The sequence below is a fragment of the Dermacentor variabilis genome, chromosome 2, assembly GCF_050947875.1.
Source record: "Dermacentor variabilis isolate Ectoservices chromosome 2, ASM5094787v1, whole genome shotgun sequence".
NCBI classification, from domain to species: Eukaryota; Metazoa; Arthropoda; class Arachnida; order Ixodida; family Ixodidae; genus Dermacentor; species Dermacentor variabilis.
Genome location: NC_134569.1, coordinates 140,349,486 through 140,421,574, shown reverse-complemented (window position 1 = coordinate 140,421,574; position 72,089 = coordinate 140,349,486). Strand labels below are relative to the sequence as shown.

Genomic DNA, 72,089 nt, shown 5'->3' with positions numbered 1-72,089 from the left:
TTCAAGCACTCTAACAAGAGGATAAGTAATATCGATTCAATTGTGTTGGGCGACCGTAACAGAAATATCTTGCGTTAAAGAACGACGTAATAAAGAGGTTGTGTTTGGTAAGGAATTACGTTTAAAAATTCACGCCACAACGCAGCCCAAGTCAAGATAACGTTCTAGATAGTTCTGGCTCACGATTTATTGCAACAGGTATCGTGTTATTTATATGAGTGGAAAGTATAATATGTTCCGACTTGGCGTGAGATTACGGCTTGATATGTTTAAGTAGGAACATTGGTCGTCACTATGTCGTGTCCGCATCGAAGAACAACAGGTACTCGCCTCGGCGAAAAACGACGATTTGAGAATGTTGCGTCTGTGAAGAGGGAGCGAAAGTAAGGGTGGGATTGCGCGTAATTAATTTTTTTCTATGACGCTTCTTTATCTCGAATGGTTGTAAAATAAGTATGGTGAGCAAAGCATCACTTTCGGTAACAGCGTCATAAGAAGATGACGAATAGACGCATACTTACGAGGGCTCTCCCCTCGTAACCGTGCTTTAGGAAAACAACGGCGGTAATCTGATATTCTTTGTTTGCAGAGTACGAAATGTTCATTGGGATTTCTCAGAGGTTCATGGAGTTGTGTGCGATATTCTCCATATCACTTCCGCAGCCACACAAGTGTCGCCGATAATTGTAGAGCTAAGAGCCGGGCTTCACCGACGCATTTCGCTTCGGGTGGTTGTCGACAACATACAATGGTCACAAAATTGAGACTAATGGCATTAAAATATATATAAATTCTCCCATACTGAAAGAATAACAAGTTTTGGAGCAGACAAGCTAAACGTAAAGTGCTAAACTGGCGAAGCGAAATGTAGAACGCAATTGGTGCATCAGATGTAGTAATACTGATGCGAAAATGCTTGCAGGCTGATACTGAAAGAATGAACAAACGTCGCATGCTAAACACTCAAACGAATTCTAAACAATTAGCCCCAATAACCTCAGATAAACTCGGATGAAACTCACATAAAACTCGGACCACGGCAAGCATGTTGTGGCCAAAAAAAAAAAAAAACACGGAATTTCGTCAGATTTGACATTTTACGTGCTCCAGAGGCGGCCTCTTGCATATGTAACCTCACTAAACAGGGTAGTTGTGTAGGTTCTCTAACACTGACACAAGTGAAAACGTAGCCATTGACCTGATGAGGATGTGTTGCCAGTAATTTGCACCAGTTTTGCGTACTTTAATTAATACGTTGGACACTACGAGGAATTGTTCACGCACGTGCGCTGTTTATTTTCACATTGATTTCCATTTCCTAAGAAAGTGTTGAATTAACTGCCTGTACCCCGCGGGCCGCTCCTGATTTAACTTTTGATGGCAAAATTTCAATCAGGCATCCTGACAGCGTCCAAAGCTGCTGCTTTAGCCAGCAAGTATATCCAAAAGTGCGGAAAGAGCATGCTCTTGAACTACTCCTGGACGACGCCGAAGATGGTAAAGGTACGTGCTAACACGTATTCATTTATTGCAGGAAAATTCGCCAACCAATATTTCGCGCCAAACAGACGACACAAGAAGAGACACGAACGAGCGCTCGTCCGTGTCTCTTTTTGTGTCGTCTGTTTGGCGCTTTAGTACTTGAGTAACAAGATTTCTGTACCGCGGCCACTTTTGCACGACGTACACTATTGTCAAGTGTCGTAAAAGGGAGCTGGGGACGTTTATTCACATGCGAATGAGTTGTCAATGGTTGGTTGTCATCGTTGCTTCCGGTGGCTGTGAAAATGTTGCTAGTGGATGTTAAAATTAAATTATGGGGTTTTACGTGCCAAAACCACGTTATGAGTATGGGGCACGTCGTAGTGGAGGACTCCGGAAATTTTGACCGCCTGGGGTTCTTTAACGTGCACCTAAATCTATATAAACAGGTGTTTTTCCCATTTCGCCCCCATCGAAATGCGGCCGCCGTTGTCGGGATTCGATCCCGCGACCACGTGCTCAGCAGCCCAACACCATAGCCACTGAGCAACCACGGCGGGTGGCAGTGGACGTTGCGTTCACTTGCCGCTCGCAGAAGCTCGATGCTGAAGCGTTTTCCCCATATTTACTTACACCCTCATATAAAAATTCGGGGAAAAACCTTCGGAGGTCTTCGCGCAAGAACAGCGAAGAGCTGCTGCTCCTTCAGTTCTTGTATCAGATGCCGCAACATCTTGTTCTCGGTCATTCCTGGGTCTGCTCGTTGGAAGAGGCGCGTCATATCTTGGACGAACGCGGTAACACTTTTTATGGTAAGCTAGACACGGGCATGGATCGCTCGTTTTGCTCGTTGGCAGTGATCAGCACTGGTGGAGGTGTTTAGTTGCTGACGGGGGAAGTCATGCCACGGCATCAGTTGCTCCTCACGGTTTTGAAACCATGTACGCGCGCCGTACTTCAGGCAAAAGTAGACATTTTCGAGCTTAGTCGCGCCGTCCCATTCGTTGTCTTTGGCCGCACGCTCGAAGGAAATCATCCAGTCTCCGACGTCTTTGAACACGTCGCCATTGAACGACTTCGGAATCCGTGGGTTCTGGCGTCTGTAGCGGTTGGTCATTGCGCTTTCCATAACGGCTGAGGTGGTCTGAAGCGCTTGGTTGTTTTCTGGTGGCCATCTCCGGATCCTTCAGCTGGCCCCAGTACTGGAGTATCGACTGGCACTGCGCTAGTGGCTCCGCTTCCAGGAAGGGTCTGCAGCATGGGTGAGAACTACCTAGCACCTCTATCACTTTGTCACGTGCCTTCAAAGGAAACTGACGACGTTTGTTGAGGGCAGCTGGTTCCTGAAAAAAAAACAAAACATGGTGGTCAGTCCTGGCTAACGAGCGGGTTAGTTAGCACGCGCACTTATTTTTCTTGTCCATGCCTGCATGTTCTCTTGCACTGTGTCCGCTACTGCTGGTGACAATATTTACGATAACACTCAATATACGAGGTACCGCAAATAAAATGTCGGCCTCGAGTTCCATTTTGCGCGAATATCATTGCTTTTCCTTCTTTGCAATTGGCCTAATTATGTCCGGTGACCTCGCTGCACGTAAGTAACTCTGACGGCGTGGCCTTTCTGCATTACTCAGCCGGCGCATTTTTGCTAAACAGCTTTTAGGAAACCACCTAAGAGGCGGAGCAAAGAAATAAATGAATGTATAAAAGAGCGCAAACAGGCCTCACGTTTCAAACAGATCAGAAGCGAAGAAGTTGGGATTTCATGACGAAGAAGTGCTCGTTAGATGAAACACGTACTGCAGAAAACGTTGGCGAGTGAGCTTGTGCAAGAAAAAAAATTAAATGTAAAAGTGAACGTTGGGTGCCTAACATTTTCAATAAAGGCAGTGGCGTACAGAAACGAATTTCGAACCATGTAAAAGAACTTTGAGCTCCAACTGAAAATCCGTAAATGACTACAAGGGTTGATGGAGAAGGTAACATCTTCGAAGGAGACAGCGTGTTGCGGTATATCAGAGACGTTATTAAGAATAACTTCGGCAAAAAAGAAAGCGTTCTCCAGACTCAAGAAGACACAAGAATAGAGCAGCCTGAGAAATCAACATATAGCTTGTGAAACTTTCACTAGAAAACACGCAGCAGAAAGTGTCTCTAATACCATGACTGCATTGACTGATGGAATTCCAATATGGCTAATTGAACAACTGGGCCCAAAGAGCAAGGCAATGCTGACTGTTGTCATAAAGCAAGTGATTAAAGCGAGAAAGTTAGGTTTGGCTGGCGTGAAAGTAAAATGAATTTTATCTACAAAAGCAAAGGTGAGAAGGAGAACACGAGGTCGTACAGGTCAGTTACAGTAATGTCGGTAATATTCAAAATGACAATGCAACTCATAATATTAAAGCTCTGGAAGTTCGTTAGGACACTAATAATTGGTTGAGTAGAGAATATGTTTTACCCTGACATATGTTTAGAGGATGTTTTTACGCTGAGTGCATAGAGATTTTATTAGCTAAGAATACCGGTTGGTGTGAGCAATCTTTCGATTTTTTTTTATTTGGCTGTGGCAGATAGCACAATTCTAGTCCATGAGCTGGCCTACTCGATCAGACGGTCATTACTTGCGCAAGGAATTGAAGTGCATAACTGACTAATTAACAAAAGTCACTACTGTTTTCAACTAATAACGTGATGACATATATTTCACTTGACAAATTCTAGTCGAGTATTTCGCAAGGTGGATCCACTTGGAAGGAATTCTCAGGATGGCACAAGTTGTAATAAAATTATTCCCAAACTTTGCGGAGAAACGTACTGGCGTTTCCGTTGCTTTTGTACTTTAGTGAATTAAACGACGTTTTGCTAAGAAAGTAACTGGGATGACACTACATCTTTACCGCAGCTTTGTCGACGCATGTCTCGTAAATGGTGTCATACAGGCAATTCTTTTCTAGTGGATATGGCTTGCAGTCACACCTGAGAGAATTTGTATATTGGCATATGTGCCATAAGGTAATCAGTTAAAAACATAATTAGGAAATTTTTGTTATTTATTGGATCATGCATTTCGATTTCTATGCATGTAACGTCCGCCTCTCCGAGCAGACCAAATCATGGACTACAGTTGTTTTCAAGGCGCATAGGAGGCATGTAACTGCTACAAAATTTATGCTCCTTCGTCGTGAAAATGGCTGCTTATGACAGCAGAAACGTCTTAATGTCTCTTTTTTCTGTTTGTTCTTTGCTATAGAATGTAGTTTCTAGCTTTGTTAATGTTAATTATCGAAAAGACTGGTTGTCTTTGAAACTTTGACTCCAGTTTTCATTGTGCACGTGTTTGATGTATGCTCAGTGGCCAGTGATGTTTTAGCCGAGCGCTCACATTTGTTATCTCGTGACGTTAGTAGAAGCCGCTAAATTTGCCGACGTACTTTCTTTTTTACCTGTGAGGTATACACGTGATATTTTTGTCTGATGTGGTTTGCTTGGTCCTGGTCATCACGCGCCACTGTCTAAATTAGGAAGACTGCGCATGTGACAGTGCGCAATGTTCTTGCATTTGCGCGACCGTGCCAGTTTAGGGCGCCGTAGACGAAAAGGATATACGCATTGCCATTTGCCGAAAAATCGTGACAAACGACACATTCCTTTTCTGCCACTCAATTGATATGTGCTAGTAAGTTGTATTGTATGTATTAGCTTAGAGGCGATATTGAACAGCCAATTCTTTATTTAGTTATATTCTTTTATAATGAGCAACATTATCATTACCACAATTAACGCAAAAGTATACACCTAATATATTGACTCATATATTGATTCACATCTTACAGAAGGACCTTAACGGAGAAAGTATAAGAGTGGATGCAGAAGAAAAAAATAATGATCAAAAGCCCGGCAAGGGAACAAGAGTTCAGAATCGCGAGCCAACCTCTAAATTCTGTGAAGGAGTACGTTTACCTAGGTCAATTAATCATACGGAACCTTAATCATGAGAAGAAAATTCACTGAAAAAAATGGATTAGAGCGCATGTGGCAGACATTGTCAGCTCCTGTCTGGTAGCTTGCCATTATCACTGAAAGGGAAGGCGCACAATCAGTGACGCGCCGTGGTTGCTTAGTGGCTATGGTGTTGGGCTGCTAAGCACGAGTTCGCGGGATCGAATCCCGGCCACGACGGCTGCATTTCGGTGGGGGCGTAATGCGAAAGCGCCCATGTACTTAGATTTAGGTGCACGTTAAAGAACCCCAGGTGGTCCAAATTTCCGGAGTCCCTCACTACGGCGTGCCTCGTAATCAGAAAGTGGTTTTGGCACTTAAAACGCCATAATTTTTTTTAAAATCAGTGCATTTTACCAGTGCTGACATATGGGGCAGAGACTTGGAGACTGGCAAAGAAGCTTGAGAACAAGTGAAGGACCGCGCAAATAGCGATGGAACGAAGAATGCTAGGTATAACGTTAAGTGACGGAAAGACAGCGGTTTGGATCAGAGAGCAAACGAGTATAGCCAATATGCTAATTGACATTAATAGAAAAAAAAATGGAGCTGGGCAGGTCATGTAATGCGCAGGTTAGATAACCGTTGGACCATTAGGGTTACAGAATGGGTAACAACAGAAGAGAAGCGCAGTCGAGGACGCCAGAAGACTGGGTGGGACAATGAAATTAGGAAATTAGAAAAGTTGGAATCGGTTGGCGCAAGACAGGGGTAATTAGAGATCGTAAAGAGAGGCCTTGATCCTTGCAGGTGACATAAAATAGGCTGATGTTGATGATGGTGATGATCTTACAGATCGCCGAAAAGAGTTGCTTGGGGATAAACTTGTGCTACGCTCACCATGAAGCAAAAAAGCGAAAGGTAACATTCCTGTATTTTATCTAGGAACAGTGATAGATGAATTTACCATACGTAGCCGGTGTAGAGGGTGAATATAATCAATTATTTTTTTCTGCTTGATAGCGCTTACATATGAGCTAAGGTGCTCTTACTCAGGTAATGTTAATTTTATAAATCTACTTACAGACATAAAATTGAACATGTTAGTGGCAAAAGATTGCAGGGTAGCCGTACGGAAACAAATAACTGCAAACGTAATTTTCATTAGTCATGATAACTTACGTTTTGAATTGCCGCCATGTATTCGCCGTGGGTAAAATGTAAAGGTAGCGGTAAAATGCTAGGGTTGACTAGTTGTATACTCATGAAAATATTCGACATGAAGGCATTTTCTTTTGTTCATTGATTCATTGAGTGTATTTGGCATTAAGTCACTGTTGCCAGAGGCACTGAGGAAACGGTAGAAATGGCTGCTTGACGGAAATCTTCGTTCGAATATAATATGTAATTCAAATTAATATATATATATATATATATATATATATATATATATATATATATATATATATATATATATATATATATATATATATATATATATAAGCCTAGGGTTTGACGAAAACTCGTCCGGCGAGGAAAGAACATGCTTGAATAAATGTACGCTGGCCAACTGAACGAATTCAATATCACAGATTGACGTTTCGGCGCCCAATACGGGTGCCTTGTTCACAATGAACGAATGCATGGTGGTCTTTATTATATATGCGTCAGAAGACGTAATGCTCTTGCGTACAACTCAGGTAGGGGTCCCAGTGTTCAGTTTAACGTGTTAGTAGTAAATTGTATGCAGAATGATTCAGGAAGCGACCGGGATGATACTTTTTTCTCTCATTCGATTATAGAAGCCGAATTCGGGTTAATACTGTGTCCACTCCTATCGTGAGGCTCTGCCAGGGCACTGGAAACCGTGTGTCCTTTGGCTACATCACTATGGTGCAGCTGTAGCCTTCTTCTAGTGTTCCCCGCCTCGCCTACGTAGCAGTCCTGGATCCTGGCAAGGCATTTTGTAGACGCCGCCCGGCAATTTTTCTTTTTCGAGGCGGTCTTTGACTCGGACGAGTTTTTGTTTTAGCTTGCTTGAAGGGAGATCGCCAATTTACGCGAACAAAGTATTAACACTGGAGACGTTTTACAAAGTATATTGCTACACGCGTGTGATATTTGATCGTTTGAACGAGGCGCGTGGGCGCCATCACTCGAGAAAAGAGGAGAAAGAACGAACTGGGCTCGCGCTGTGAATCTAACTGGTCAGCGCTACAACCGCTGTTGTGAATATAACCTGCAAATAGTTGCTCGTCTTACTCATTCGTCCTTTTCGTGACAATGTGGCGGAGGGTGCCGTTTCCCGTCCTCGCCACGGAGCTCCGCAGCGGCCGCACTGTCCTGCTTTCCGCCTTGGCTCCCGGTGACGACACCTCGTCTCCTTCTACTCCTGTGACGCCGACAACAGCGTACGTTACGGCTAACGATCGCCGCGATCCTGGCGTATTCTCCGGCCAAGATAATGTCGACGTTGAGGACTGGCTCAACCTATATGAACGTGTTAGCCAAAACAGCCGCTGGAACTTTACCATTGTGATAGCCAATGTCCTATTCTGCTTGGGCAGAGCTCCTCGTGTCTCCTTCCGGACACACCAGGACCAGATCTCTAGCTGGGATGCTTTCAAGGAGAAACTCGTCGATCTCTCTGAAAATGCCACCGGTCGGCAGCTGGCTGCTAGAAAAGAGCTCGTTACCAGAGTTCAGCCTTCTACTGAATAGTATGTCTCGTACATAGAAGACGTGCTCGCTCTTTGCCGGAAGGTCGACGAGAAAATGGCCTAGGTTGATAAAGTCGGCCACGTATCTAACAGGATCGCGGATGACGCGTTCAACTTGGCCTTCAACAATGTGTCCACCATCGACGTCATTGCCAAGAAATGCCGCCGCTTTGAGCTCGCCAAAAGCCGCCGCGTCATTCCACAGTTCTCCCGGCTCACTAACACGGCTGCGACGTGGTCTTGCGTTGACGTTACCGCGTCACCGCCCTTTAATTAGCACGTCACACGTATTGTTCACCGCGAACTCGAGGCTATAAGTACTGCGCCGTTCCATTCACGCCCACTTGAACTTCCCATTGACCAACCAGCCCCAGCGATCTTCCTCATTCAGGCAGTTGTACGGCAAGAATTTGCAAACCTAGGTTTTCCGGCTGCTTGCTCCGTCTCCCGACCTGACGCCCGACCGGTGCCGACTACTCCGCCTCACGGTGATCTGTATTCCCATCTCAGATACCGCAGCCCTGCCGAGTAGAGAACTCCGGACGACAAGCCCACATGCTTCCGTTGCCACCGCATTGGCTACGTTGCTCGTCACTGCCGCACCTCCTGGACGTCGCCGTATTCGAGCTCCCTTTCCCAGTCTACTCGCCCATATGCCAACCTGCGGCGTTGCTCGCCTCGCCGTATGCCTCCTACCTCTCACGTATCCGTCGATGTCAGTCGTCCTGCTCGCTCGCCGTCACCTCAGCGCCGTCGGTCCCCGTCGTCCCAGTCAGTCACGCCGCTATTCGTCACGTACCAATTATGGACCATCCCGGACGGGAATCTAGGCCATGCAGCTCTAGGAGGTAGTGCTGCATCACGTTCGTCCTGCCCAAATCCTCCATTGACGCTCCTCACCAACACAAACCTAATTGAAGTAAGCGTAGATGGTGTTCCGTTGACGGCATTAATTGATACTGGAGCCCAAGTGCCCATAATGAGCGCTAACCTATGTCGTCGCCGCAAAAACGTTCTCACGCCTGCCATCACTCGAGCCCTGCGCATCGCCAATGGCGTCACTGTTGCCGTCAGGGGTATGTACACCGCTCGCATAGGAATTGCTGGCCGCCAAGTTCCAGCCCGGTTCACCGTGCTGACCAGTTGCCCTCATGACCTAATCTTCGGGCTCGGCTTTCTGACGACGCATTCTGCCCTCATGGACTGTTCCACATGTACGCTGTGCCTCGAGCTTCCTCTCCTTTCAAACATTTGCCCTGAACAACCGAACACCCTCTGCACTACAGCGTTTGTTCGCTTACCTTCAAAAGCCCTAACCTTCGTCGAATTGGTATCAACGGCAATCATGCCTGGTGGCGACTATGTCGTCGAACCTATTCGTGATGTCCTCCTGGCACGCGACATCTCTGTGCCACACTCCGTCGTAACCCTTGCCACTAGTAACATGCCTCCCCGTTATCAATTTTGGCTTGACAAAGGGTAACTACAGCGCTGGCTAGTTCAGCCGGCAGCTCGAGAGCCAGAGAACGTTCGTCGTCTTCGTCGGGGCGCCAGCGCGCATCGGCCACGAGAAACACGCAATATGCATTTATTAATATTGTCAGGTAGTAGTGACGACAAAGAACAAAGCAGCAATACTGTGAATGGCGAAAATAACTTTAATTGGGCTAACCTGTGCCCAAAAACAGGCTACACTTACGGCACAACGATAGCCGCTAACACAGTCGGCGATCGTCGAAATCTGCTCTGCCGGTCGAAAAACTTCGGATACATGCGGGCGCATCCCGCGGTGAGCGATAACATTTGTTAGACGGTAAAAGGAGTTCACCCGAAAAAGATAAGTCCATCTGTGACTATCGTAACGAAGAGGAACAATATAGTGGGCCATCTTTTCGAGCGCTCCGCTCAGGAAACGCCGCAAGTGCTGAGAGTCCGTGCCCTGCTCTGATGGCCGGCACGAAAGCCGGTGACTAATTAAAGGGCAGCTGCAGCCCTTAAGAAAAAGTCAGCTTTCAGTGAATTGTTAGAGTTTTTCACCCCCTGAATATAAAAATGAAAGTTTAACGAGCCAGAATTCACCGATGCTTGCTCTATTTAGCAAAAGGAAGCAGCAACATATGTGGGAGGCACTGCGCCTCGATTCACGCGCTCTAATGGCGAAGACGATTGTGACGTCATCTACGATATCGGCGAGGTGCGTGACTCGAATAGAGCGCTCACGTGACCCCTGCATTAGAGGGGTATATAGCTTGTGCGGTATTTGGGTAAACGCAGGCGGATCTTTACTTAAAACGTTAGCGCAGGCGCGCAGCCACGTGGTTTCCTTTCATATTTCGCGGGCTTTCTCTGAACGCCGAAAGCACCACGCAGCATGCACAGTGCTCACGGAATGAAACGCGTCAATTTAGGGCTAACTATAATGCGCATACTTTCGTTTCCACCCGCTGCAGTTCGTGTCGCATCGACGTTAATTTTGGCGCGTGCACTTAGGTCGAAGTCCGCGTCACCTGTGGTGACCAGATTCCCGGCGACATGATATGGTTCTCTCGAGTACCTTGCACATATGCGGAGTTCTACTAAACGCTGCCTGTCACGATTCATTCCGTGAGCCCTGTACGTTGGCAAAAAAAATTGGATCGGTCCATGTCTGAACCCGCTCTACAATACAACGAAACGCACTTGGCGCTAAAGTCAATGTTATATTTTTTTCATAATTCATCATAGCTAATTAAGTAATTAAGTTGAATGTAAAAAAATACTTTAAGGAGCACCACATGACGGAAAACCATCTGCAATTAGTTTCCTTTAGCTGCGGCTTACCATTGTTTTAGATCTCTCGCAAAAATTGTGTGAGACGCCCTGTACAAATCTACATGACAAAGGGCAAAAGAAAGCATAGCACTGTATATTCCAAGATTTAACGCATCTCTATAACACTAAATTAAAACTGCGCTTTCAAATGACAAGCCAAGCACAGAATTTTGACTAATAATAAATGTGCACCCCTATTACGTCGTTTTGCTTCTACCAAATAGTGCATCCGGTAATGAAATGAAAAGGAAGAGCGAGTTACATAAAAATTTTAAAAGAACCCATCACGTTCTTATATATATTAAGTTTATCATAAACTTATAGTAAATCACAATGCTCACGCAACTGGTGGCCAACTAACAAACCTGTCCGACGTAAGCGGACAATTTGCTTGCCATTCTTTGATTAGCAAGGATTGAATTGCTGCAGGAATACGGGTGCTATAGCTTTTGTCATTGTTTTCTAGAATAGCAGGATTTCTCGGATCACTCCCCTTATAGGCGTCTTTAGCTCATTGAGATGATGAAGCCTAAAATTATGCAAGAATTCACTAGAAACAATCCGCTTTTTTAAAGAGCTTCCTAGTAGGAGTTGCACATGATACGAATATTTTAATTCTAAGAGCGTAAATTATTGCTTCTAAGACGAAAAAAGGTAGCTTAAGATTTAAAAAAAAACATGGGTGCGATACAGTGGCTAGCCCAACTGGACCTAGTGTCCAGATGTACCAGCGGGAGCAAACATTCCGCGTGGTTGCGCACGCACTCGAGTGAGGAAACGCGAAATGGCAAATGTCCCACGTGCAGTGAAGAAATATAAGGAAAACCAACAGCGATGAATAAGCAAATGCTACAAAAGAGCGCTCACCGAAGCGGTAAAAATAAGATAAACGAGTGGCTCATTCACCACGTCGGGAGGCAGGCGGAGCTGAAAAGAGCAAGGAAGGCGCGTTGGCTTGCGTCGGACGTCAACGTTCTGGAGGCCAACCGCTGTCGCAGAGAGCAGATCGCGCGCCAACGCATGAAGGGACCTCCGGTCAACCAGCCGACCAACCAGAGTCTGCGAGAGCTCGCCTGCCGTCTCCGCTCGTACGTGACGCAACACCAGTCAAACTGCGGGTGCGCTGCGGTAGTCGCTCTGAACCTTGTGTAGAGATGGTTGGTCTCGCTTTCCCCCGTTCCTTGTGCACTTGTAGCTTGATTTTGTATGTTTAAATATATGTTTGTGAGCGGTGATTGTTACCGCTCTTTCCTTGCTGCCGTCGGAGGCGTCTCTGACTCACAGAATTAAGCCTGCTACAGGAACCGCTTTGTAACAATGGGGTCTGCGACGGAGTATTTCTCTGTGATTAATTAAGGTCGGAGCTAGCGCAGTCAAAGATCGTAGCTGAGGGCTGCAAGGAAAATGGATATGAATAAATTAATTGCGGCCAATGCAACGCTCTGCTTGAAAGGGGCGGAACTTCGGGTATTGGCAGAGGAGGGAGCAAAGAAAGTGCGTGACGAGAGAGCGCAGGCACATGCAGGCACCTGAAGCCAATAGACACAGTCTTGAGCTAGAGCGCGAAGTTTTGCACAAAATTTGCGCCTTGGAGAGCTTTGCGCGCCACGTCCTTTGTATAATGCCAGTGTCCTGGCCGAGGAACGGGTGACAGCGCCAGCCAATGAGCTAATCAGCCCTCACAAGCATATGTCGTCAATGAAAAAAAAAAGAGATGGCTTAGACGCTTACATTCAGAGATTCGAGCGCCTCGCTACCCGTCCCAGAGTGGCCTAAAGAAAAATGCGTTTCTGCTTTTAGTCTTTGCCTTTCGGGGAATCTCGTAACTGTTATAGATAAAATATCTCCAGATGAGTACTTTGATTAGGACAAGCTGAAGTTGAGCTTTATGCAAGAGTTTCATTACAATAGTGAAGGCTACCATGAGAGGTTCAGAGGTGTTGTGCCTGAAGATGGAGAAACACTCCGCGAATTTCCAGCAAAGCTGTCGGGATACTTCGGCAGAGGGATTAAAAGACCCAGAATCGAGAATTTAATCGAGGTTTTGAGAGAGAAAATTATAGTAGAGCAGTACATCAACCGCGTCGACAATGGTCTGGTCGTTTTCCTCATGGAAAGGAATTGTTCTTCACTGAAAGAAGTAGTAGTTACAACAGATAATTGCCAAGACGCACACGAAAAAAGAACTGTAGGACCTAGACTAGCTTCTGGCGTCGATGAGAACGTTTCTACCGGCAGAGAAGTTAACGTCCCGAAAGGAAGTCTGAATTTTGGTGAAGAAAGAAACATGGAGCTGTGTAACCAACTAGAACACAGTGCGGCTGATCGCCGTGAGATGGCAAACCTAATATTTCAGTGGCCTGTGAGAAATGCGGACTGTTTGGGCACCGCGCTGACAACTGTTCGCTAAGCCGGAGCGGGGCCGCTCAAGCCTCCTGCATGATAAACCCTCAAGATGGAGAAGAAGCATTTGGCACGCTAGAAACGGGGAAAAAATCTGTTCGTGAATAAAGCACTGGGGAAACATGGCCCATCTATCGGTTACTTACCGGCGAAGAAGGGACGAATGGAATCATTAGTGTTCTTCGAGCTACAGGCTGTAACACGGTGATTGTCCGCAAGGATCTTGTATCAAGTGAAAGTTTTACTGGTAAGAGATGCCCTGTGTTCCAGATGGACACAGCCTTGCATTACTTTCCAGAGGCTAAAACTGAGGTCGAGACACAGTTCTTCTACGGAAATGTCGTAGCCAAATGTATGAATAACCCATTGCCATCTCGTCCTCGGTAACACCGGAGTATCTCCGGTAGACAATTGGATTGACGCGCAGCCAATATTTGACGGAAGTCCCAAGTGCCGGCATGAAACATGAAAAACTGTCTGTCCGGAAAAAAGAGGATGCACAAGAACACCTCTAGTCTGAAGATGAAGCCCGCGAGTCAAGAGAAACCTGTATGTCTGATTAGTCCTATCAAGTGCCCTATGCAAAACAGCCAGGTAGGATCAGTGATCTCCTTGCTGTCCCTTTAGCAAATATGAGCCAACCAGACCGACAATTTATCGAACACGAGAGGCAGGGTGGTACACTTCGGAAGTGCTCTGGCACATCGGGAATACGATTTGCATCCCATGCTCGACATTCTCAAATCTGTTGTCAGAAAAGTTATGCTTTACAGAAAACACAATTTCCATCAGGAAATCAAGTGAAGCAGCTCGTAGTACCGAGAACCTATATATTGACAGCGCTCAAGCTAGGACATGAAGGTTGCCTCGCGCGTCGCCATAGAATTAAAAGGACTACAAAGTAACCGCCGAGTTCTAATGACCAGGCATCAGTCAAGACATAGGCATATTAGTCAGGTCGTGCGATATATGCCAGAGAAACATTCTAATCTTGTCCCATGGGCACCTCTGAACGACATACCTGTTATTATCACGCTATTTAAGAGCGTTGACATCGATATTATGGGGCCGTACGTTTAAGCCTTATTCTGAGAGCAGGAACAAATAAAAACTCAGTTGACCAGGCTGACCAGCGAAGCTGTGTATGCGGGCCCCTTAATGCACTATCTTCGGAATCGGCCTACGTATAGGGAGTGCTTAACGCCTGCTTCACCTCCGGCGCAGATCGGCCCGGCATTGCACTACCTTCGAGATCGGCCCACGTATGGGGATTGCTCAGCGCATGCTTCAACTCCGCCGCGGATCGACCCGGTACTGCACTATCTTCGGAATGGGCCCATGTATGGAAAGTGCTTAACGGCTGCTTCATCTCTGCCACGGATCGGCCCGCCATTGCACTATCTTCAGGATTTTTTTCTACACGCAGAAACAATAGACGGGAAAATAGCCCTTAAGAACTTCGCTGTAGTATTCTCACAATGGTAGATTTTGTTACACGGTATGCTGATGATGTGGCTTCGCCAACAATAGAAACCAAAGTGATAGCTGAAGGGTTGCTACAAATGTTTTCAAGGGTTGGCTAGCCTCGGGAGTAAGTGAGCGGGTCCGGACATTTACCGCTGACTTAATGGCAGAGATCAGCCGCCTACTCTCTATGTATCAGATTACTACAACCCCATATCATCATATGTACAATGGCTTCGTTGAGAAATTCAATTGGACGCTGAAACGAATGCTCTGTCGGATGTGTCAAGAGCAGCCAAAGCACTGGGACAGATATCCGATTGCCCTCCTTTTCGCATGTCGGGAGGCTCTACAAGCGAACTTCGAATTCTCTCCGTTCGAGTTGTTATATAGCTGCTAAGTCGGAGGTCCTGTGCCAGTGTTGAAAGAATCCTGGACAAAGGAGACGCTTGAGATGGAAACAAGAACTGCTTATGAATATGTTGTGGACTTGCGAAATCGCCTTCAGGAGACCTGCGAAACAGCACATTAAGAGTTGAGTCAAACTAAAAAGAGCCAGAAGGTCCACTACGATGCAAAGAGCCGTCCTCGAGAGCACAATGCCGGCGGCAAGGTTTTCACCCTGTTACTTACTAAAAAAATCCAAGCATTTAATTGAATAGAAAGGACCTTTCGCAATCAAGGAATGGAAAAATGAAGTGGAGCACTTAGTTGACGTGGGTACGAAGAAACGCTTGTTTCATATAAACCTGTTAAAACATTACGAAAATCGAGACAACATCCTTCAGTGGCGAATTTCAACAGCGTGTTCAGGAAAGGCAGCTTAAAAGAAGGAATCGAAAGCGAGGGTATTCCATTTGTGCCTATAGCTTAGGCATAAAAGTGCACTGATGTACAAGTCTACCAGGAATTACCACTTGGGCAACAGAAGCGCTGAGGGAGGTCATTTCGTTTTTGTAGGCATATTTTCCGATCAGCCAGGCCGAAATAAGCTTCAAGAATGTCATTTACACAGGGCAACTGAAGCAACTATTCAGCTGAAACCATACCCTATATCCTATGCAGTTCATAAGGCTGTGGATAATGAGATGTATGAAATGCTTCCGCAAGGAACTATCGAAAAGTACGTGTCACAATATACGTCACCAAAAGTTGTGATTAGAAAGCCAGGCAACACAATCCGACTTTGTGTTGCTTTTCTAGTGATCAAAATACTACGAGACGACTCTGAATCAATACCCAGAATAGACGCCATGTTTATGAATGCGTCCCAAAAGACATACTTTTCAAAAATAGATTTTGTAAAAGGGTATTGGCAAACCCCCATGTCGAAGAGTACGCCCATCATGGCATTCTCCGCACCATCAAGTCTATACCAATTCAGGTACAGCCTCTTCGGGCTGAAAACAGGACCAGTAGCCTTCACGAGACACATAAGGTATGCAGTAAAGGGTTTACCGAGCATTTTTAATTACATTGCTGACATATTAGTGGCAACCGACTCATGGGAAGAGCACTTGAACGCACTTCAAATGCTGTTTTCCTGAGTTAAAGACGCCAATTTGACAATCAAGCCTTTGAAAGCACAGCCTGAATTTTGTTCCATTCACTTTCGTGGTAACGAAATAGACCAAGGTATAATTAAGCCTGTGAACCACACTGTAGAAAAAAATCAAGAATGTTCGCCCACCAAGGACTAAAAAGCGCGTACAGTCCTACTAGATCTTGCAGCATATTACCGAGAATTCATACCACATTGCTCCCTGCTAACCTACCCGTTAATGATAATAAGAACGAGCACCAAACAAAGTAATTTGAAGAGGTAAACACCGAACTGCTCTTGAGAAAATGAAATGAGCGTTTTCCAAAGTACCGGTGCTCAGTGCTCACGATCTTACACGCGAATTTGTCTTGAGAACGGACCCGTTAGAGCAATGTTTAAGTGCTGTGCTTCTCTGAGAACCTGACACAATGTTACATCCAACAACGTACGACAGCAGAAAACTGTTGGCAAGGGAAGTAGGATACTTTGCCTCAGAGCGGGGATGCTTAGAGTAGTATCGAGAATCAAGAAATTTTAGGTCTTTTTGCACGGTCGATGTTTCACGCTAGAAACGGGCCACCAGGCTGGCTAAGCGCTTCAATGCATGCATTCTTCGCTGGAACCTGCTTCTACGAGAATACGATTTCTCTCTTCGTTATATCCCTGCAGCAACGAATGTGGGGGCAGACTATCTCAGCCAAAGTTCATGAGGTCCCCGAGAAAATTGAAGAAGTCCCTCACTGCCCAATGCACCTGAGCTCTTGGGTGCGATAAGCACTTAGGAACAAAGCTCACATTACATATTTTGTTACCTTTTTTAATATGATGTGTTATTGTTCTAGCACAGTATATAGTGTATACTGAACTGCACGTGCATAAGTGTTCTAAAAACAAATAAATCGTAATTTTGAAAAAGGCATTTCTGACGTCCAGTGAAAACTTCATTGCATTAACGGGATGTGTTCTCCATAAATCCATTCTTGCGGGCAAATGTGATGAAATAGCTATCCCGACTGCCCAGTCGGCAGCATAAAGTGAACCTAGTGTGACGACGTACCAGCGCGAGCGAGCTCTGCTCGCGGTTGCGAACGTGCTCGAGCGTGGGAGCGCGAGATGGCCGGTGTCGCACGTGCAGTGAAGAAAAATAGGGAAGACCAACACCGATGAATAAACAAGTGCTAGAAAAGAGCGCTCAGCAAATTGGCAAAAATCAGCTCGCCTGCCTCGTTCAGCCTACAGAAGGTGAAAAGACTACTTCGGCAGGCAGACGCAGCTAAGGAAAGGTGCAAGGAAGATGTGTTGGCTTGCTTCGGAGGTCAACGTACGGGAGGACAACCGCTGTTGGAGGGATCCAGTCAAGCGCCAACGCATGAGGAGACCTCTAATTAACACGTCTTCGGCTCTCGTCAACCAGCCTTCCAACCAGAGTCTGCGAGAGATCGCCTGCAGTCTCCAGTCGTACAGTTCGTCAAGCGGTGGAGCACCAGCCAAACTGTTGGTGCGCTGTAGCAGTCGCTCCGAACATTGTGAGGGACTCTTGCTCTCGCTTGTCTTCATGCCCTGTGACCTTGTACTTGTATGACCTTGTTAATCGCAGCTCCATTTTTTACGGCGAAGCTGTATACCTATTCTGTCCAAGGCAATTTTCATGTCTTGGCGTGGTTAGAAAATATTTATCATACGTAAGCCGATCCCCGGGATAGTGAAATGCCGGGCCGACCCGCGGCGGAGGTGAAGCAGGCGTTAAGCACTCCCCATACGTGGGCTGATCCCGAAGATAGTGCAATGCCGGGCCGACCCATGGTGGAGCTGAAGCAGGCGTTATGCACTCCCCTACGTGGGCGGACTCCGAAGATAGTTCAATGCCGGGCCGACCCGCGGCAGAGTTGCAGTTCGCCATTAAGGGGCCCACATACACAGCTTCGGTGGTCATGCTTCTTCACACATTGTGTAGGGCACTGAGTTTTTTAGAGCGCAGCTCTTTGGCGTCCGTTCCTGGGTTTCGCGTCGTCGTCGGCCTCGTAACCAGCTCCGCCCCCCTTTCATCCCCCCAGCGCTAGCAGCGACCGACTGATACCGCTGGATGCCGCTGACGCCGCTAGAGAGTCAAGATAACGTGACTGCATAGAACACCGTCGCCGCCATGCAGAAAGAGGAGGAAAGGGTCCCCCCCCCTTGTTCATGTGTGGCGGATAGGGTGCTCTTCAGTTGCCGACGCGCCGGTTATTTCACGTAGGCCCCGGCACGTCGACGAATACGTGACCACCTTCCCACGGCTAGACCTGGTTCTTAGCGCTGCGGAAGCGAGGGTATCATATTGTTTGTGTCGGCATCGGCGGCGTTGTCCCTGAAACCAACTCCGCAGCTGGGGTTGACTCACTATCGGCGTCAGCGGCATCAGTCAGTCGCTGCTATCTCTTCCCTCCTCCCTTTATCGTGTTGTCCGCTTGCTGCGCGCGCTTCTGCCCCCATCGTTTGCCGCTAGGTGTACACGCCCCCCCCTCCCCCCTCTTCCTGCGAGTCTCCGGTTGTCAAAGCGCCGGCTCGAACTTAATTCCTTTCTTCGCTCCTCCTCCAATGCAACCCCTGTGCGGTGGCAATCAGAGAGCCAGATCGGTGGCGGCGGATCTGTATATGTGCACCGCCCGAGCCGAAATTGCCGCTGCCGTTCGCCACTGCGAAATTATCTGCCAGTTCTTTCTGAGCCATGAGCGAGACGACCGATGGAAGTCCTCCGCCTGCTGCTGCTGCTGCTGCTGCTAAACGAGCTGCCAGAGCAGAGGCCCAGCGCCGTCGCCGTCAGAATCCAGAGGTGCGTGCCGCCGAAGCAGAAGCTTACCTAGTGGAGTCTTTGTTAAAGGAATACGTGTAAAAAATAAAAAAAAAATTCTGTGATAGCGCACACATGTGTTGCTCGATTTCTTTGCCTCAATCTATCGAAAAGGTGAAACAGCTTATTTGCTGCGCTCAAATTTCGCATTAGGAAGTAACGTAATCGTCGGTAATTTTTTTTCTTTTAATGTTAGCTCGGGCTATCCTTGTTTGCTTTGGGACCCGCACCGCTCTCTTCCTATCTCATAGCGTTACGCCTGTCATTTTCGTTCCATCGTTCTTTGAGCTGTTCGCAACTTTTTTAGAGCTTCTTTCTAACCTGCAAGTTTCTACCCTATGTATTAGCATCGGTGTAATGCAGTGATTGTGGACTTTTCTGTTTAATGACAGTGGCAAGCTCCCACTCAGGAATTGGTAATTTCTGCTATATGCACACCAACCCATTTTTTATTTTTCTGTAAATTTTCATCTCATGGTCAGGGTACCCTGTGAGTAATTGACCAGGATAGACGAAATACTTTTACGGAGTCTAGAGGCTGACTGGCGATCCTGAAGTCTTGTTCCCTTGCCGAGCTTTTGAACAATATGTTTGTTTTCTGCATGCCATTCATCGACCCGACTCTTACACTTTGTCTGTTAAGGTCCGCAATATGTTTATATAATTTGTTCCCAGTCCTGCTGAACAGAACAATGTCATCTGAAAACCTTAGGTTGCTGAGATACTTGACGTTGATCCTCACTCCTGATCATTCTCACTCTAATAGCTTGAATAATTCTTACAAGTCTGCAGTGAATAGCATTGGAGTGATTGTGTGCCCATGCCTGACCCCTTTCTTGATATCATGTGGAGAACCAAGGCAGCTATGGAGTCTTTCTATATATTTCCCAAGATATTCACGTATGACTCATGTACTCCTTGATTACGGGATCCCTCTATGACTTCTGGCATCTCTACTCAATGAAATACCTTTTCGTAATCAATAAAACTAGTGTAGTGAAGTTGACTGCACTCAACAGATTTCTCGATTACCTGGTTGATGACATGGGTGTAATTCATTGCAGAATATCCATTCTTGAAGGCAGCCTCTTTTTTTTTGCAACGAAGCTGTATATCTCTACCGACCAAGGAAATTTTCGTGCCGTTGGCGCGGTAAGCAAAAAACTCCCCATACGTGGGCCCCGATCCCGAAGAAAGTGCAATGCCGGGCCGACCCACGGCGGAGGTGCAGCAGGCGTCAAGCACTCCCCATACGTGCACCGATCCCGAAGACAGTGTAATACCGGCCCAACCCGCGGCGGAGCTGAAGCAGGAGTTAAGCACTCCTCATACGTGCGCCGATCCCGAAGATAGTGCAATGCCGGGCCGACCCGCGGCGGTGGTGCAGTTCACCATTAAGGAGCCCACATACACAGCTTCGGTGGTCATCCTTCTTCACAGAGTGGAAGAGCACTGTGTCTTCTTGAAGCGAAGTCAAGTGTTGCCCTGATTGTATTGAGAATTATCTGGGTAAACATTATATGGAATACTGAAAGCAGCCTAAAATGTCCATAATTCTTCATTTTTTAAATGTCTGCCTTGGCGTGGATTAGTATAATTTTCGCATTCTTCTAGCTATCTGGTACACTTGAAGTTGTGAGGGTTTGAGTATAAAAGGCCACGAGCTTTTGAAGCATGATATCTCCTCCATATTCGTTTGAATTCACGGCTATTCGATCTTGTCCTCTCTGTTTTCTCAGTATTATGTCTTACAAGGTCCTTTAAACTTCATCGCTTATTATAGAAGGGGCCTCTGTATCTTGTTCACCACTACGTCGGATAACAGTAACATGGCTGCTCTGGGTACCGTGCAGGTCAATGTAGGATTTTTCTCCTGCTTTTACTATGTCGTCGAATTTGCCGATTACATTCGCCGGCTTGCTTTCAGTCCATACATCTTGCCTTGTTCTATACCATGTTTTCTTCTCATTGATTTCATGTTGCGGCCATATTGTACTTGTTCGTCCATATTTCCTACGTTTTAATTTCGGATATTCTTTACTTTCTTCTTCTTGATCAATTTGGACAGTTGAACGAATTCTGTCTGACTTCTTGAATGGGACACTTTCATGCTTTGTCGTTTCTTTTTTAGGTCAATTGTTACTTATGAGACTTTGCCAACTGTTTGCATTGGTGTCTTACTGCCTACTTCAATGGCTGCTTAGTTACGATTTCATTCATTACGTCTATGTTATATTCATCTTCCTCTTCTAAAGCTGCATATTCGGTTGCGAGCACCAGCCCGAATTCGTCTGATTTTATCCTTACTGCATCTACATAGGAGGTATATATAGCCTTAGCTAGATGAGATTTAAAGCCCTCATCCGTAACAGACACTTTCGTGTCGAGTGCTTCCGTTTGGTTCCTAGCTATTGAAACCTAGCTGCAGCAGGGTACTAGGATAGTTGTGATTACTACGTGGTTTTCACTGCGGCGCTGTGATCACAATAACACATACAGTTATCATATGGTATTGGGATTGGCAATGAAATGGGCACAGGATGTGCCTGTTGACGTGTGCATAAGGTTTCTGAAGGCCCAAAAGTTATATTTCACATGGACGATCATCTGCCATCGTTTCTGCCACAACGCTAAAACGAAGCTGTTTTTGCCACGTCCTACGGTTTTTCCCGCGGCTTCTGCCGCTGTCTTGCTGGTTGGCCGGTACAGAACATAGTTCACGCAAGCACCGACAATAATGTCAGTAGAGGTGGCCCTAGGAGCAACACAAATATATATATAGAAAGAACCTGTAGCAAGAATGAAATGCTTATTAGCCCAGTTTGCGAGTCATTCAGTAGGGTGATCAACATTACAAATAAAGACATTGTTTATACAAAGGAAATATAAATACGGGCCAATTGATGAATACTCAGTGATGATAAATCGGCCATTTTAAATTCAACTTCACCAATATGAGAATTCTCCGTGGAATAACTTTGCCTTTTTGAGGACGCCATGAAGAGCTATGCATGAAGTGCGTCGTCTGGCGTCGGCTTTGGAACTTTAAGATCGCCAGGAGCAATATGGCCTCTATGGAATAGTCACACGTTCTTTAGGGTCATGAATATTTTGAGTTATATCCACACATAAAGAGTAACAAACACTTTCGCTCATATATCATCCATAGAATTGGTACTTAGGAATACTGACACCGCTGAACGTCGAAGTTCTCCTGAATGATGTGTGCTATTGAGACATATTTTCTTGAATGTTTAAACAAATCACTTATTTCTATTTCTGGATCTGAAATTGAATGAGAGCTTTCATGGAATTTTCGCTCTTAAATGGCACTTCGGGATCGCAAATGACTGACGTGGATTACATTGCGGCGCCCCGTACTCTGCAAGAGTTATTGAGTTTCTGGCGTCCGCTTTCAGCGTGAACATGTGCATTGGAATGAGTCTCCTGAGTTCGATACCGTTTTATGACAATAAATAAGTAAAAAGAAGCCTCATAATATTTTCACAGCTTTGTTTTTTCTTGTCTTATTGCTGGCTAATGTGAAAGCAGCTTTATTTTTTTCTGCGCCTGGCGTCTCAATTCTCAACTGATGCTAAAGGACCGTTAATGATTTTACGAATCGGACATTGTTTGCTGCAGAGTAACATGGACTTCAGAAGAGCCGTGCGGGATTGCATAGTAAAAGGCACGGTGACACTCTATGCAGTAAAGCCAGTAAGTACAAGTTTAGAACATCCTCGCTGAGGGTGTTTTTAGCTTTCGCTTTAGTGCTACTTTTAGTTTTGTGTATTGTAGGCTTTACATGACATTTCTTTCCTCTACATTGTGAACGAGATACTGGAATATATGCTAGTCCCGAGGGACTTCTGTCCCATGTCGTCAGCCAGTTTAAGCACAGCCATTTTCGGCTTCTTTCTTCTCGTGAGGGCAGTAGGTGTCCCCCCTAATTCTGATCCCTGATATACACGCAGCACTACCGAGAATAGATAACATTCGCAAGCAAGCCTCACTCGTGCTGCAGTGAAAAACAGATTCTCAAGAACGAGCCATTTGTACCGAGAAAGCCATGACAGTGAGCCCATCTCTGCTATTTGTTATCGAGCTACAAATACTGTCACAATACGTTCACTGGCGTATTCTCTGTACTTCATCACATATAAGATAAAACACTGCGCTATGGTAAGCCAGCGCAGTGACGTTAATGCCTGTAAAGAGGGAGCATAGACTGACAGTAGAAAATATCACCTAACGGAAGGAAGTGCCGAACAGAACGGTACCACTATATGGTGGCCGAAAAGCCTAAAATATTTCAAGCGAGTACCAGTCCATCTAAGATGGTCACGTGGGAGAAATTGCCAGCCAACAGAATGCATTTGATAATGACATCTGTGAGTATAGGCGCTCACCATGTGTCGAGATCGCTAGGGGGAGCCAGGACAATAAGAAGTGCTTCAAATCAACAGCTAGCCAACTGCTAGTGTTGGCCATGCCCAGAAAGTCGATTTCGCGGAAACCACGTCATGCAGTGCTAAACCTGCTGCACTGTCAAGGTGCCAGAGGACGGCATGCCTGCCGATGACTCTCTATCAAGATACAACCAACCAATAGAGAGTCAATAGAGAGAACGTGTGGCCTGTTTTCTTGTACCAGCTCCACTATTGAAATCCTTCCAAAAGTAAAGGGAACGGGAAAACATAATGATATGTGCAACCGCACAAATGATCGATTCCCTCATTTGATGCACGAGTGCTTGAATTCAAGTCTCGTCAATTCAGAATAAATACCTACCTGAAAGACAGGTTAGGTAGTTTATGCGGTATTTGCAAGAAAAACAGAAAAGGTTCAAATGAAAACATACATGTCGTACCCTAGCGTATGCTATGTCCTACTAGCTGTGATACGCAATGAATTATCACAATGGCCCAGGCGTATCAGGTCACATCAAACATGCACAACTGATGAATCGTGTCATCATCCACCGTAACGATGAACAATATTGCTTTTTCATAGAAGGTCAACAGTGATAAAATATATAGGCACTATCTGCACCTGTCTGTATCTTTCGTTACCTTCCAGGAAATATTCATTTTCGAGAAAGAGGAGTTCATGCAACTGATGCAGCATACGAATGTAAGCAAAGACACATCTCTGCCTTAGCGGCGCATGAATATGTTGAATAAACAATTAAAGCTTGTTTTATCTAATGTTCGTAGCATATGAATACCTTGATAAATGTGGTACCATATTTATATTGCTAGTGCTGAAGGCCGTCATTTTCCAGATGGTTTCTTCTGTAAGGATAAGGTGGCGTAGGAAGATAAAGCTTTCTTTAAATTGAATTCATTTAGTTTAAGCGCATGATTACGCTTAGGAAGACAGGACAAAAAGTAACGCCTGAAGGGGTCCTCCCAGGTGAGAGGAGCCCGTCAGAACCCGTTAAACTAGCAATCCGTTTAAACAGCCTGGTAAAACAAAAGCACTGATGTAACCTCAACACAGATCACGTAGTACACGAAGGTGATTAATTGATGTTATCATTGGACTTTCAATGTTTTGGGTGCTATGTTTTCGCTTTCCTTGCGCAAAAAGTTTATTCGTTCTCTATGCTCATAAAACACCAGAGCATATGTAGCGCTTAGTGATAGTGCGCATTCATACGTGGCTGGATCTATAACAGCAATGTGCGTGGCCCCAGCACAGCACAAAAGCCTTGAGTAGTCAGCTTGATCATGTGTCCCCTGATAGACAAAGTAACCAGAAACATAAATCTCCAAGTAACCATCACTTCTATCACTCTTGCACCTCTATAGCTCCAGCGGCGCGATATCAAAGAGTGGATTTAAATTCACTACTAATATAATTAGCCCTTGCACTGTGCATAGTAGTTGACTATTGAGGGAATGAAGTATGATAAATGTTCCTTTGACAAACTCCGCAGTGTGGGACTAATTATGGCTTCTCTGGCGGGCTTAGGTATTCCAGAGAGCTTCTGGCTATTTAATCGAGCAGCCTATGGTCCACGCGTTACCTGTTAAACTAAGAGGACTAATTTTATTATAATGATAAGAATAAGCTCCTCTATGCACTAAAACAGTTCGTAAGAGCAGATGCCAGCCAGTCTTGGCCCTAGATAAATGCTAAGTGAAAGCGCCTGGCCAAGCCATCTGGTGGTCCCAGTGGATATGGCATTATGCTGCGGAGCTCGAGGGGGTGGCTTCAGTGGCCGCAGTGGCAGCCGCATTCTGAAGGGGGCTAACATGTGAAAACGCACTGGTACTCAAAATTAAAAGCGCTCGTTAAACAACCCCAGGTCATCAAAATTCATCTGCAGCGATATATATATATATATATATATATATATATATAATGATTTACTGACCAGTTGTCTTCACCTAGAAAGATCACGCACCCGTGCCGCTTGCGGCGTAAAGGATGTTTCACATCCACCTCCAAGATTTGTGTGTGGTGGCGCTGGCTAACTCTCCCCAGGTTAGTTCTAGTAGTAATACATAAGTACCCAAGAAAGTGGATGGGGAAACCGCGCCACGGCAGCTCTTTTCGTTAGAGCATCGCACGCGTAATCCGAATACATGGGATCGTTCCCCACCTGCGGCAAGTTGTTTTTCATCCACTTTAATTGTCATTATATTTATAATTTTCTGAGTTCAAATAATAATTAAGAGTAATTTCCCGCATGTTTTCCTTAGTGTCTTTGCTTGTTGGCTTCCCATGATTGAGTTCATTATGCGTCATTACGAGGTACTTCTCTCTTTTATTTATGATTGAAAATTTTCAGAAGATATAGGGGCCAAAAGCGCGATATGATTACGAGGCATGCCTTAGCGGGGGGCTCCAGAATGATTTTGACCCCTTAAAGTCCTGTAACCTGCGCCCAATGCGTGGCACACGGGCGTTCTTTCATTTCGCCCCCCATCGAAATGCGGCCGCCACGGCCTGGATTCGACACCGCCTGCTCGGGCTAAGTTATATCGACTACTTTATTTTGTACTTAATATTCCCTATCACATCTCGTCTTTTCCTTCCAGATGTGTCTCCGGGGCGACATGCTTCCCCTGGATGCTTCTGTAGCAAATGGAGCAATCCGCCATTTTCTGAAAGCTGTCAATCTGGTGCCTCCGAGTCAATAAATCTGGTGGCGCTTTCCTCAACGAATTGTGAAAGTGAAATGTTAATTTCTGCTTTGAGTGGGAGAGTCACCCATTTGGCGGCTTTGTTATTGGACGCGAGGTAGGAAGCCTGCAACTGCTTTCCCTACACAGCAGATGATTGATTTCACTCGCATTAGAATATCTAGTATACATGTAAGTAAGGAACTGTCGCACACGGAATGTGTAAGGGATGCATGCGGGACGAGGGAAGAAATTATAGGTATTCCTTGTATCGCCGTTTAAGAAACAGGTCGCGCTAAAATTCCGGCAGCATAACATTCATGCACTAGTCATCAGTACTTCCAGCACATCAGCTCGATATACGAACACCGGAGCAATAGCCATTCGAGGAACTTCCTCAGCGTGCATGCGCTAATTGAATGTCATGTTTCTAGATACACATTTCACGTGCTGCCTAAATGGACTAAATGGTAAGTCCTTCACATCTGCTAATTTTTATTAGGTAGCATAGTTCAAGGTTTCGATACAAATTTGCAAATTTGTACTTTGGACAAATCAGGTAAACGTCCTTTGCAATAGAGCGTGAGAGTGAGCCCCGCACCATGACAGCGTGTGGTGCACAAGTTCCCTACATTTCGGTTCTTCTGAAACCAGGAACAGCGCTGGCATATAAATCAAATCCACAGCCGCCCACCAGAAACAAGCTCGTCGCTTAGACTAACTAACATGTTTACACTGCAACACGTGAAGCCTGCGGTTATCACCTCTCTCTTTTACAAGCTGTCGTAACTGCGAACTGAGATGAAAAGAGGAGATGAGAGTTCCCTAAAGAATGAGCAGGTGGAATTCATGCAAAATATCCTTTAGTTTGCTTTATAGCGAATAGATTTCTTTTGCGCAAAGTTTCGCGTGGCTCCTACGCCCACTTTTGCGGTCGGTGGTGGTTGGATTCCAGCCGCCTATACAAAGATCGCCGTTACAAAGTGATCATGCTCTTTGGCATATTAGTTGCGGGAAGCGTTCGTCATCGAACGTTACTTATTTTAGCTCTTCACGCGCACTCACTTGCTGTCGCGCGAAGCTTTGGTGGGTCTGAAGTTGATATGCTGTCTGGGAAGGGATAGCCTTCCTCTACTCCCGCCGCCCTCTTCCCCTTTCGGGGGTGCAAAAGAGCGTTCTGCCGGCGGGACCAGAGATTGCCTTCGTTTTCCACGCCGCTGTTCGCGACGCAGGAGACAGCACCCGCGTGACGAATTGGCTTACATGTTTGTCCACATATAGGACCACTACAGATGCGCTGGTTAACCCCTATATGCTCTCTGTGATATTACGCAATGACACAATAATCGCTACCCTAATATTCTCGTGGCGACAAAGATCCCTTATAAAAGTGACCGTTGATCTACCACTGACATATCATTGCACACTCGTTGACCCAATAAACCCGCAAGGGTGTTTCAGCAGCCGTTAATGTTGCTCAGGAATATTTTCACAATGTTGCTGATGAGGATATCGCAGTAATGATCATTGAAAAATTCATTTGGTGACAAAAAAGCAATTGAGGAACATTTTTAAGGCAACATTGAGTGGCGATGCGGACGCACGCATATGTGCGCTCGAACACATGCACTTTATCATACACTATTGAAATATTTAGAGCGCAGCTCTTAAGCGGCCGTTCTTGCGTTTAAAGTAGGCTTGCCTCGGCGTCGGCGTCATCGGCGTAACAGAGCGAGCGAGCAGAGCGAAAGATGAAATGGCGAATGTGGAGCACAGCGCAGGATAAAAAGCGATGACAGCACGAAGCGGAAACCGGAGGAGGAGGCTACAGTGAAAGCATGAGGCGGAAAGTGGAGGAGGAGGATATGGCGAAACCGTGAGAACATAAAGGTCGTGCCGCTCTGCGGCGACGATGGCTACGAGATGGCGCCACAGTAGCACGCGTCGTCTGTTCACCGATGGCATGCGGCGAGCGTGTCCAACGATACCATATATGAAACTAAAGTGCTGCATAAGCGGAGGTCTGTTTGCGGCGGCTGTTATGAATCGCGCCCATGCGTCACCCGCGCGAAGCCTATCGCCATGTTCCGCTTAGTGAGGAAGTCGCGCCACACTTCGCTCCGTTTGCAAAGTGCCGCACGGACTACGCCAGGCATTATATCGTGAAATGAAAACACGTGTAGAGCTGCGCTAAAATTTTGCATTAAGAAGTATCGTAATCATCAGTGAAGTTGGCGCTAGGGTTGCACAACACCCTCAGCGAACTGACAGAAGCCCATTACGTCTCGCAACAACAGAGACTTGCGCGGACTCGCACGGGCCGGCAGGTCCTACGAACCTTGGGGTTCCCAGAAATAACAACACGAACCCAAGAAACCTGCTTGATACCTCGTCACGTCCAGGACAGGTTTCACGTTGCCCCGATACCACGCAACATGGACCCTAACCTACACTCCGGCAGGAGGAGAGCAAGGGCCCAGTACATGGAGAAAGCGTTCAGGTTCAGTACAACGGCCAGGTTTACGGACGCCGCCATGTATGGGACGAACAACAAGGGCGCAGTTGCAGTGGCATGCGACCACCGAGGCCACGTTACCTCCGCGGCATCGACCCGCCCCTGCACGATTACGGAAGCCGAAGAGCTGGCCATCGCGTTAGCCATCCGCGAGGGCCTACACGCAAATCAACCATTGACGATCCTCACGGATTCCCAGCAGGCCTGCCGCAACTTCCTACAGGGTAGAATTGGAAGACCTGCTGCACAAGTCCTAGCCGGAATACTCAAGGAGGACTCTGAGGACTTCGCCACCCAAACTATCATCTGGATACCGGGTCACACTGGCATCACGGGCAACCTGCAAGCCGACAGAGCAGCTCGAGGATTCGTACATAACCGAGCACTCATCACGCCGGCTGCAGAAGACCTGGACCCTGTCGACCTCGAGTATTCAGCCATCGTGAACTACCACAGAGGGCGTCGCTTGCGATATCCACCACCCCATCGAAACCTAAAGACAGAAGATGCCGCTGCCTGGCGTAGGCTCCAGACAGGCACTTACACGAACCTACACATATTACATCGGATACACCCCACAGCCTACAAGGACGAATGCCCATGGTGTGGGGCCACACCAACCCTATACCACATTACGTGGGAGTGCACACTACACAACATAGAAGACCCAGACACGAACATAACGAGGAAGCAATGGGAGGCACTGCTGTCCAGCTCGGCCCTCGACGACCAGCTCAAGCTGATTAAGAGAGCGGAGAAGATGGCAAGAGCCAGCGGAGCCCTGGACTAAGGGCCCCGACCATTAGCGGTTTTTCTAATTATTCTTTTAATAAAGTTTATCCATCCATCCAGTGAAGTTTTTTTTTTTTTCAGAACCTTTAGAACTGATCCGAAGACTATTATTCACGATTCAGCCCTTGAACGCCGCGGGCGCTAGTATAATGTCAAATAGCTGTCGCAGCCTCATATCTCATCAGGTAAAACAGCCTACTTAGCATTATCAGACCGTTCTCAGGCAATCCTGCAGTGTCGCGCTGGCGCGTCGTGCACTACGGGAAAGTATTTACGTCAAGCCAGCGAGGACAAACTGATCTCCGAGCATCGAATACAGATTGAATGCTTGCACAGGTTATCGTAGCGAGGTGCTCTGCGGCCACGCAGCATCGAGCGAGCATAACGTGGACACCGCTTTCAGTGCTCCTTATTTTTGTTATTTTGGAATCAAGCACAAAAGGTCCAATTTTGTCGAGGAAGGTGTCGACGATGGATGCTGCTTACACGTAAAAGTAAATTGCCGTTACCTCCCGCTCCTCCCTCCTGCAGTGCTACTGTTTTAACGTGGACATTATATCAAGTAATTAATCAGTTATTTACGAAATATCGGCAATTAGTGATCGGGATACAACGGCTTTTCAGGGACCTAGTGTTCAGAGCACGAAAGATACTAATAAGGGAAAGAATCACGTCTACATCTGTTAAATCGTATTTTACTAATTGTTTACAATAGATCAAACAGTATATAATACACTGGTGACTTCAACCCTTTGGCCAGTGGATAACGTAGCTCTCTAATTTCGTAACAGATTACTGAATATATTTCGACATATTATGCCAACTGATGAAAACCTTCGCGTCCATTCTACCACCACGGTCGACCAGAGAAATATCCGTTTTTCAGGTACCAACGTGGTCGCTTTTTCTGTGCTTTTCTAATTTCAGGGCAGCTGTATCGTACGTTACTGTTCTTTCTTCGCTTGTATATGTTGACTTATAAACTGATTGAGAAATCTTCTAAAACTCATACGTTTCTCGCCTGTTTTTATGATACGTATATCTGCACGCCCACCGTTCTTTGCGTCATTTCACTTCAGCGCCACAAATCTGCGCTGGGGATGCTTATAAAGCAGAGAAGAAGAAGAAGAAGCAAAAAATGAATGACTCGGTTCGTTTCGGAGAAGCGTGTACAGCTAGGCTAGTTTATTGTGAATAACACCACGAAGCATCGTTCCAGCGCACAAATAAACACGGACGAGTAAAGATGCATAACAAAAACGCCGGCTGAAATGTTGACAAGGGTTGAGGAAAGGCTTGCGCACCTAAAAGGAGGGGAGTCAGGGCCCAATGTACTAGAAAGTAAATCGCTAAGCGTGGACAACTGGTCTGGTTGGTTGTGATAGGGCTTTACTAAGAACAATCGTCATAGCGCAAAAATAAACACGGACGAGCGAAAAGGGACTAAAAGAGTGTCTCCTGTTATTTGTGCAAACCCTTGCTCGACCTTTGTCAGCCTGTTTCCAGATGAAGGCAGTTTTCTTTGACCGAAGAAGAAAAAGGGCTGTCTTGAACAAAAGTTACGAACTTTATGCATCTAAATTATTCTTCGAACCCACAATGTTGTCCTAACCAGCATTTCGAAGTATCATTTACATGGCGACCCCCCCCTCCCCGCCGCCACCCTTTGTCGTATTCCACCATTTAATTTTTTACTTTCACAGATGTGGTCTGGGGGCATCCCCTTGATGCCACCTCTGGAATCAACCGGAATCAATCGGTCACTTTTTGTTATCGTGTCGGCGGTTTTCTACTTATCGAAAACTATGTTTAGAAATAACGCTTCGAGATATAAGACGGCCTTTATGCAATACTCTTATACTCTCACTTGGAGCAACGTTATTAGGATACAGCCACGGGAACGCTTACCAAGACATTTGCAATTTCTTCTGTGACACAAAAAGATAGCCTTATTAATATTTCGCTTTCCCATGATTTAATTATTTATTTTTGAATAAATTATAAATTTAAAAAAATGAAACTGAAATGACAAGTACACCGGTATAATCTTAATAACAATATTTTAAAATTTACGTTGCTAATTTTATGCCTCTCCTTTACATCTATCCCGAAATTCAAACGTCAAACACTTGCACCTTTTGCTCAGACTCTGCCAACTTAGATCGTATGCTCTGTCGGTGCCCCGTGTTACGGGGCGACGAAGATGTTACGTCGTCCAAGTAGGAGGCTGCCCTACGCATTCCCGATTTTGAATCCCAACTATGGGCACTGCAACGGCCCCGCTACGTGGCGGAGAGGCTAGCCCTTTCTGTCCGGACGTGGGAGCAGCCCACTACATCGTAATGTACGTCCCGATGGACCTTATCAAAGTTTTTCCATCCATCCATCCATCCATCCATCCATCCATCCATCCATCCATCCATCCATCCAACTATCCATCCATCCATCCATCCATCCATCCATCCATCCATCCATCCATCCATGCATCCATCCATCCATCCATCCATCCATCCTTTATGTGTGTTATTATTAATGAGTTCGTGTTACTAATCTTACCTAGGCAAGGCTGACCACCTTGCCATACACTACTTTATTTCTTATTAAGAATTCCTTCCTAATTTGCGATTATTCATTTATTTTCCTTGTTTATTACTTATTTACTTATTAACTAATTTAATTCGTTTCTCAATCACGTTACCACCCGGTTCGTAGCCAATCCGCCACAGTGGGTTTGTGCCATTAATTGAGGCTTCATCATGATCGTCATCCTAGCGTGGTTTTGATTATGAGCAAACGCCATCATCGTAAGTTGCAGTCCACGGCTGAGATCAGTAGGTCCGGGCATCGAGTGCACACCAGAGACACGGGACATTGTAAGTGGGCGTACGTCACCGCAGTCGGGCTCGGCGCGGCGCTGACTCTCGCCGTGACCGCGCTGCTCGTGTCGAGGGGTCACAAGCTCCAAAAGAGCCCTTCTGGGAAACAAGAAGCGGTCTTCTGCTGCAAAGACGAGGCATAAATGATCATCTCCCGCCTCGACCGGAGCGGTAATGCCTGCGATGACTTATACGAGTACGTGTGCTCCCGGGCAGATGAGCTGGACTAGGGCTTCGTGCCACCGCCGCTTAAGCTCACCATGGCCTGGAAGATCATCGAAGTCACACAAATGGCTCATGCCGGAGGCGCCAGGCAACGAATATTGCTGGCCCTTAATTCGACGGGGTCTGGAGAGGTGACTCTGGTTACCGCATGAAGAACAGATCGCCGACTTAATGGTCGCTGTTCTGAACATGGGGAACGTTTCGGTGGCGATGAACGCGCTCGACATTTTGCGATTTTTCGCTTCAATGAGCCTCAAGTACAGCGTTCAGTCAGTTGCAAGTTTCGAGGTCTATCCCGTGAGCACGAATCTAGTGACAACTGTGCGCGTAGAGATCAATACTGGCTGCTTTCTTGACGCGGATAATGCCGACTTGATGGCCCTGGGTCTTCGCAAGGTCAACGACCACACCAGCGCCGCCGTAAGTGATTACGATGTTCTCAATTTCGCGAAGAATATGAACGACTCTGACTTCCGCACTGGCGAACAGGACACGCAGCGGTTCGACCTCTCGACGGTGCCCATTCGTGACATCAGCAACGTCGAGTGGGACGCTCTTCTGAAAGATTTCGTGTTCGCTACGCTGCCGAACGTCATTACACTTTTGGTGAGGGCTGCCGACAAGCTCGCAGATTTTATTAGCCTCTTCGCAAGCTCTGCCACTCAACCGGCAGCGATCGCGTACGTCACTATGTGCTCTGCTATCCAGAGCGCGGAGTACCTGCGCACCGCAGTGCTTCAGCGCGTTGGTCAGCAGATAGACTCAACAATGCATCACGCTCTTGGAGTGTGTCGAGTCGACGACATAGCAAAGACGGAACCAGTCTGGATCGAGTCGCTCGACTTATGCATACAGCAGCTCTTCTAGCTCATGCGCCAGGAGGTATACCTCGAAGCAATCAGCACAAACACGCTGATGGGTTGTGCTGAAATTGTGCCCATTGTACGTCGCCTGGACAACCTTAAGCTCATGCTACAGAGATAAGTGACGCTGCGTCCAACCTCACGATCCCACTCACGTCCGGCTCTTTTGGCTTAGACTTACTTACCACTCGGGAGCACAACTTCGACATCAAGAGGATTCAAACGGAGCTCAACATGCCGGACCCCGATGAACTCGAGGTGCCCGACATTGTGCGACGACAGAACGTTATCTATATTTTTAATAACCTGTACCTTTTTCTTGACCCATACACGTCCCGCGATGGCATCCTTGACTTGGCCGCCTTGGGAATAGGACTTGCTGCCGAAATTTGGTCGTTTCTTCTTGAAGGGGAGGATTCGGAGGGTGTGTTTGTGGAGAGCCGCTACTAATGTTTCAGGGAAACTTACTTCAATGGTACGTCAGAACATGGCACATGGTACAGAGCGTTCTACACAGCACTTGGTCTAGCTTGTGCAGCCAGTGCTGGCAGAACGAATGACTGGAATGACATCTCCGATTCAAACAACACGCTTATCTCTAAAGCGCAGCCTGTGTATCTCTATTGGGTTCACAATCAGTGCGCTGCTCCTTATCGGAAAATATCACGGTTTTCCATCAATCTCGCTTTCAGAAATTCACATCTCTTCACAGAAGCCTTTGCATGCGCACCGAATTCTCGTATGAGTCAGCGGCCAGCCTGTTTTATGATACTGCCATAATGCCTGATAAAACTGGTTCGAATTATGTGCAATACTTCGCGTCACTTGCCTCTAAACGCATGCTTTTGCACTGCGAAACCTTTCGCTGTAGAAGCAATTGTCCGCACTTGTGACATTGTGGAAGCTGGTGTGCGCTGTCCATTTCTTTATGTCTGTACCTAGTTTTCGCGCTTCTGTTACGTTCATTAATTTGAAAGAAATAATTGCTGTTTTTAAGTAGCTTCATAATATAACCAAAGAAGAAAAACGAAAAAAATATAGATGAGGACTATACAAGAAATATTGTCGTCACCCCCAGGGCTTCTTGACTCCTTTCAACTGAACGTACTGCATTGCAAGAGACGTAGGCGTACGGTATACAAATACTGCGGCCTTACGTTCATTCTTGGTTACGCTCATGCGTTGAAAATGTTTTCTTTTGCGACAGTTAGCTAGTGTGTGTAACTGAACAAAACAAGAAAATTGTCCTCCACACAATGCCATTGCTGATGTGTCCGAACTATTGTGCCCGCTGTGATGACATAACAAATTTTTACTTGGGCATACTGAGCTATTGTTTTCCTGGTCTTATATTGGACGACATTGCAGACAGATTCTCTCTGTTCACAGGTGACTTCAGGTTGTCATAAAATTGAAATATACTCGCGGACAACTTTCTGTGGCTACGAAGGGAAAGCTACGAAGGCAGAACGCACACATGTCAGTGCGCTTCTGAAAAGAGTCGCGCATGTTAATGCACGTTAGGTTAGGCTGGGGAAGGGAAAACATAAGCACCTTGTTAGCAACATTTAAATAAAATAGATCGCAGAAATGCAAAAGAAGTTTCCACTTGAGGCAATGGTATCATTGCACAAACCAAATGTCCGATCCGTTCTGGATTATGCTTGTGCTGTGTGGGATCCGTGGTGGGCACGTGACGTGAACAGTTTAGAAAGAATTCAAAGCATAGCCGTTCGTTTTGTTTCTTGAATTTATACAAGGAATTTCAATGTTTCAAGAGCAAAAGAAAGCCTAGGTTGGGAACCACTAGAACAACGCAATCTCAGAATAAAATCATCATCATCATCATCATCATCATCACCATCATCATCATAATCCTGGTTACGCCCACTGCAAGGTAAAGGCCTCTCCCATACTTTTCCAACTACCCCGGTCATGTACTAATTGTGGCCATGTTGTCCCTGCAAACTTCTTAAAGTAAGAGAATAAAATATCTCAGAATAAAACATTTTCGCAACATATTCCACTCTCGAACAGGTATAGACCCCGGGAAATATTTTTCCAAGCCTGATTAGGTTTCAGTACAGCTGGACCATGAAAATAAGATTAAATAAACAGCCTGCAAAACTGAAGCGATCAACATGTGTGTTTTTTTTTCGAGAACCATAGGCCAGCATACCGACCTACCGATATACTCACCGACCTAGCAGAAGGCAGTAGCCGCGTCAAACCCACGAGGGTTTGAGGCAGATACCCAGGTTTTTTTTTTCTCAGGCTTGGAAAAATCTTTCACGTAGCACGTGCAGAGCAACAGAAAGCCGGATCCGGAATTTTCCATAATGGTCTACATTTTCCTCATATGCCCGTTTGCTCTAAACTTAATGTTCCGGAAGTTGAATAAGTACCATTATCTAATTACCTAATTTGGTGACATACAAAAATAGACCAACTTGCTACAAGCGACGGCAAAGAACACTACCTGGCTGTGGCATACTTGCGTGGCACTTGCATATTTTAAATGTTTGGCACATATTACGTGGGGGCCGTAGTCAAAACCTAATCAAAAATGATAAAATGACGAAGGCAGTCATGTGACGAGTACCACAGAGTAACAATGATGGCGTCTTCAATGGCGACGAGGACTGCAGGACGATTACAGGATAAGGCAGTGATTGTCATCACCACGCCGTCTGATAACATTGAGTCGAGCTGTGCATGGAAGCTGCGCGTGCTTAAAGGGACGCTAATTGTAAATATTAAGAAAAGCTAAAGTGATAGATTTGTGCTTGAGAATATCTAAGGCATCTATATTATCGTAAACAGAGCCTTAGTAATAATAAATTGAGGTAAATGCCGGCCACGATTAGATAGATAGAATAAACTTTATTTTCCAACGGATAAGGTGGTCTACCCACCCCCCGACACGCAGATCAGGGGGCGAGTGCCGCCGCCTGAGATGCAGGCTGGAAGGTCTTGGGTCCCAGCAGCCTCTTCAGCCAGTTGGACGAGCCGGAGCTGGAGCTCAGAGTCCGAGCTGCGCAGCAGGATCTCACAGGTGGCTCTACTACCTATTTTGTGCGTTCCCCCGGGAGAGTACGGACATTCACATATTATGTGGTCGAGGGTCCATCTCGCCCTACAAAGATTACATCTATCGCTCCCGGCCTCGGGGAACATGTGGTTCGCCATAACCGGGTGGGGATACGTATAAGATTGTAGTCGTCTCCACGCGACTGCTTGTCTCTTGTTTAATCTTGGGTCTGGCGGGGATAACAGTCTGCGATCCAATCTATAATGCTGCGCGATCTCCCCATATTTTAGCATGCGCTCTCCGCTCCCTCGGTCATCGAGGGGCCCCGTAGCGGCTCGGCGGTAGAGATCTCGAGCCAGCTCGTGGGCCGCCTCGTACTTAAGTGGGTCACGTCGAGTTAGTATTTGCCTTTAGTCTATCTTTAAAGCAAAGTTTTTTTGCCTAACCAGCTGGATTTGGCATGGCTTCGGTATGTTGTTCCGTCAGCTGGTATTTCGGAGGATGTGTATGTTCGTGTGTGTACATTTATGCACGAAAGCATATGTGCGCCGAATGCAAGTACCAGTAAGCGCTGTTAACGCCAGTTTTCTGGTCGGTAAAACACAGGTCCACTGTGCGTACCTCTGCTCATGATATTTGCGTAATAAGGAAATAAGTTCATACGTAACACCTGGACATATTGACGCGGGCAGTACGCGTATGTTAAGGAAAGCAATGAGAGCATTTGCACAATGTATACAATGGGGTTGAGCAGGAAAGCTTACTGCCTGTTCGTGCAATACATCTTCACCAGCTCTTCTTAACGCTCAACACCGTTATCGCGTAACAATATAAGATGGGCTAATTCGCATTCCTAAATCACGTTGACCTCTTCATGGAACAGCGCCTGATAATCAAGGGATTCTATGACCTATTGCATTTTCTTTCATTTCGTCGTTCGATTTGTGCCATTACGTGTGCGCCCATTTATGACAAATCTTCGACAATGTGTCCTGGGCATGTGCCCTATTACCCAAGCGGCACACAATCAATGGATGCAGCGTTAGATATTTGACACACTCGGTATGACCTATCAAGGGAGCATACACAAGTTTCTCGCACTGCTATGTGCACACCGTTGTTCCTTCTACAAGCATCATAGATCGCCTTCGTCCGCATACCACCGCTGCGTAGACATCAAACACAGTGCATCAGCCTGATTTCGTGTGTGCATTTTGGCGCAGCCGGTGAGTGGTGTAATGCGCAAACACAAACATTGCACGAGATGAATGCTGTGAACTTTGCGGTAGTTAAATGATGCATGAAGTTGTACGGTGCATAGGATGAAAGTAAACACAATCGTACGCATCGTCGTTTGTTGTATAGGAGTTATTACTGATCACTTGACTAAAACGTCGCTTCACGTTGATCAAATTCTAATGATGCATAAAAGCTATATTTTGTAGTTAAAGCTACTTTTCAACGGACTCTTTCTTTTATAAGCTATTGCATATGAGGCCCTCCCATGGCGTTTCCACGTGCTTATACAATACTAAGAAGGCTAAACATCGGATCTCAATTTTATGATGGCCAGTGAAGCATCGAAAGAATACTTAGGGGGTGCAATGTGATGGCTTGTGGAATTCGGGATACAATTAGTCAATTGATTAATTTAGACTGCACAAGCATCGTTTCTCCTGAGGGTGGTGCAAATAATATTCACCTTGATAATTTATTAACACGCTTTTGAAAAGGGCGACTATATAGATGATCAACTTACTACCGTATTGGCGCAGTTTCAGGAAGCGAGGTTATATCGAATGCCATTGGAATTTCCACGTTAAATGTTATGAAGAAACACACACACACACACACACACACACACACACACACACACACGCACGCACGCACGCACACACACACACACACACACACACACACACACACACACACACACACACACACACACACACACACACACACACACACACACACACACACACACACACACACACACACACACACACACACACACACACACACACACACACACAATGGTAATGAAAGAAATAAGCAGCAAAATACTGATATCAATGTGTACAATAATTTTGCAGCGCAGGTTGATTGATCTTACCATAAGGAACAATGCATTTCCCTACTCATCGCACAAGCATTACCTACAAATGCTGCAACGACAAACAGAAATGTGATTTTGTAATTGTTCTACCAGGACGACGACAAAGCGGTGCGACAGGTGACATCAGTCAGCTGCGCTCAATTTCCGATAGCGTTCGGCCTTCGGTTTCGGGGACAAGAGCGATGGCAGTGGCGGCCACCACTGCTACCGTCACGCTTAGCGTCAGTAGCGCTCCCGTGTTGTGAAAAGCGCTGATCACGTCTTCATCGAAGTGAAGCATCGCGAAGGTCAGCGACCAACGCGACGCCCACACAATCGACGAGGTGAGGTAGCGCAGCCGCAAAGGGATGAGCTCGCCAGTGAGGAGCACGGGCACGTGACACATGCCGATCGAGTAGGCCGTCACTAACAGGCCCACCGAAAGCACGGCGTCCAAGCTGGCTGTGATGTCCTCCTTGTCCACAGCCCAGTCGCTGCGCGGGTAAAGTGGGCAGTGGTGTTGAAAGTGCCACCGTGAGGGCGTAGATAAATTGCACGCATATTGAATCTGCCTAAGCCGATCCTAACGGCGTATTCTAGAATGGTCGTCCACTCAACATTTCCGCCTCGGCGCTAGAATCTTAACCTAGTGCCTTGATCTATGTAGTCACTGCACTTTATTGACACCGCACAGCAGTCCTTCAGAAGCGTGCTGTACTCTCCTGTCGAAGAAAGATACTGCACTCAACTCGATGGGATGGAAGAAGAGCTTGGAACTAAGGATTGTTTGAGAATACTGAGCCAAGTCTTTTCTGCATTATAAAATAATAAAGCACGACTGAAACAAGCACACCAACACATACACATTCATCTAAAATAAAAATAAATACATCCGCCACATTTTGCATCACATTTAGTCCCGTCGGTTGTGCTTATGTGAAAAATGAACCAAATAGCACTCCCCCAAGACGTTATTACTACAAATACATTGCCTCTTCTTCTTTCACACTTCAGACGGCGGAAATAAGACTGCAAGGATCACTCAAGTGGAATGCAGAGCGCAATCGATTGTTGAAGCTGTCAACCATACCCTGGTAATATGCATAGAAACCGCTCGTGGGAACGCCTTTCCAGTAAGCACGTAAACATTTGTAATCAAGAGGGCATTTACGCGGTTTATGCACGATATCATGATAAGGGTGCATCGATCTGTGACAAAGGGCCGAGCGAAAGTCGTAAAAAAGTGCTGCGCGAGAAGAAACAAACACATGTTGCATGCCTGCTTTGCGTACGGAACATATATGTACTTTAATAAGGATCGGGTTGAACAACGTGCCGCGACTTTCAGTGGGGAGAACTTCTTCTTTGAGTAGAATTTGGTGCAGTAGGAGTTTGTAGCCGCGTGCAGCGTATACCGCAATTGTCGTCGTTTGCGAAACCAATAGCTTCCGCATTAATACCCTCGTACGTAAGAATCGCACTATATTTATTTCGGTTTTCTTGCCCAGCTATTACTTACGTACGTGTTACCTCTCTGTACTGCACACGTTACCTGCCTATACGATGCAGTGATGTTGCTTATAGCTTGTTGCGAGCTATTACTAAGTGTTAGTCTTTGTCCTGAAGTCAGAAAGACAAGAACTCTGCCCACTCCGCGCATGTGGCAGTCTATGTTTAGCGAGATCATTCGCAAGGACACACTCGCTGTACGCTGATGATGCTTTAAGCTCATCTTGTAAGGCGAGTTTAAAATGCTACGGATATACATATACATATTATGCTACCAATAGCGCACATTGTTTTTTTTTTTATTTTGGCTGCGTATCTCGCGGCATAGTGCGAGCGCGCGGGCCCTATCTTGAATGCGATCAGTGATGTGTACAGAATCTACGCGCGCCGAAGGCTGATGGCTTCGTGTGGGCTGTGTTTCGCCGCTTAGTTCGCCTTGAAGCGAGAGGTTCCAATAAGGTCAATTCGCTAACTGCTTCCTCCGCTCTTTCTTCCCGCCAGTGTTTTGACAGCGAGTTTTGACAGGGGTCATTGAATGAGATGACCCCGGCGTGCCTCACCGAGCATGAGGCACGCCGTTATGAGAGAAAATCTTCCGCGGTGTAATGGTTGCAATACATTTCTGCTCTACAATGTTACAGTAGTCTGTGTTAGAGGTCCGCTGTTCGAATACAGCCACAGAACAATTTTATCGATTTATTCGCCTTAAAAAAATCACAATTTCGTCATAAGGGTGAAACAATGAATGCGACAGCAACATGTCAGAATATTACCCGAGATAAGGCTCGTAGCTTAGGTGGTAACATGAATTGCAGTAAACATAAGCTGGCTAAGTAAACAAGCGTTGCGGGACGTGTGCAGGCAGACATGGGCAGAAAGAACTCGATGACCGCGAGCAGCATCGGCTAGAACCAAAGGGTATTGTCGCTGTTGTCGCCTTCCGTCCTCCTCGCGTTCCTGTACAGCGGCAGACTCACGGCGGGTGCTATGTTCGTTCGCACGGCGCTTTTCAACCGCATGGTTTTCGGCATCGTCGCTTAGCGTTGGCTTCCTGTGCCCACCGCGCCCCGTCTGGGTGCCCCCAGCGATGAGCTGCAGCGTGCGCCGGACAGGCTGTAGCACGTTGTTCCTGCATCTGGACGCCGCAGGAACAACGCGGGCCCTCCTTGCTTTAGCGCGATTAGCCATTCACAGGATCTCTTCAGTTGGCGTTCTAACAGTAAACATGCGGGGCATGTTTGCGCGATGATATGGATGTGATGCTTCGCTGCGGAAACCCCGCGCCGACAGGCACCACCATGTGTGCTACGTGTAGGATGACAATGGCACAAGCTGGCAGCGTCTGTCTGCATAACTGTGTTATAAATAATTCCAGCAAGCAAAGCTGTCTATCCTGATATCTTAGAAAACAGGTGCTTCTGTGCCAGTCTGTGTGGTTGGAAGACGAACACGCTATTTCGTCGACTGGTGTTCAAATACTCACGCAAAGATAAGGCGTACAGTTAATGGGGGCAATGGTGATGTGGAAATGTATTAAAACATAAGAAATCAATATTTTTTTTGTGTGCAATTACCGACGGTGGAGAAAGATCTCATGGAGTGTTGAAATAATTGATATTGCTATAAAACGTGCCAAAGGCCTCAACACACTGGCTCAAATGGGAGGGCGGGGACATTTATATTTTCCATTCTGCCTGCTGAGGCAAGCGGCCATGGTCTAATCATTAGAGCATCAGGCTTCTGTGCTAGGGGCCCTCTGTTGTAACCCTGTCGTCGCACAGTTATGTTATGTCTATTTATTATATAAGCACATATATTTTGAAGATCACAATCACCAGTCGTACCAAGCACATAGTCACTGGCACGTATCAGGCCACATTTTATAGAATGCGCTACCTTCGGCATCGGCGCTCCATAAGAGGCTAGAAACTGACCCGATACGGAACAGTGGTGGTAACTCGTGAAGAAAGATTTAGTCTTTCAAACTTAGCGGTGTAAATATTCGTAATAGGATGAGACGTGTATGCTGCAGCAAGAGTCCGTAACACATCTGCTTATCGTAATGAAATGCGAGGGTACAGTAGGACGCCACGCGAAATAGGACGGGGGAGGGGGGGCGACTGGAGAAATGCGTTCGTATTAAGAGGATTAACACGGCAAGCTGGCCGAGTTGGTGATTGAACATGTCCCTATGGGTGGGTGGCGCAACCCGGGCGAAGGACGAGAGGAAGTACACAATACGAGCGCAGACTAATAACTGGTTTATTATTTCAAGCAAAGGACTGTAATATACAGAAAATGTAAACAAATGTAAAGTGACGTTTACAAGGGTGTTATCCTATCTTGTCATTCAAAAAATCAATTTCCTTATCCTGCAGTTTGTTTATCCTATGTTTAAACAAACGAAAATACTGTATAAAAATATTAATCAAATTAACCGCGAGATTGTAGAGGCCTACTTCATGCATGTGAACTCAGGCACATGCGCCAGCCAGACTTCTATGACTCTGCAGGATAAAGAAACTGATCTGCGCAGTCTGCGCTCGTATTGTGTACTTCCTCTCGTCCTTCGTCCGGGTTGCGCCGCCCACCCATAGGAACATATCAGGAGGAGCTCCGCTTACTAAGAGAGCCGTGGAGAGAAGCAGCACTATATGTCAGGCACCCTCCTAATACTGTTAGACAGGTTAATAGTAAAGCGAATGCAGCAGCTAATTTTTCTTGTGGTTCGAATGCGGTGGACGACTGCTGGATTGGCTAGACTTTGCCAGTCGTCATTTAGAGGAGGCACTGTTGACGTATGAAAGGAAAACACCTCGCTCCTACCGCTCGAGTCGGTGGCCACATGAGCACGAGGCTCGTGGCAATCCAAATTATTCCAGGTGCGAAGTGCCTGAAATTTCATTCGTGCTCATTTAAGCAGTCTATGAGGCGAGTGGTATTGCGGCCAAGCTGTTTGATCTGCACATGCTTTGGATTAAATATATATCACAGTTTGGCTAGCTTGAGTCTTTGCCACTGCTTTTTGTGTATTGCTTTCTGCGTAACTGACAGGAGTCTAAGAAAGAAAATCATAATGTGGCTTTAGCTGTAAAAAATAATTTAGTGCTCGCTTCTGTTTTTCTGCTTAGTTAGAATAGCAACAATTTTGGTTCTGATTAACCAGAGTTTCTTTGCATTACCTAAATACAATACCAACCAGTATAGGGGCAGTTGTTCCGTTTAGTCATCAATTACGTTTAAGTGATTTTTGTTTACTACTCTATTCACCCAGCAGGACCCGTAGGGAACACCCACTCTTCAAAAGCGCTGCGATTCCACACGGATGGAAGCATTCATTAACTGCTCAGCAGTGGAGATAAGGCCGAGCCGCTCAGAATATTGGTGGGAAAATAGCGCGGGACATATTAATAGAACCGGAATCGATACAAGCCCAGGTAACTGTACAATATAGAGATAGAGGTTTTATTGTTGAAAAGAATGGAAATGTCAAAGAGATATATGGAAAATGCTAGACTGACACACATATACATATTACAGATTAGGTCAAGCAGTCCAGGTGATTATTTGTCGGCGCCCCGTGTCGAAGGGGATTTCATTAAAAATAATCATTATGATCATCATCTTTGACTGGAACGACAGAAACATGGCGTCTGTCAATGCATAGCGGTGTGCATGGCATTATTTCGCACGCTATCTTTAAAAAATATTAAATTTCTGATGACATCTGGGAGCGAAAATTTGCCCCTGCAGCTCACTTAGCTATTCACGAGATGGCATGCTTCCGAAATCAAAAGCGCGACCGTCCCCATGGCTTTAGTGTTCTAGAATACTAGTACTCCTATGCACTACCGCGGGAACATGTTGAATTGCGCACCACGCGTAGAAGCGTCGTTTTGCTGACAAACATTTGGGCGAGAAAGAGCTTAGCTTGATTTGTGTACAATCAAAGTGGTTGGACTCGAAAATATGAAAGCACTTTGATTGCAGAAATAATCTAAATGTTCACGAAGCACATACCAAACGGGCCTCGACTTCGTGAACAAATGAGTGAGCATTCACGCCACGGGCCGAACTTGCGGTCTGCTTCCCACCAGTGCGAGCATACAGTCGCTACCACGCTCACCCATCACTGTTTCCGGCATGTGACTTCATAAACACAATAGCGACTACAGATTTAAAAAAAAGTTCTAAAAATGTTCCATGATGCTTTCCGCGTTACCACTACCGCATTGGACACTCTGACCGGTGAGTGTTTTGTAGCACACAGACAAAGAAAGAAACGGGCATACCAAAATTAAGTTCTTGGTATCATTAAAGGGAAGCTGAAGAGTCCGTCGAATTTAATAAGACGCTCATATACGGATGCGGGAACCTTATAAACCATGCATGTAAAATTTTGGGCGGAATTTTTCACTTAGGAACGACGTAATCGCCGGTTAAAATTGCGGTGTCGCTCCGCCCCCCGTCGAGCGCCGCGCGCTGCTGCTGACGCTGACGATGCGAGCGGAGACCGGAAACCGTGCCGTAGTGACGTCAGCACTGGTGTCCCGTTCCTTCGCAGTCTCCGCGACCAAGCCTGACCGCGCTTGTCTCTGCGTGCGTGCCGTCATAATCTGCCTCGCTCGAGCCTGCATTCCTTTGTTTGTGTGTATGTAGAGTGGGAGTTGACGTGCGCAGCATCAGTTGAAGTGGTGGGCCGATCATGCCGGCGTTCTGTGCAGCCTACGGTTGCACGAACACCAGCGGCAGCGACGATGTTTCATTACTCCCCGCAAGACAAGAAGCTTGCAGCTAAGTGGGAGGCTGCTGTGAATCGAAAGAATTTCAAGCGGTCAAGAACAACAGTGCTGTGCTCTAACCACTTCCGTGCCGACGATTACTACCAGAGTTTATGAATAAGGCGTGAATGAGTGAGAGTACGACTTTCTGCTAGCAGGCTTTCTAAACGCAGCGGGAAAAGGTCGGGGCAACGAACGCACAAAGGCAGGACGGGTGTGGGCGGACAGATGGTAACTGGTCTTGGAAGATTTTATGAATACACGAACTCGTCCAAATCTGGGTTTTGATTTATTGCTAGCTCCTTCGTGTTAGCACGCTGAACGGTAGGTACGTGTTCATCTCCCACCCTTGACGCAGGTTTGGTCGCAAACCTCCGTTAATTTTCTATTCACACGTGTGTTGTGAAACAGCCAACATGCAGCTACCATAAGGCAGTGCAAGTGTAAAGTTTTCATGTGTTTGAAAGCCAGCGCACGCCAGGGCGCTTCGCTCCCCCTCGCGCACAGACACAAAGCGGTTGTCTCACGTAGCCGACGGAATTCGCCACCTTTACGACTCCGGTTATGATTAGGGTGCGGATGGCGCACTGACGAAGGCCACTACACGTGCTACAAGAGGCGGAAAACTTTTCCCGCATGTAACCCGTCTGTGTAGATTGCCGACAGCTTTGGGGCAGCGCACAAATGCCGACGATCACATCCCTCGTTATGTTCCACGAGGAGGCATGCAGAAACGTAACAGTACAGTTGTTTGCCCGCAAACGAACTCACTGGATCGCTGAATACAGCTTCGCAAAAAACATACTCACCAAAGAACATTTCTAACACGAGGAGATGCAAATACTTCGCTTTCGTCCGCGTTCGGAAGTACTGCTTGCTATCACCATCTTTTGCTTCTTGGAGAGGCCGCCTACGTATACATGTAGGGAGCAACGCCGAACTCCTCAGAGAAACTCAAGTTCTCGAAATTTACCGTTACCGTCTCACCAAACCGCAGCGACAAACCACCTTGCACCGTGCTTCATGTGTGGCGGCAGCGGCCGGTCCGGAAGAACACCAATGTTGACGTCACGAGGCGCCCGACCAATCACAGGCGAAAACGAGGCGCGCGAGCTGCCCGAGTCTACTGCTGCACTTCGCGTTGAAATAAAACCTGTTTGTGCTTTCTTTCGCTCAATTTCGATGCGATATTCGGATTCGAAGGGTTGAAAACCATTACGTACAGCTCTTCACAAATTTTTTCTGGAAAACTCTTCAGCTTCCCTTTAAGCTTTTAATGACGGCACATACAGATGCCCGAAAAAAATGTTTATTGTCTATCTGAATATGCAAAGTACATCGAGAATGAGCATAATGAAGGAAAAGAAAATAACATATCTTGTGGAAGCTTTTTCAGCAGTAGCGGGGAAATTCCAGGCATCAAACTGGAAGTGCGCTTCACTCTTATTTGCCTATGTCTCCTTTTGGAATCTTCTACTGACAGCTCTCGCCATATGTGAACCGTAGTTGCAATTTTCGTTTACTTTAGGTCACGTGTGTGACACCATTGTAGACTGTGATCTTGGGTCTGTCTGTCTCCTCTGACCGTGCTTCCAAAAGAAAGCGACCGGTGTGCCAAACTTCCTCTGCTTCGTCCTGTGTTCCTGCTCTAAACCAACGGAAGAATGCTTGCTGCCTCTCAGTAAGTATTGGCCAAAGATATTTCTCCAGAAGCTCACATACTGAATGCCACAACTCAGCAAGAAACATTTATTTTCTGGTATCTTGCCCGTGTGCAACATTCGTCAATTAAAGGTTAAGCGTCTGGTTTCAGGCGATCAGAGTATACGTACGTCGCAAAATTGTTACAACGCGCTATAATAGAAGGAGTTAAGCGCGGCGGAAGCCGTATTGTTAGCAGGAGCTCACCTGAACCCGACGTGATCGAGCGGTCGCAATATAAACAAACCGCCGGCGACCAGCACGGACGACAGAGCAAGGAGCCCCCGTCGACTGACCGTCTTCGTGATATACGTTGCTAAGGTGGCGAAACCAATCTGCAGGGCAAGTAGCATCACGGCGAATGCCTGCGGGGGCACATCAGTCACTGAGGTACCCGTCACTTGCAGAGCACGCAGCAGGCATAGATGGACGCAGGAGATGTTCTGAAGAAGGTGCAGTAGCAGACAAGCCGTCATATTCCTGCAAATGTTTCAGAACAAGGCGAAAGGGAAAAAAATATATATATCTGTGATGCTGTATCAGGGACCAATCCTTATCGGGGTGCGTGAAACGCTTTGGGCGTGCTGGAGAGGGTGTAAAGACACTGTATTACACCAATTATGTAACCAAATGCTCAAGTTACATTTATTCGTGCTTGAGAAAGCTCGCATGCTTAACTTAAGTTGCAGTAGTAGTGGGGGCTGTTGGAACCTCAGCGCTGACACCCGTTGTTGCAATCTGACCGCTGACACCAGTTGTTGCAATCTCAGCGCTGACGCCCGTTGTTGCAGCTGGGTCGCAAGCCCCAAGGGTAGCGTTGGCCTGGCGGCCTGGGGCACAACCGGAAGCATCCGAAGGTCCGAGCAAAGCATGAGTCGACTGCTAACAGAACAACTTGTTTATTCTATCATCGCATAAGAGCGGGCGGTCAGGTCGACCGAAGTGGAGAGACGGGAGAGCACGTAACTCAACAGAAGAAACCGGAGCCTCTCCCTTGGCGTCCGGGGGCAGCTGCTTCTATACTCTCGCAGTTGAGGGCAAGAAGGAACGCCTCTATAGAGGCGCACGTGATGCGCCGCTCGGGCACGTTGAGACGAGTAGGTGACGCATCCGCCGGGCCGGCGCCGGTCAGACCTCCTCGCTTCACAGTTGGGGGAGCTCCTCTCCCCGGCTGCCGCGCTTTGACAAGCGTGGGCACCAACATGCACACACACACACACGCGCACACGAAGACACGTGGCATTGGAACATGCCTGGACGCGCTTGGCGGGGAGGCGTAGCAGCGGCGCCGAACGGGCCAAAATGTCCGCCGCTTTGAACGAAGCCCCGGCGTCCGCTGCATCCGCACCGGCTATACCGCGCGTCGTAGGCGAAACGTAACAGGGCCTTAAGGTCTTATTTTGCAATAGTGGTCACTCCCTATTGCAGTGCGCCTGTTCGTTTTGCAGAGGTTGTGTGGGCACTATAGGGCATCTCTCTATCTTCCTGCCCGAGTTTCTTCACGTCATTTCTCGATCCTATGTGCCGAATGCGTAAGTACCATAGCTCGGCAAGCAGGAAATTTTGGCCAAAGATTGCGCGCTTGTAGGGCTTATAGCTCCTGATGAGCACAGGCATGAGTTAGATGGATTTTACCTACTCTGGCTAAATGAGCTCCCACAAAAGATGCCAGAGCAACTCGGATGGACAAACCTACTGCCGAGCAACGCCTCTCTGAACGCCTGCTGCCAAAAGGGTGGGCGAAACTAGCACCTTTTCCTCTCCACAATCGCTCTCCGTGGACACCGTGCGAGACTAAATTTAGCTCCAATTGTGTTATGCGTGGCACAACAACAGCATCTGTGCACGCTACAAATGCATGATCGAGTAATGCCGTTTTTGTTCCATATAATGATACAAATTAAGGAGCACAGGTGGTCCGGTTGGAAAGATATCAGCAATAATAGTATAACATGTTTCGTTACACGCGGTTTTAGAACGGTTTTATGCTGGCAGAACCGAACGTCGTTGCACGTCGAAAAAAAAAACAAATTTGGAGGACGCTTAATCTTTGCCTTTAAGAGTGGAACTCAAAGATCCCTGCCTCCTTCTCGCGCCTCCCGGCAACTGCAGCTTATGTAACCGTTAATGTTTACCGGGAAACGCTGGCGGTGAACGCTATGCCCGAGAGTGATATTTCTGGTAGAAATGTGGCTTATTGCGTGGCCCGCAGAGGCGAGCGCTATCTTGATGATGATGTTGCAAGATGCCGAGTGGTGTGCGCCGCTCTGTGAATGGCAGAAACGCTGGAAAAGGGCTTTGTGTTTGAATTTCGCCTTAACAGAGTTGTGTTTTCTAATGTATTCAAATTGTAATGCGACGCTATCATGGCTGTAGAGTGTGTGTAAGTCACAGTTTACGATTTTTTTTACGCATTTTACTTTGAGGAATTCAATTAGTTCAGTAACGCCAGAAATGGCACCTATTTCCACGAAATGTGAATAAGAGCATTGTGCCCCACATGGTTACTGGAGAAACCTGGGAAACAATCTAATAGCGGCCGTTTGACACTTTTTAGTATTTGCTTAAGAAATATGTTACAAAAGTTTTAATAAAGTGAGATTCTTGAAACTTTGCCCACGTATCACGTTTACGGAACCTTCACCAGGCCCCATAGCAAATTTTCGTCATACGCTGCAAGTTGTTACATGTCCTCTAGTGAGAGTTCTGCCGTAAATTGTTTTCAAATCGGCGCCATTAATACCCGAGATAGAAATATTTCAGCGCCGCGAACCGATGATTTCAGCAGGCGGGCTCCACAGCCAAGCAAGATGCTTCTCCACTCGCCCCATCTAGCCTGCGCGAGCGAAATTTCATGCCTGCTGTTGTGATCGCACCGCTGGCACGAGTTGTTGGGAACTCGGCGCTGACGCCCGTTGTTGCACCTGGGTCGCAAGCCCCAAGGGTAGCGTTGGCCTGGCGGCCTGGGGTACAACTGGAAGCATCCGAAGGTCCCGGCAAAGCATGAGTCGACGGGTAACAACAAAACAACTTGTTTATTCTAACATCGCAAAGAGTTGGCGGTCAGGTCGACCGAAGTAGAGAGACGGGAGTGCACGTTACTCAACAGAAGAAATCGGAGCCTCCTTGGCGTCCGGGGGCAGCTGCTTTTATACTCTCGCAGTTGAGGGCAAGAAGGAACCCCTCTATAGACGAGCACGTGACTTTGCCGCTCGGGCACAATGGGAAGAGAAGGTGGCGCATACGTCGTGCCGGCGCCGCTCGGGCACAATGGGAAGAGAAGGTGGCGCATACGTCGTGCCGGCGCCGGTCAGACCCCTCGCTTCACAGTTGGGGGAGCTCCTCTCCCCGGCTGCCGCGCTTTGACAAGCGTGGGCACCAACATGCACATACACACACACACGCACATGAAGACACGTGGCATTGGAACATGCCTGGACGCGCTTGGCAGGGAGGCGTAGCGGCGGCGCCGAACGGGCCAAAATGTCTGCCGCTTTGAACGAAGCCCCGGCGTCCGTTGCATCCGCGCCGGCTTTACCGCGCGTCGTAGGCGAAACGTAACAGACCGCCCCGCCGGGGGAAGGAGATCCCGATGGTCAGGGGACTGCATCCGCTGTCCGGAGGGATGTCGCTCGATGATGCTCATAACCGAAGTCGGGCGTCCCTCGACGTTTCTTGAGCGCAGCGCACAGAGAAGGCCTCGTTCTCTCGTTCAGGTTCGCACAGGACACTGCAAAGTGACTTCGGGAGAGTTCACATTTTGGTTCTCGTTCCCGGCAAGCGTTAGAACTACGCTGAAACTCAACCGCTCAGTCAGCAAGCACGGCACAACCCTCACTAAGCCCTGCCAGGCTCTTTCCCCTTTTATACCACTGCCTAGTTCCTTACAGTAGTCTAGCAGCACTCAGAACGCGTCCACAAATTGGAAAATTGCACTAGAAAGCACATCATCACTTTGAAACACTAAACAAAAGCAATATATTAAAAATCCTGCCTCAGGAAGAAAAACATCAGTAACAAACAATTTTGAGGCTGATTCCTACGTTAGGGGCTTCGACTTAAGCCATCGGCGTTACCGTTGAGACTCCCCTTTTTGTAACGCACCTCAAAGGAATATTGTTGCAAAGCGAGGCTCCAGCGCAGGAGGCGGCCATTTTTGGGAGAGATGGTCTGCAGCCATTGGAGAGGGCAGTGATCCGTCTCAATGATAAACCTCGAGCCGGCTAGATAGCATGACAATTTCTGAACGGCCCACACGAGACACGCACACTCTTTCTCGGTGGCGCTGTACGCCTGCTCACGACTGGTCAGCTTACGACTAGCATACAGGACGGGGTGTTCTACTTCTCCATTTTCCCGTTGGCACAGTACAACGCCCATGCCTCGCTCACTAGCATCGCACTGAACTACGAACCCTTTTGTGTAGTCTGGCGATCGTAGCACAGGCTGGCTTGTTAGGGCGCTCTTTAGGGCGCTAAAAGCTCTTTCCTTTGTCTCGTCCCAGACGACTGTTTGCGGCTCTGTCTTTCTTAGAGCATCCGTCAGGGGAGCCGCGATATCAGAGTACCTGGGGATGTACCTCTGATAGTAGCCGGCGACACCTAAGAACGACCGAATATCGGTCTTCGTGCGCGGTTGCGGGAAGTCTCGCACAGCGGCCACCTTTATTTCAGAGGGGCGGCGACGACCCTGACCAATCACGTGACCGAGGTAGACAACCTCGGCCTGTGCTAACTGGCACTTGGGAGCCTTGACTGTCAAGCCCGCTTCGCGCAGGCGGGTTAGCACTGCCCACAAGTGTGCCATATGCTCAGACCAGGATGCGGAGAATATCGCTACGTCGTCTAGATACGGTAAAGCGAATTCTTGCTGTCCCCGCAACACTTTATCCATGAGGCTTGAAAAGCAGTATGGCGCGTTCTTCAAACCAAAACTCAACACTTTAGGACGGAATGTTCCCATTGGTGAAATGAACGCCGCATACCTACTAGCCTCTTCTGTAAGTGGAACCTGCCAATAACCCCTGACAAGATCTAGGGTGGAAATAAACTGAGCGCTACTAACTTTCTCAAGGCGCTCCTCGATGTTAGGGATCGGATAAATTTGATCCTTAGTGACGGAATTAAGCCTGCGGTAGTCGACGCAAGGACGAGGTTCCTTGCCCGGTACCTCAACTAAAATTAAAGGGGAGGTATAATCACTCTCACCTGCCTCAATAACACCGAGCTGTAGCATTTTCTTTACCTCAGCCTCCATAATATCGCTCTGGCGGGGTGACACCCGGTACGCCTTGGATCGTACTGGCTCTGGGGAGGTAAGTTCTATATCATGAGTAAGGACAGAAGTCCTACCAGGCCTCTCAGAGAACAGACCTTGAAACTCTTGTAAGAGCTGGTGTAGTTCGGTTTTCTGCTCAGGCGACAGCGTTGCTTTACTGATAAGGTCACTAATGACTTGACCGGTGTCTTCCCTGTTCGTCACTGAGCCTAGTCCCGGAAGCTCGACTGGAAGCTCTTCAGGAACGTTTACCATCATGCACACCACTGCTTCCCTTTGTCTATAAGGTTTGAGCAGATTACAGTGGTAAACTTGCTGTGCTTTCCGCTTTCCTGGCAGACTCACCACGTAGTTAACGTCCGACAGTTTCTGAACAATTCGTGCTGGGCCCTCCCACTGCACGTCTAGTTTGTTGTTTAGCGATGTGCGCAATATCATGACTTCATCGCCCACCTCAAAACGACGGGCCCTGGCTGTCCGATCATAATAAACCTTGGCCCTCTGCTGGGCCTTTGCCATTGCTTCACCTGACAACTCCTGTGCCCTTCTTAAGCGTTCGAGGAGCTTAAGCACGTACTCCACCACGACTGGGTCGTCGCCCCTGCCTTCCCACGATTCTCGAAGCATGCGAAGCGGAGATCGCAGCGAGCGACCGTACACCAGCTCAGCTGGCGAAAACCCCGTAGCCGCATGCGGCGCGGTCCTTAATGCAAACATCACCCCAGGCAGACACAGCTCCCAGTCAGTTTGATGTTCAAAACATAAGGCTCTCAACACGCGCTTCATGACGGAGTGGAGCTTCTCAACGGAATTCGACTGTGGGTGGTACACTGAGCTGTGTAACAGCTTTACCCCACACATTTCGAGAAAAGTTGTCGTCAAAGCGCTAGTAAACACTGTGCCCTGATCTGATTGGATTTCCGCAGGAAAACCAACTCGCGCAAATATGGACAGTAGTGCATTGACTATCTCAACTGAGCTGAGTTCTTTAAGCGGCACTGCTTCAGGGAACTTTGTCGCTGGGTAGATCACAGTCAAAATGTGTCTGTACCCCGTGGCAGTTACCGGCAGAGGTCCCACTGTATCAATAACGAGCCGTCTAAAAGGCTCCGTAATGATAGGTACCAATCTCAACGGCGCCCTCGATTTGTCCCCTGGTTTGCCCACCCGCTGACAGGTGTCACATGTCCTCACGAAATGGTCTGCGTCCCGAAAACACCCTGGCCAATAGTACTCTTGCAAGAGACGGTCCTTAGTTTTCTTAACTCCTAGGTGTCCGGACCACGAACCCCCGTGCGACAAGCGCAACAGATCCTGACGATAGCATTGAGGCACGATCAGCTGATCGAACTCCACTCCTCTGCGGTCTAGATACTTCCGGTATAGGACTCCACCTCTTTCCACAAAACGCGCATTTTTCCTGGCGATACCTTCCTTGACAATGCAGCGTATGTTTTCTAGGCTGCCATCCTTTCTTTGCTCGGCTATCAAAGCCGACCGGCTGACTTTTAGCAACCTATCAAGTTCGTCTGACGTAGGCGCGATGAGCAAATCTGCAGATAGCTCTTGTAACTTTCCCTTATCGGGCATTTCCTCTCCAGTATCTGGCGCCTTCAACGCTACAGGCTCAATTTTATTCAGTTCGGGCGTGCTCTGAATATCGGCTTGCTGCGCCTCTGACCCCTTTTCATTGTTTGATAACGTCGGCCCCGCAACTACCGCCTTTGCAGCGAGCTCCCGAACCTTCGATCTGGTTAAGGCCTGAACGCTAACCTCACCAAACAAAAGCCCCTTCTCGCGCAGGAGGTGATCGGACCTGTTCGAAAATAGGTACGGGTACTGGGGGGGCAGCATAGATGACACTGCCGCCTCCGTCTCAAGCGCTCCGAAAGGTCCTTCAATAAGCACTTTTGCTACGGGCAGACACACGCTATGAGCTTCCACGGCTTGCTTGATCCATGCGCACTCGCCCGTGAACATATGGGGTTCTACGTAAGAGGGGCGAACTACATCCATTGTAGCTGCGGAATCGCGAAGCACTCGGCACTCTTTCCCGTTCACGAGGAGGTCTCGCATGTAAGGCTCGAGAAGCTTCATGTTCTCGTCAGTGCTGCATATTGACAAAAACACAACTTTTGGTTTTGTTTCCGGACACTGCGCCGAAAAGTGACCCGGCTTCTGGCACGTATAACAAACGCGCGCTTGCCTCGTCTCGAACCGCTTTCTGCGTTCGGCTTCGGCTGCCGCCGTCTCCTTAGGTTCGGTCGCACTGCTTTCACTCGCATCCGCACTACGTGTGTTCCCCTTGGCTCTCATGGGTGTGAACTTTGGCCTCTCAAACTTGGAGCCAAATTCACCCTTTTGACCGTCCTTAGCTCCGCGAGCCCGACGCGTCACAAACTCCTCGGCTAGCTCGGCGGCTTTAGCCACTGTACTAACGTCTGGCCTATCCAAGACCCAGTACCGCACGTTCTCAGGTAACCGACTATAAAACTGTTCCAGCCCGAAACACTGCAGAACTTTCTCGTAGTCACCAAACGCTTTCTCTTCTTTGAGCCACTCCTGCATGTTTGACATAAGCCTGTACGCAAACTCTGTGTATGACTCACTTCTGCCTTTCTCATCTTCCCGAAACTTCCGACGGAACGCCTCCGCTGACAGCCTGTACTTCTTTAGCAGACTCGATTTCACTTTGTCGAAATCCTCTGCCTCCTCTCTATTCAAGCGAGCGACTACGTCGGCCGCCTCGCCGGGTAACAAAGTGAGCAAGCGCTGTGGCCACGTTTCCCGAGAGAACCCCTGCTTCTCGCACGTTCGCTCAAAGTTAACCAGGAACAAACCAATGTCCTCTCCAAGCTTAAACGGCCGCATCAGGTCAGTCATTTTGAACAATACGCGTTCTCCTGCACCGTGTGCCTGACTTCCATTACGAGCGCGTTCGATCTCTATCTCGAGACGCTTCATTTCCAAAGCGTGTTGACGGTCGCGCTCTTGTTGCTCTCGCTCTTTCTGTTCTTTACGTTCACGCTCTTCTCTTTTTGCCGTCTCCGTCTCCTCAATGGTCTCAAGGTATTCCGACAGCTCGTCATCCTCAGCTTCCAACTCAAGAATAGCCCTTAGCAGTTCTGGTTTTCTGAGTTTGTCTGAGACATCCAGACCCAACTCTCTTGCAAGCTCCAGCAATTTCGGTTTGCGCAACGACTTCAAATCCATGGCTGCTCTGAATGCTGCTTTCTCTACTGCCTAATATTGTCTTGCCGCAAACTAACCCGGCAGCAACGACAACCACAATTACCAGCTCTGTTTCTGACACTAACAAAAGCCTGGCAAAGCTCAGAAGAAGAAAGTCCCGCACTCACCAAACCTCGCAGCCAAGAATTCAGCGCAGTCGTTCCGCTGCAGGCAACCAGTCATCACACAGGGCTCGTTGCACTGCTCCCGGATGGTCGTTGTGCTGCTCAGCATACAGTCAACTGCATATCTTCGCTGCTGGCCTCCGTTGTCGCGATCTCACCGCTGGCAGACAGTTGTTGCAATCCCACCGCTGCCACCAATTGTTGTGATCGCACCGCTGGCACGAGTTGTTGGGAACTCGGCGCTGACGCCCGTTGTTGCACCTGGGTCGCAAGCCCCAAGGGTAGCGTTGGCCTGGCGGCCTGGGGTACAACTGGAAGCATCCGAAGGTCCCGGCAAAGCATGAGTCGACTGGTAACAACAAAACAACTTGTTTATTCTAACATCGCAAAGAGTTAGCGGTCAGGTCGACCGAAGTAGAGAGGCGGGAGTGCACGTTACTCAACAGAAGAAATCGGAGCCTCCTTGGCGTCCGGGGGCAGCTGCTTTTATACTCTCGCAGTTGAGGGCAAGAAGGAACCCCTCTATAGACGAGCACGTGACTGTGCCGCTCGGGCACAATGGCAAGAGAAGGTGGCGCATACGTCGTGCCGGCGCCGGTCGGGCACAATGGGAAGAGAAGGTGGCGCATACGTCGTGCCGGCGCCGGTCGGGCACAATGGGAAGAGAAGGTGGCGCATACGTCGTGCCGGCGCCGGTCAGACCCCTCGCTTCACAGTTGGGGGAGCTCCTCGCCCCGGCTGCCGCGCTTCGACAAGCGTGGGCACCAACATGCACATACACACACACACGCACATGAAGACACGTGGCATTGGAACATGCCTGGACACGCTTGGCAGGGAGGCGTAGCGGCGGCGCCGAACGGGCCAAAATGTCTGCCGCTTTGAACGAAGCCCCGGCGTCCGTTGCATCCGCGCCGGCTTTACCGCGCGTCGTAGGCGAAACGTAACACTGCGTTCGCCAATACCGGAGCTCAAGGATCGCGTGACGCATACGACAGAGGCCCCGCCTTCATTTTTTTCTCCTCGCTTTTTTTTTCGGCGCTATATAAGCACTTCCGTTGACAGCGTCGCGCGCGCGCTGTTGTCTCGTTCGCGCAGTGCACAATTTTCCGCGCTGTACACAAGGAGACATGACTAGTGGTATAATTAAGTGCTACACGAATACTGAGGCACAAAGGAAGCGAATCGCAGAGCATGATCACGTGCCGCAACATGGTAGAAAATGGCATAGTTTTGGTACCCGCGCGCGTAACCGCATGACCGTGGGAACAAGCAGGTGAAGCGGAAGTGCACCTCACTTGCTTCCGTAGAATGTAAAACAAAAAATACGCAGACATTCCGTTTGTGTGTTTGTGTGGCTCGTGTTGCGTCTGACCGCTTCTAGTTTTCAAGCGACTTCAATAGCATTACTGTACTCCGGGACGTCGATCAACGCGTGATCGCCTTGGCTACCGTGAAGCAGTGCGTGCCCTCGAAGTTCTGTGAGGTCCGTGTCTCTTCTACGTCTCGGGATTCGTTAGCAAAAGTTGTCGTGCCACGTTTTGCAACAATACATGGGTGTGTATGCCCCCCAGTGCCTCATCATTTTCCAAGGCTCAACATTGTGGAGGAGCGACTAGTCGCGCCTCCCCTTCCACGTATAAGTCTACGGCGTTTGACGCATGGCAAAGGACCGTTCAGCATTACGGGGCCCCGTACACAGCTTCGCTAGTCACCCGCCTTCACAGAGTGGAACGGCTCTGATATTTTTGTTGTCAAACCATGCTTACAGATGTCATGCCTGGTTTTTTTTAAAGCGAAGCTTTCTTTGCCTGTTCCTGCGACTTTTTCGCTGCTACTGCTGCTGTCTTGCACGCCGCATCGGAGGGTGGTTCAGAGCGTGTATATACATGGGAGTAGGGTGGCAGAGAGGAGAGGCGACGCGTAAAAGGTGACTCGTTTGGATCTTTCCGTCGCGTCGCATGTGCACAGTGCCCACTGGAGCTCCATAGGCATCGTCAAATTAGCCTGTTGACAGCTCTACTTATCCGTGACTTCCCGCAAAACACTGCACAAACTGCAGCGCTACTCCCACGCTGCCCTTATGCTAGTGTGCAAGTCTTCGGGAGGGACAGATATAATGGAAGATATCGGGCAGGTAGAAGAGGCCGGGAATGGCTAGAACAGGCGATGTCGTGAAATAAGTGAATAACAACCTTTACACTCTTCGCTCGCAGTTCCCATATAGTCGGGAAGCGCGGCACAGGGAAAAGGTGAGAAGGCAAGCAAACGCTTTTACTACAGACATGACCACGGTTGCGGGCAAAAGAAAGGTACGGTAGTGTACGTTTCTGCTGTTTCTGAAAAAGAAAATAAACACCACGTGACCTTTTTAAGCGGACAAGTGACCCACGGCCTGCAGACGCAATGCCGCATTAAATCATCGCAGCGTCTATGTGACACTACACGGAAGCGGTCACACGTCAAATCAACACTTCTGTGTCCACCGCGCTAGCTTTGCGGCAATAGTATTGCTCGGCGTCGCGGGTTCGGTACCGACCGCGGCAGCCGCACTTCGACGGGAAACAAATACCGAAACGCTGGGTTGAGACGCTAGGTTTAGGTGCACGTTAAAGAACATCAGGGTGTCGAAATTATTGCGAAGTCCGTAACTATGGCATGCCTCATAATCCGATTGTAGTTTCGGCACGTACAGCCCCATATTTCTGCCAACACTTCTGCCACGATGCGGTGTGTCATGCGAGGCAGTGATAGCGCTCAACGCTCTCACACGTTGTTAACAATGGTGCACAACAACGCCTTAAGCCCACGCGCCTCCCTGTGTGTTCTGTGTACTACAGAGACAAATATCGGTGTTGCACGCACGGCAACGTGTAGCATCAATTCACCACTATCATCTTGGCCTAAACGTTGAAAAAATCAAACAATCGCCGTCAACATCACCGCGAACTATCGTCAATCAAAGCAAAGAACACAGAAAACTTCGCTTACAGGGATTCCTACAGTGCGTGGGAGTAGCACAATTTTATGTTCTTTAGCTACTGGCGCCCGTCACGCCGTGCCACGGTTCTTGCGTGAAGTTGCGACGCCCTATCTGTTCTTCTTGGAAAGCTTTTCCCTTGAGAACCTTTCCGGCTTAATAAGAAAGCCTCTTACAAAGGATCTTATTGAAAGTGTGCTCCCTGTAACATTATATCGGTTAATGTTTGAAGAAGGGCGTGGGCAAGGCGGCTAACGTTAAGATATTTTTCCGCGAACTGCACACAGGAACCTTGCTTGTTGAAACGTCGTTAGAGCAAACAGGAATTTGCGTGCATGGTGAAGCAGTTGAATGAATGAATGAACTTTATTCCCCTTTTAAGAGAGGGGAGGGGCCGGTAGGGAGAGAGGGAGGGCTAAGTACTCCAGTCCCAGCAGGCGTCCATCACCACATTATGTGGCTAGACGTCCGTCTACCAGTTGCTTTCTGCACAGCAATACTGAATATAGTGAATACGTTTTCATTGATTGAAATAATGCCAATTTCTTTCGAGCTACATTAATGCCAACTATACAGACAGACTTACCGCTCAGTCTACTTGACGTTTACCGCCTCTATATGATTTTCAACAGACGGACGTTAGTTTTTACATAGTCTGTTGGCATATACACATTGGGATAGTAAATGGCTGATCCGTGTGTTAGTGGTTTGTGGAAATGGTTGTGGAACTTACGTGATGTGTATGAGAGGACTGACTGAAGATGTTATGTCAGTGTTCGATGCTGCAACAAAAACTGGCAGTTTCGCCCGAAAGGCGAAGCACCGATTGCGATAGCAAATTGGGGGATGCTACACGAAGTGAGGATAGCAGTTTTATCGGCAGTATAAACTTGTGAATATACGCATACTGTACATGCGACAACTTTGTTTGGCTATGAAGGGAAAGCTGCGAGTGCGTGGCGACTCCACGTGGATTACAGCACGAAGTATTTCTTCAGCGTTTTAAAGTGCTTTTGGTTGTTCGAAACAGACACCTAATCGATGCAGCTTCCACGTGTGACGGTTTCGCGTTTCCAACAATGCGGAAAGGAAAAGCCTGAAAATGAGTAGGCGTTTACGCTCAGTGGTGTGTTCTGTCTTATTTAACTGTTGCTTGTAAAGTGTTTATGTTTTGCCTTTCCCAGCCTAAACTATGGTAAACTAAAATGTGGGACACTTTCGAGAAGCGCTCTCACTTGCGCTCGCTTTACCTCCGTAGCTTTCTCTTCGCAGCCACATGATGTTATCCGTGAGTATAAATGAATTAACAAGCATGGTGTCACGAGCGCACAAGCTGCCATGAAGACATCTTACTCGATGACCACGGGAACTCGCTGTCAAAACGCTGCAGTAAGGAAACACGGCAGTAGCAGCAAGCAAGTTGACCTTCGGGCTGCCGCTCGCATCCAACGCGAACTACGCCTTGAAAATACAGTGCAGCGCAGACTCTGTACCCGTTTCCGATGCTTGTAAGATAACGCGGCCCGGCCGGGAGCGGGCGGCCGCCTGGGCCGACCGGAGTATAGAACGTGTTGCATCCTCCCTCGCCTCCCCCTGAAGCCTTTAGCGCGAAGGAGGTCGGCGCGCTTCCTCCCCGCTTTCCGCCGTTGTGTGCGCGAGATTGAGCCGCGATCGCCGGCTGACCCTCGCATGCTTTCCCTCGCACATACAGCATACGCCGCGCGGCGACGTTTTTATCGCCCATGGACTTTACAGGGAACCTCGTGGTGACGCTGACGCCGGCTGCAGAAATGCGCCTGGAGCATCCATGTAGTTCTTGCTCCAGTAATATGAAACGAGTGTGATCTGCGATCACAAATTCTAATTTCAGGTTCTAGGCTAACTGGAAATAAAGACCACGACCTAGTGGTTCGAGCATCTGGCTGCTCTGCTCGATGAAAGATTTTCGATTCCGCCTTTCGCCACAGAATATTTTCTGTTATTTAAAGCGAGGTGAGAAAGGAACCTACCTTCCTATATACATACCTAACTATGTCGAAGCGCCAACAATCAGGGAAAGGACGCTTCGCATCAAAAAAGAAAAAAAAACTGAAGGTTTATTACTACTTATTTAAGCGTTAATTAGGCCCCACAGTTCAGAATTTTCCGGCATGCCGCACCTTACTTGCCACACACTTTGTTTAAATATATTCTCTAAAACATGCAGTTCTTCTAAGGCACCGGGAGTACAGGCATATAATGTTTTCGAGCACTTCTTGTTGCACTTTCAACTGCGTTGCAGGCGATGAATTAAAGCGTTTGCTTCTCCTGGCAAGCTAATCTCGCACTTGAAGAAGTTCTTACCCTTTCTCGGTGATCGAGACCTAGGGTGCTATAACGTAAAGCTTTTCCAAACTTTCCTATTCCAATGCTGCAATCAGCCCTCTACAATTGGCCAAAAAATTTTTGAACCATCATCGCTGCGCCTGTATGTCAAGCGACGTCATGAAAACCGCTTGAACGCCCCATCTTATATGGCATGTCAAGACTGTTTATGCATGAATAGACCGAACGAAAGAAAAATAATAATTCCGGATTCGACGCCCTTTACGCTATTACCCATAAAGGCGTGGTTTGACCTATTGCTCTTGCTCAAATGTTTTGGGGCTGCGCCCACTTCGCCTATCTCTCACGCGACGTCACAGAACTGCGAAAACTCACCTGGTAATAGTGACGTGTACGAGTTAAATGCGCATTAATATGCCGAACAAAACTAAAATATTTCCTGTATAGCCGGATAGCTCCCCGTTCCGAAAGGAATAGAAGATGGCTGTCCGGCGATCGCTGCGGCTCTATATACTGGGAGCTGCCAGGGAGCTGGATTTATTTGCGTATAATGAAAAAAAAAAATCACTTGCAGTTTAACGCTATGGACACCTTTGGGCACGTATACGAGATCGCTGTGCCAACTCTTCTTTGCTGAGGATCCGTTCTAGCGGCATCTTTAAGCTTCCGTTGCACGCCACCATGATATTTGAACAGTGAACGCAAGCTGCGCCAAGGAAAGGGAAGCGGACCAGTCGCAGATGCCGGCACCGCGATCCTCATTAGATGGTCTACTTTCACTGTGCTGACTCGGCCCCATCGAAACTTACTACACTTGAGCGTGCTCCTAGCCTCTTCGCAGCCAGTTAGATAAGAAAAAGTGCTCAATGTTGGCAATCCTATTCGCTCTGAATGCAAAAGAAAGTGACATCTTACAAATGAGAAGCACGTTTGATTGGCCTTTTAGAACAACGCTCTGGGTCACCGCCCGATGCTTACGTCGGTGGTTACGTAAATTTGGCGTCAGGACATCGGAATAAAAACAGATTGGTATAGTCTTAGTTTGTAGGGCCCCTAATTGGACTCAAGATAGAATGCAAGATTCTATAGTGCAACTTGGCGCATTAAGTAGCAAACAGCGTGGTTTTAGTAATGTTATATATAGCGCACAAGCATATATTTTAGACATTGCTTAAAGTTAGCTGTGACAACCGGTATGCATATTTCAACATATATGCAGCTCCAGATTGAACTTTCCGTTATTGTGGAAGACGGCGCTTCATGAGCATGTATGGAATATGCGTGACATAGAAAGGCAGATTAATATACCCACCCCCTTTGAAGAAAAAAAAAACGAATAATACATAAAAACAAGAATATGCAGCCTTTCATAAGTATCTATTAGACCTAAGGAATGGCGGTTCATTAAGCACGTGTTTTGTTTAAGAGTGAACCTCAAATAGGTAACTAGCAAGCAGTAACTGAGGTTGTAAATATATTGATGAGACAAACTCCAGCTACTCCACGCTACATAGAGCCGCCATATCCTCGAACGTTTACCATCCCTATAACAAAAAAAAAAGATGCAGTTTGGCTTGAAAGGTCAAGCATAGATTGCGATTGGAAGTTATCAGACAGCCATACGAAGTAAGGATAGTGCTGTTATCGGCCGTATCAACTTGTGAACATTCGCTTGCTAGATAAATTAATAAGCGTGGAGTCAGCACGCACAGCAAACATGAACACATCACACTCCATGACTGCGTACACTGGTCAAAACGCTGGCGCGAGAAAACGGGGCGGCAGCATCGAACGAAGTGACATTCGCGCTATCTATCGCATCAACGCAAAGTGAGATCCGAGGACTTACAGCCCCCATAACCGCTACGAGCCCCCGACGTAGCTAAACTCTGCTACCAATGACGATGGATCTCAAGATGCGACCACCACATGCGCAGTTGCAGCCTGAGATCGCCCCCCCCCCCTCCTCCCGGTGCCTAGCAACATTGTGTGCCTGGTGCGCGAGAGAAGACGAAGCGCTTCCTCTTCGTATTCATCCCTCACGCGCGGGCGAGATTGAGCAGTGATCTTCAGCTACTCTCGCATATTTGCACTCGCACATGCAGCGTAGGGCGCTCTGCGACGATGTTGTCGCCCGCAGAGTTTACACGGCACCTGACGGCCACGCCACTGCCCACGTCGACACTGACAGCAGAAATGCGCCAAGAGTGTTCATGAAATTGCTATCGCAATAATTTTTTTTTTCACCTGGTTTCTTTCGGCCATCGGTAGGAAGCTGCCGTGCCCTGCTGCTGCGTGAGTTCATTGCCTTTGTGTTGCCGGAAATCAGGTGGAGGGTCGATGCCATAGAGGCGCATCACGGCCGTGTCAGCATCGAGAAAGCGGTCTTGTGCCTGAAGCCAGCGTGGGTTCTCGATAATGTAGCGCTGCAGCGCAAGCGTGGGAATAGCAGCGAGAGCGCAACCACCTGCCTGCACTTCCCACGGGAATCCAGCCAATGAGTAAGCCGTAAGAATGCCCGCACTCGTGGCAACCTGCAAATATCAGGCAGCACTCGTGACCAGCTTATTGCGCAATGCAGTCGATTCCTCTTACCACACGATTAAACACACAGCCACACACACACACACACACACACACACACACACACACACACACACACACACACACACACACACACACACACACACACACACACACACACACACACACACACGCATACATACATGCATACATACATACATACAACCACACACACACATACATACATACATACATACATACATACATACATACATCCACACACACACACACACACACACACACACACACACACACACACACATTTCATGCCATGAAAATAGAAAGTGAGGACAGGAAACCGAGGGCCCGATTTTAGTTGGTCATATCATAAGAAGCCAACAAACAATGACATCAAGGACAGCATAGGGGAAATCACATGTACTTATTAATTGAATGAAAAAAAAAATGAGAGATTAATGGAAATGAAAGTGGATGAAAAAAATTCGCACTTTCTTCCAAAAGGCGAAGCACCGATTTCGATAGCCAATTAGTTGATAGCTATACGAAGTAAGGATAGTACTTTCATTGGCCGTATGAACTGGTAAGCATTCTCTTACTAACGAAATTAAAAATAACGTAATGAGTAGGCACGACTGAACGAGGACGTCCAGGTCAACGTTCAGTCTCGCGTACACATTCTATCATGGATTGAAACCAAATAGCCCGCCACTGGGTATTAACTAAATTAACAAGCAGGCTGTCACGCGCGCACAGGTAAACATGAACACATCTCGATGAGCGCCGAAACTCGCTATGCAATGCTGCAGCGTAGTAAACCGGCAGCAGCAGCGATTGTCGTTAGTGCATTTCTTACTTCAACGCGAACGAAACGTCGAAAGCACAGCGCATACGAAGCTACCTGCACTACGCGCACTCCGCAAACGACGCAGATCCCTTCGAATATGAAGCCCGCGCGAGCGCGCCGTATACAGCAACCGCCGGAGCAGCGTATACAACAGCCACCCTCCCTCGCCTCACCTTCGTGCGTGCGGGTAAAGCTAGGAAGGGGACGGGGGATTCTTTTCAACTGGCGGCAGGTAGGGCACGAACCCACATCTTCGCATTACGCGCGGGATGCCTTTACCAACTGAGCTACCACGGCGTCGTTTTCCCATCCACTTTCTGGGGTATTTATGCTTATCTACTGAAACTAAACCGGGTAATGTTAGCCTTGACGACGGATGTGGAACATACTTTTCTGTCGCAGGCGTCCCTTGTACGGGGATATTTTTTTTCAGGGGAATGCAATTGGTTAATAACAGCATCGCACGCATAATGCGAAGACATAGGCTCGTGCCCTAGCTGCGGTTAGTTGTCTTTGCATCCACTTTCATTCCCATTAATTTATCATTTCTTTATTTCAGTTATTAAGCACATGACGTTTTCCGTACGCTGTCTTTGGTGTCGCTTTTGTTTACTTCTTATGATATGACTAATAAAACTCGGGCCCTCGGTTTCCTTTCTTTTCGTTCATTACAGAGCAAAGTCCCGTGTACTTAGTTTTAGGTGCACGTTAAGGAACCCCAGGTGGTCGAAATTTCCGGAGTTCTCCACTACGGCGTGCTCATAATCAGAAAGTGGTTTTGGCACGTAAAAAACCATAATTTTTTTTTAATTACAGAGCAAGGCCTCAAATCCAGCAGCATTGGTGCCCTTACATGGCATGTATGGGTTTATTAACCAGTTACCTTTTGTTGTCAATTTGTTGAGCCTGTGACTGAGAGCAAGCACCCTATACAGTAACACCGTACTGCAGGACAGATTCTTCCACTACGTGTTCTGCATGAGGACACGAGGACATTTTCTTCTCAAAGTTCCTACATTCCCAAACATTTAATATCGAAATAGAAGTGTATCGGTGCGAATTGACGCCCTGTGCATGTGCTGCCATGAAGTACAATAGACTCTCTGTACTAAGCTCCTTTATGGTGTTTCTAAAAGATATCTGCGTACTTTTTTGCTCTATATACATATGTGTTGTTATTCCACAGCCCATGAAAAAGTGTGTCGACGTCTGTTATAACGAGAAAGCTCGACTGTGCGACTAATGAGAAATCTGCAACGCTATATCTTAGGGGTACTGAAAAAGTTTTGAACTTAAATACGGAACATTACGCAACATCATGTGTAATGCGTTTGAATTCGCTGAGTGGGTCATTTAGCTTCCCAGTTTGGAGGCGACCAGTAAAGAACTAGAAAAGAACTGCTCATACAATCCTCTAAAACCAACACATTCTCATTTATGTAACATTTTAGGGTATTCAACACTATCAAAACATTTTTCACAATTAAAAATAGGTCAATAAATACCTCATATTGAACTACACGCTTGCTATTAACGTTACAGATATCCTTTAGGTGGTGAGCCGATCGAAGCTACCACCGGAAGCCATACTGAGCATCATTCATTACCGACAATTTATCACCAAGTGCAGCCATGCTTCTGTGACCAATGTCCTCGAATAAAATGAGACGGCAATGTTTCTATTAAACAACAGTACTTGTCCGATTTCTTCCTAGACTTATACGTTGGCCTAATTACCGATACTTTAAATCCTTAGGGTACGTCACTCGTTTCTAAACGGTCATTCAAAATATGCATCAGAAGCTTTACCAGTTTGGAATGAGTTATCCTTCATTCTAATTTTGTCGTAGCCAGAAAGCTTGTTTAACGGTAGTGAGTTAATGATCTTACATCACTCGTAATCATCAATTGATGGTTCGAAATCAGAAGTTCCAAGTGTTCTACCATGATACGTGACCACCTTAGAATGCAGTTATAGATTTTCTATTAATGCAAAAAAGAGCACGTAAAATTAATTCGCGATAGCGAAAAGACTGATGCTGACAATGGTGACGATGATAATCATTATTATCAGACTATTGTTAGCGCCACTCTAGGACGAAAGCCTCTCCATGCGATATACTATTACCATTATATTGCGCTGGGTGATTCCAACATACTGATATTGCACAGTCCGGTAAAATTTACAGCTACCTTGGGTCTCCAGATAAGTAGAAAGTTACTTATCAAGAAAGAGGTCAAGCAAGGCGACACAATCTCTCCAATGTTAATCACTGCATGCTCAGAAGTATTCAAGCGATTATACTGGGAAGGATTAGCAGTGAGGATCAAAGGCGAATAGCTCAGCAACCTTCGGTTTGCAGATGTTATTTTCCTGTTCAGCAACACTGAGGACGAATTACAACAAATGATTGAGGACCTTAACCGCTAATGTCTCAAAGGGGGCTTGAACATTAATATGCAGAAGACAAATATAATGTTCAATAGCCTGACAAGGGAACAAGAATTCAGGATCGCCAGACAGCCTCTAAAGTTTGCGCAGGAGTACGCTTTCATAGGTCCATTACTCACAAGGGACCCTCATCACGACAAGGAAATTTACAGAAGAATAAAAATAGGTTGACGTGCACACGGCAGGCCTTACCAAATCCTGACTGGGGCCCTACCACTGTAGTTGAAAAAGAAAGTCTACAATCATTGCATTCTACAGGTTCTATAATATGGGGCAGAAACTTGGAAGTTAACAAAGAAAATCGAGAACAAGTTAAGAACCGCGAAAAGAGCGCTGGAAAGAAAACTTTTAGGCGCAATGTTAAGAGCCATGAAGACAGCCATGTGGGTTAGAAAGCAAACGGAGATAGGCAATATTCTGGATCACATTAAGAGTAAAAAATGCAAGTGGCAGGCCATGTAATTCGTAGGTAAGATAGCCGGTGGAGCATTGGAGTTACAGAATGGTTGTCACGGGAAAGGCAGAGTAGTCGAGGACGGCAGAAACTTAGGTGGAATGATGAAATTAGGAAGTTAGCTGGCGCAAGTTAAAGCATATCAAAAATTTTTACTTGATGACCTGCCATGGTTGTTAAGTGGCGATAGTGTTGCGCTGCTGAGCACGAGGTCCCAGGAGCAAATCCCGGCCGCGGCGGCCGCATTTCGATGGAAGCGACATGCAAAAACACCCTTGTCTCGTGCAGCGGAAGCACGCCATAGATACCCAGGTGGCCAAAATTAATCTGGAGTCTCCTACAATTCGGCGTGCCTTATAGTGAAATCATGGTTGCTGTTGCGGCACGCAAAAACCCCAAAATTCTAATTCATTGATTTGATGGATGCTAGCACAAGGAGTTCCAATTCCATATTTGTCTGAAAACGGATACGAGTGCGTCAGAATCATTCGGAACCACGCCTTAACATTAAGCGATCTGGTAAAAGTCACGTCACACACAAAAAAAAAAACAAGAAAGCCTTGCGGCGACTAGGCGTTAGTGACTGAAAACGCAGTATACGTGAATCTGATTTTGACCAGTAGCAATAACTGTTCGCGTCGTTTTTTTTATTTTTGTGTGGCAAGCGCAACTTAAGCGCGGGTCACCTGCCAATATCGCTACGTATATAGCTTCATTCTCCAGCAGGTGCGCCTGCTGGGGCACGGGGCACCACGGGGCTGCGCCACATGGGCTCAGCTCACCATGTGGCTTTGGTATCGCGCGGCGGTAGAGTCGGCTCCCTTCGTGCGAGCGTGTTTTAAATGGGGGATTGTTAACCGTTTTAAATACCGAGTTGTTATCAGCCCGGCATTAGCTCAAACATGGAATTTACTTTAGTGGAAAAATGGTAAAAAATAAAGCTTAATTAGCGAATCTCGGTTGCCTAGATTCGTAAATATCTCGACAGGAAGTTTTCTTTCGTCGACTCTTGTTGCTAATCTTGTCCTAAAACATGCAATTTCCGGTCTGCAATGACCTAGTTTTACTAACTATATACGGTAGTCATCATTATAGCCGGTATAGAAAGATACACAATTCGTCCATATGTAGTTGGTCTACTGCCCTTTGAAAATGTTCAAGAGTTTTAAAGCGGTAGGTAGTCACATGCTTTTTTAAGGAACTGTCTGTAGACTGTCTATTGACTGTTTGCACAGTTTAGAGAAAGGTTATGCAGGCTGGCTGAAACTCTAACTCACGAAATTGAGCAAACTCAAGTGACGAGAGTAGGTCATCAAATGACGCAATGAGTAGCTTACTGCTCAGATATTATATCAAATCGAAAATATGGAACTTCCGCTGAAGTATAGGACACATGGAAAAGCACCTAAATTCTACTACGAGAGGCAGTGATGACTACACTAAAAATAGGAAAGATATCTCATGATTTTTATAAGGTACACAGTAAAGGTGCGGCACATTGCACACGAACACAAACACACGCGCACATGCGTGTGGTTTGCACCTTGGCTTCACAAATTTTGTGCTAGTTTTCGCAGGCCTATACCACAAGAAGGATGCAGCTCACAGCAGTGTTCTTGTGCGACACGCTGTATAGTATGAATCGGTACATAGCGCACCTCCGGAAGGCCTCCGTAGGTGCTTCTCTTGGCTGGAGGCGCGACGTCGGCGATATAGAGGCAGGCGCAGTTGGAGACAACACCCACGAAGAGACCGCAAGCTACCCGGCCGACCAGTACCATGCTGACATTGCTTCCCAAGGCCATGCATATCCACGAGCTGATTAGGCCGGCCGAAGACAGCAACATGCTTGTTCTGTAGCCGATCATATGCAGCACCAAGCCTGAAAAAGGGCGCGATGTTGTAAGACATTCGAAGTGATTTTGTTTACTTACTTTTGTTTATGAAGTGGGCAAATGAAGTGTACGCGAATACTGTGGACAAATAACTTTATTTTAAAGAATGATCTTATGTGCCCAAAGTAAAAGCACATAGCGGTGATTCGTTTTCCTGTCGTGCATACTCAGCCACTCGATTCCAAATTAATTAGCCACATAAGGTTCTGTATATAAGTCTGATAACTGTATGCACAAATTAGGTCGGTGGCTTTCTCAGACACTTTCTTTTTTGCTTCAACTACTGGAAACATCTCAGCTGTCCCAAGTTCCAACCAGCCCTGTTTTCTGCATGTGCACCTTCTGACGATTCAGCCATGCGCGCTGTAGTACCGGCTCGGCTGCCGGTGTTCCTCTCAGGATTGAGTAACTCACGTGTCCATTTGCGTTGTTAAAGCGTTTTTGAAAGCCTTGCAGCCTGTTGTTTATGTGGAAAACTTGTAGGCTGTCCAATTTTCATCGCCTTTGTTTTGAAGAATCTTGAAAATCACACATGATTGGAGATATTTATCCTCGAATTTTAACGCTTAATCCAGGAACTGTCGAAACTGAGTCCAATGCAGCTACATCAGACGGAAAGACCCCGCGATAATGTGTGTGACCAAGTTTGAGTGATATCATGTCGAGGCAGATAGTGATAGACAACATCGCAGACGATGCTTTCCAAGCAAAACGTGCCGTTCTGTATCTGCCGCGACTAGCCGCGACGTTCACTTTCAAAGTTCGTCGCGTATTTCTTCACGGGGTGTTTCCGTCTTGAATGATAGTGGGGCCTCTTTTTCTTTATTTTTTTGAGAGCTCACTGCCCGCTCGGTTTCTATATTGCTTAGATTGCACGTCAAAATTCGACGTTGAATTTTGGAAACATGGACGGACTTTAACGTTAAAAAAAAGAGGGTGCATTAGAACGTGGCTGCCTACCAATTTTTCATTTGAACTGCCCCCAGGTTGAAATAAAAATGTAACAATTTTAATTAATTAGTCTTCTGAGACACACATTGTTAGCGACAGAGAAGAACTTATCTGCAAGAACTTTACGGTAACTACGCTCACACGCCTTTATGAAATCCCGCATCTGCATGACTTAAAAAAAAGCACCCTGTATAAGATGCACTATCGTGGTATACAGCGCTACAGTTGAACCGCTATACAGTAGCTATATAGAGGAAGATGAGAATCGCCTGATTTAAGTTACTATTTTGCCTTGCGAGTGCCATTTCACGGCCGCATTTTGGAAAAATGCTAGCTGTTACATTCAAACATTTTTCTACTCTTAGGACCCTTGTCTATTTGCAGCGTTCCAAATCCCGAGGAAGGGCAAGGCTTAGCTGTTTGATCTGCATCGACGAAAATTGTTAAACACCCTTTTTATATTTCATAGTTAAATGTCGCCGTTGATGAACAGGCTACATCTTTATACTTTACAGTTGAAGTTGTACGAAGCACGGATCCACCAAAAACCCTTGTTCAGTGAAACCGAGAAGGACAACGTTACACTATGCACCACGCATGACCTGCGCACACTGTGTATGCTTATGAATCCAAGCACGATACGCCACTGCATATGCAGAAGCGCATTTGTAGGCCACTATGATACTTTCTAACATCACACAATTCAAACAGGCGAGGAGCAACACATCTAGCTTGTGAAGCTCACGCATTCGTAATCAAATGTGCAGCAACGAAGGAACAAATGCATAAATTAGGCACAGAATAGCCTTGCCACCTCGACTAAGGTCATCGCCGCGAGCAGCAAAAGCAAGTGGTAATTTCTGGGGGAAGTGAGCGAGTGGGATTAGATTGTTCGCGGCTCGTATGCTCACCCGAGAACAGAGCGCCCACGGTGGCTCCCAGGAAGAGGCTGTCAGCGATCCATCTGTTCTGAGGCGGCACACGTGGCAGGTCGTACCAGGACTGGCGTTCAATGGACGCCATGGCAGCCGAGGCGAACCCGAGTGCGGTGCCCGCGGCCAGGGTACCATAGCATGCGACCAGCATCGCGTGCACGTGGTGGCCGCACGGAAGCATGCTGTCCGGTTCGCTAACCGGAGTTGCACCTTTGGCCGGGGGCCGCATGTGCCGCAGCGCCTCCATTGCGGCATTGTAGGGGGGCGACGGCAGGTCACTGGGCGAGCTGAATTGCGCGGGTGCAGTGGTGCTGTGTCGTGAAGACACTGTGTCGCGGCTGTGCCTCGACGAGCTGCGAAAAGGAGAGTACCTGAATTAGTGGTCTGGCCGTTGAGGACGAAAGCACGTAATGCAGGTATTACGCTCCCAGATGGAGATTTATTTATGATTCACTGGCATTCACGTAATGTAAGTTCTAACGCTAAATTATCATTTCATTGCCCCGTCTTAGTGCATAAGTGACTGCGGCTTTTGTCTTGCAAGCAGGAGGCCAATGTGTTCTTCACATAGCAGACGGTGCTATAGATGTCACAAATTGTCTAATTAAGGACTTCCGCGAAGCCTTTCCTAAAGGTGTCTGTTCTTGCGAAAGTGTAGCTAAAGAGCGTAAAATCTCGTTGAATTAACCTCATGCACATCTGCGCTGCAGTCTCACTGAGTTCACCAGGGATGGCGCATTTATTATTGTATTGAACCCGGATATGATTGTTTCTAGATATCGATATATGATGTACACCAGTAAATGAGACCATGGAAATGTTCATGAAATTAAGGACAAGGGCTAAGAAATTTAACCAGGGGTTTCTCGCTTTGATCTGTCGAACAAGCACTGACATCTAGAGGGTAGCCACCTCTATGTTGGTATTTTGTTTGCCGGTTTCGCCGGTGAAACGAGCAATCTTCATTTCTCTGACTGACTCTATCTAACCAATAAACGAGTTTACAAACGATATTGACATTTCGTTTCGTACAAAGGGACATGCGTATACACGCGTATGATCAGGCGCCTATCAAAATAGTCGAAGCAAGTACCGATGCGGATAGGTGCATGTGCATTCTCAAAGCCGATTCCAGACATTCCATTTAGAGTTCAAAGCGGGATGTTGACGAGAAAATTGCAAACCAAAAGACTAGAACGTCAGCTTTGCCCCCTCCCCCCCCCCCCCCGCCCCTCGCTGGACAAGGTGGCATTCTGAAGGAGTACTGGTGCAAAGCTACGCTTGTCGTGGTGTTAGCGGAAAATTTGCGGGAAGGGCAGCCTGGCGATGCTCGTCGACTTTCTTAATAGGAATCTAT

The 72,089-nt window shown here is 47.2% G+C and overlaps 2 protein-coding genes across 2 annotated transcripts in view; one reads left to right on the top strand and one right to left on the bottom strand.

The window, feature by feature from the left end:
* Positions 1-26,349, top strand: part of LOC142571003 (uncharacterized) — a 26,946-nt gene extending 597 nt beyond the window's left edge. Inside the window, exons 2-6 of the mRNA XM_075679302.1 lie at positions 1,397-1,503; positions 6,283-6,348; positions 22,841-22,915; positions 24,278-24,331; positions 26,248-26,349. Of these exons, the coding sequence (XP_075535417.1) occupies positions 1,397-1,503; positions 6,283-6,348; positions 22,841-22,915; positions 24,278-24,331; positions 26,248-26,349 (404 nt within the window). The remainder of the gene's footprint in view (positions 1-1,396; positions 1,504-6,282; positions 6,349-22,840; positions 22,916-24,277; positions 24,332-26,247) is intronic.
* A 12,527-nt stretch (positions 26,350-38,876) lies between these two features.
* Positions 38,877-70,979, bottom strand: LOC142570468 (facilitated trehalose transporter Tret1-like). The gene is made up of 4 exons (XM_075678852.1): positions 70,709-70,979; positions 68,610-68,833; positions 62,905-63,191; positions 38,877-39,222 (listed from the first exon to the last, which is right to left on the bottom strand). The coding sequence occupies exons 1-4, from the start codon at positions 70,977-70,979 to the stop codon at positions 38,877-38,879; spliced, it is 1,128 nt and encodes a 375-aa protein (XP_075534967.1).
* Between the last annotated feature and the right edge of the window lie 1,110 nt (positions 70,980-72,089).

What these genes read in the sequence shown, in the direction of transcription:
- LOC142570468 (XM_075678852.1), bottom strand. Translation starts at nt 70,979, where the DNA reads ATGGAGGCGCTGCGGCACATGCGGCCCCCGGCCAAAGGTGCAACTCCG. An exon ending in CGTGGGCGCTCTGTTCTCGG is followed by an intron (nt 68,834 to 70,708) that starts GTGAGCATACGA and finishes GCCCTTTTTCAG; the next exon opens with GCTTGGTGCTGCATATGATC. An exon ending in CGATGGCCGAAAGAAACCAG is followed by an intron (nt 39,223 to 62,904) that starts GTGAAAAAAAAA and finishes TTACCCGCGCAG; the next exon opens with CGACTGGGCTGTGGACAAGG.